Source organism: Corythoichthys intestinalis, chromosome 18 (genome assembly GCF_030265065.1).
Source record: "Corythoichthys intestinalis isolate RoL2023-P3 chromosome 18, ASM3026506v1, whole genome shotgun sequence".
NCBI lineage: Eukaryota > Metazoa > Chordata > Actinopteri > Syngnathiformes > Syngnathidae > Corythoichthys > Corythoichthys intestinalis.
The window spans coordinates 21917628-21989716 of record NC_080412.1 but is presented as its reverse complement, the minus strand read 5'-3'; positions in this window follow the sequence as shown (position 1 = coordinate 21989716).

Sequence of the window (72089 nt, the reverse complement as noted above, 5' to 3'; positions counted from 1 at the left end):
AGGTGGCAGAAGAGGTTCACTGTCTCCCCCCAAGGGAGCGGTGATGGCCAAATGAAGCTTCTTGAAGCAATAAAGCTTTGCAGCGAATTGGTTCAAAGCTTCATGGTGGTTCATTTGGTCTTATGACAGTCATATGATGCCGCTGTCAAATAAAGTGTAACCGGTTAATATCTTTTGGTGTAAATATCCCATAATACAGTGAGGACAGCTGCGGCCTATAGTCCAGTGCGGCTTATCTATGAACAAATGCCGTTCTCGTGCCAAATTTAGGCGGCTTACAGTCAGTTGCGCCTTATAGTGCGAAAATTACGGTATAACAAAAAAACTTCTAAGTCAGGGAATAACAAAAATAAATTAAAATGGAGCCTTCCTTCAGGTAAAACACTACTGCTTTTGTCCACAAGCACAGCCAAACTCAACAAAAAAATGAAAGCTTCTTTGGGGTGCTTTAAGACCACATAAATAAAATAAGAATGAAAACAGGGGAGAAGGGGGTAAACCTTGGTTCACTATATTTCTTACAATTTAATTTCAATTTCAATTTATTCACACACACATTCATATTTACAAAGTGTACACCTTATCACAGTGCTGAGCCAAGAGAAGCTACTAAAAGCTTATAGTCAGGAGCCTGCGTAATTTAATTAACGTTAACGTTAGAAAACATCTAGGAGGATATTTCCCTGAAAGCACCTTCTTCCTTGAGTTCGAGTAATTCGCACAGATTAATGTTATGCTAACTCTGATGCAGGTTGGACTTTCAGTAGCAAAATTAGTGGTGTGTTCACTACCTACAGAACATTTACGTTTTTTCATACTGTATTTTTCGGACTATAAGTCGCACCTGAGTATAAGTCACACCAGCCATAAAATGCCCAACGAAGAGGAAAAAAAACATATAAATCGCACCGGAGTATAAGTAATATTTTTGGGGGAAATTTACTTGATAAAATCGAAGACATAAAACAGATATGTCAACTTGAAAGGCAATTTAAAATAAAAATACAATAGAGAACAACATGGTGAATAAGTGTACAGTATGATAATGTTACATGATGCATGAACAACGAAATGCGAACGTGGCCGGTATGTTAACGTAACATAACTATTAAAAGTTATTCAGATAACTATAGCATAAAGAACATGCTAAAAACATGCTAACAAGTTTACCAAGCCATCAGTGTCACTCCAAAACACCAAAATAACATGTGAAATAATATAATCATGTGTTAATAATTTCACACATAAGTCGCTCCAGAGTATAAGTCACACCTCCACCCAAACTATGAAAAAAACTGCGACTTCGAGTATGAAAAATACGGCACTTACAGTGGCTGCTGCTGGCGAAAAAAAACTTCTAATATCCTTCGTTTTCGAAGGGTGCGGAGGAGGCGGTATGTTGTATTTCTGTCGAGGGGAGTGGGGGGTGAATGCGTGTGTGTGTGGGGGGGGGGGGTTTCAAGTCATCAGCCATTCAAACTTGCGTTTTACCCTATATTGGTAAATGGTGTTATATAGCGCTTTTCCACCTTTCAAGGCGCTCAAAGCGCTTTACACTATCTCGCCATCTCGTTGCTCCTGGAGCAACGTGGGGTTCAGTATCTTGCTCAAGGACACTTAGGCAAGTTCATCAGGGCGGAGAATTGAACCCACAACCTCTGTGTTGGGGGACAACTACTCTACCACTGAGCCACGCCACCCCGCGATATATTGCCAAATGTATCACATTTGATAGACCTAAAGTTTCATGATTTTGAGACTACTGTAATTCAGAATTTTGACATTTCTTTCTGAAAAAAAAAAAAAAAGATGGATGCAAGTCAACACATGCATCTGCAGGTTCCATGAGAAAAACAAACAGGATTTAGCAAGGGTTATAGAAATCTGAGCGCTTATTACACATATTCATTTTGACTTTTCTTTTTACAAATTTGAAAAAAAAAAGGTTTCATTAGGACCTTATTTTTCAAATTTTGGGATTCTCTGATAATTGCTTCATATTGCTGGTATTAAAGGGTTAAGGGGGAAAAATTGACTGGCACATTCAGCGAGTGAAAATGGGTCAATGTAAATCTGATCATAACGACAGTAATTTACTTAATAATGGTAGGGTCTATTCTATCCTTACAATCACCTAAAATCACCTATATAAATGAAGTCATTATATAATGCAGATAAGGTTGTTTAAAAGTTGGCGTGGACAATTTGAGCATCCTGAAAAGTTGCTAGTGTTATGTCCCTAACGTCCCTAGGCAAACCTACGCCCTTGGTATGAGTCCACTTGCTCATTTGGCATTGAAGTAGCGGGAAGTTGCTTACAGTGTGACACTATCTATGCAGGAATAAATTACAAGGTCAAAAGTCCAAGGATCTTGGGTCACCATCAAAACCGAAAGCCTCGGCTTGCTTTCAGTTATTCTGTCACCCTCTGTGTCATTGAATTTTAAGTCTGTACACTGCAAAAACACACCTCCGTAAAACCAGTTAAATTCCCTTGTTTTCAGTGTAAATTTACAAGAAATATATGAAATTATCTGCCAGTGCTTTAAGTAAATTTTATTCAGATTTCTTGAAATAAGAAAAATAGTTATCTGAAAATAAATTTACCAGACTTACTTTAAGCAATAGATTAGTATATTTAATCTTAAAAAAAAGCTTGTTTGTCAGAAGTGTTCTTAATAGAAAAATAGATATTGTTCAAATCTATTTGAAAGCAAATTTTTCTTGATTTAGGTGGATTTTTTTTTTTTAAAAATTAGATTCCTGGTCTTAATAAGAACAAATAGTAACATTTGCTTACTTACCAATTAAGTGGTTTAATCTGACACATTAATCTGTTAACAAGTCTTTAATACTCGAAACAAGATGGAGAAAATTTTTGACTAGATTTTAGAAAAATAATCTGAATAAGATGTCATAAATTTGCAGTGGAGGTGCAACAATTAATCAACTAATCGACAACGATTAGCAAACTAATCCACTTCGATTTCAATAACCAATTAATCGTTTAGGACCTTCTTCCCTTTAACCCTTTAACACCAAACGTGTTAGCGGCGACACGTTCACGCATATCATCTTTGAAGCCTCGTCACGCTGTAATTAGATCACCCACGTGCCGCTAGTTGGTCTCATTTGAAAGTGCGGAAGTTGAGGTCCACACCATTTTTTACTTGAAGTCAATCGACCATGTAAAACGGGAGTTAATGACATTTGAGTTTTATAGTTTTATTGCACTCATAAATAGGCATTAAAACGCTGCATGGACCATGTGTTTATGTCAGTATTTCCATCATTTCTTGTCCTTTTTCAAAACCAAAAGCAGCACGAAAGACATGTTCCAGTAGCCGTTGTGAGGTCAAGGACGACGGACCTAATGTGAACATTTTTAATAAATTGCCGAGCGAGGCACCACCTAAGGAAAGGGAGGCATAGGAGTGAGTGACGGCCGGTTGGATTGAGCGAGTGACTTTGAAACGTGCGGAATGAATGGAAAACTAAATTTAGCACACCCAATCTTGTCATTATGAACAATTTTTTCTTTGAAATATAGAGGCAACATCAAAGGCATGCAAATTCAGACAAAATAGGTGAGGGTGTTAAAGGGTTAAACTTGTCTAAATTCTTAAAATTAGACATATAACTTCTCAGTTGTAAATACTGTATTATCAGATTTCTTCATTATATTTTTGTTAAGTCAAAGTAATTGAAAAAGTAGGTAAAAAGCTGCTTTTACTTTGGAGAACAACATTTCACATTTTGGCCAATTTTCAGACATCTTACTGTCTAAACTAGCATCTTAAAAAAGCTGCAACAACTAATTGATTAAAATCGATTAATGAATTAGTTGCCAACGAATTTGATAATTGATACAGTTGTAGACTACAGTTCAGTCAGGAAGCATTAATAAAACAATATTTTTGAAGGAAATAGTCATCCATTTTGTCTTAATTTTTAGTTATAACATGCCTAAAATAACTTCAGGGTAAATTGTGAAGGTAATTGCAACAAATTACATTTATCTGTTTAATCGTTTAATTAATCATCCGATTAGTCTATTATGAAAATAATCATTAGTTGCGGCTCTAATTGGCAGTGTACAGTCCAACAACAACAAACAAAATCCCACAAAAACCATACAACAGTGCTTATAAAATAAAACATTTGTAATGATTATAATTAATCCAAGACAACGAATTATAAAAACACAGACCCAAAATATTTAAACATTTTTCTCACCTAAAACATCAAGGTTGAAAACGGTGGTCTTTAACTTAAGTCACATTAAAAAAAGTACTTTGTAAGGGGACATCATTGTAAAAATGTCAAATCTTAAAATTAACTCAATTGTACATTAAATTGAAATAAAAACAAAATGTTAAGTTCCAGAATTGCCAGAGAATAAATGGTTAAATTTGTGTGCTTAATGAGCTGTGCATGTGTGTACAAGGTACAAACCCATTTCCAACACCTGCATGTTATCTGATACACACTAAAGTCCCTGTCTAAAGAGTTCCATTTGAATGACGGGCGTCCATTCATAAGGTGATTCGTGGGTGAGGGTGAAAGCGGCATGATCAAAGGTGTGGCTTATGGTTGATTGGTGGAAAGAGAGAAACTACCCTTTACGGGTAAAAGCAGGAAGTGAGTCAGAGTGAAAGTGTCAATAACCAATCAACTGTCACTTTAACCTGCCCGCTCAGTGAATAGTGAAAACGGGGGGATTTTGCAAATGAGCTACTGTATACAGTACAGTATATCAAGATAAATGAACAGTGTGTAGAGTACAACAAAACTACACTACTAGGCCTATCACAATAACAAATTTTAATTGGTGATACATTGTCTAATAAATTAATGCCAATATGCGATATATATATTTTTTAAAACAATTCAACCACTAATGTAGTGACAATACATCCTTATAATTTACCCATTGAAATGCAATAAATTGTTTTCTTAAATAAAACACAAACAATAATAAAAATAATAAATATTAAAACACACACACACAATGCATAACGAGCAGGAGTGAAAGTGGGCCAGAACGGTCAGGAAAGCAGTTCCGGTATAAGATTCAGGGCCAGAACGCAGTTCCGGTATAAGATTCAGGGCCGGAATGCTGTTCCACTACACGGTGCTTTGATTCCGAAAATATGAAAACAACTGTCAAAATGCTAACGATGTCAATTTTTTTTTTTTTAAATGCTAAACTGCCACACATGCATTTCAGCTCCAAGAAGAAAACAATCTGCCAACATCAGATTTACATACACAAGTGTTAACAACAAGCATAATAAAGTGCTTGTGTGGCGTAATCTGTTTCCGCATAGATTTTTAATTGATTTTATTCCACAGACGGCATAGAGGTTTCCCCAGCTGCTGCAGTTATCCGAGTCTGACGATGATGAGTCACGTCAATGTGCGAATGCACGTAGCAAAGCAAAATGCCTGGACTCATTTATCCGTTCAATTGGCTGACATACTGACATACTGACATGTGATGCAGAGATGGTTAGCTCTGATTGGTTCAAATGTCCATGTTTTCTGGAACAGTAAAAAAAAAAAACTTGTTGAATTGATGCGACAAAAAAAGGGCAATACAAGAGAAAATGGATCAAATCTTTAAGAGCAACGAAAGAGTTGAGGAGGCTTATTTATCATATTTGGTTTATTTACTCTGATGGGGAGGTTCAGAACATCTTAGCTGTCAATGTGCACTTTGGACTTATATTTGTTCATTTATGTTAGGCTACTTATTCATTTCCTTATGATTTAAAAAAGTCAATGTTTGCACGATCTTCAAAATATATTCCATTTCACTCTGCATAATATAAGTCATTTGTACTTATTTTTCTGAATGTATGTTACTTATATCTTTACTATTTAAAAAAAAAAGTAAAGGTTTACATTAACTTCAATTTTAATATATATCATGTGTTCTTAAGTAGTTAAAATTGAGATTTGGCATTTAGTATGTGAGGAAATGAGGGAAAATAAAAATTAGGAGATGGAGGTTGGAGTTATTGCTGTTTTTGTTAACTTTTATTTTGCAAATTATTGAAAAAATACAATTTTGAATGAAAATCAGTTTTTGTATGCGTTATAGTTCAACATTTCAGTAGTTTAAGAGGTTTGACCCCCCCCCCCAAAAAAATGAAATCAATAAATCAAATTTCTGGCTCCGTGGCGACCTTCATGTCGGGGAGTTCCGGCAAGAAATTCTAGCCACTTTCACCCCTGATAACGAGTCATTTGAAAGCTAGAAAGCTAGCTAAAAGCAGAATATGAAATAGATGAGAACCCCAATGACCTGTGTTGTTAATCTTAGTTTAAAAAAGTAATTAATTATAGCAACAAATTACTTCTCCCAAAAAGTAATTGCGTTAGTAACTCAGTTACCTGAATGTAAAAGTAATTACTTACTTGACAAAGTAACTGGTGATAATTTTCATGTTTTTTTTTTCAATTAAAAAAAAAACTGGTCACACAATCTGAAGTTAATAAGGGTTTATGGGACAACAGGGGTTTTGCAGATATTGCGATAACTAGATAATAATAATAGTAATAGACAATAACCTTTGCTATGTGTGGAAGTGAATCAATCATTAAAATTGTTAAAATTGCTCCCGTGATTGCATTAGTTCCCTTCTGTCTATTTTCGACATGTGTAAGTTTTAAAACTGTTTCATCATTTAAAGATAGATTTAAGTAAAGTTTTGCCGATTTAGGAGCATTTTAGATAAAAAGTGACTTAGGTTCGCCAGGAAGGTTCTCTACAACAGAGCCTTAATGAGAAGTCTACTGCTTTAAGACGGCGGCTGTTTACTAACGCATCTAGTTCTTTATTATATATGTTGCTAATACCGCCGTGTCTGTCATTTGCATCTAGTTCTGTATATATGTGATAGCTACCGAAGCATCATGTGGGCGTAGTTTGTAGGCTATCGGCAACAGTCGGGTATTATTGGAGCCACCTAGCATAGTAGCATCGCGTTTGCAACGGTGTCACACTCCCTTGCCTCCTCCCCACTCCTGCTCTGCTCTTTCGTCTCCGTGAGTCCGTATTTTTACCAGACTTTTCTCGCGGCAGTCAACCAACATCGTAACGCATAGTAACGCACGCCTTTTCCGCCTCAGTAACGGTATTTAATTAGATTACTCACTACTGAAGAAAATAACGCCATTAGTAACGCCGTTATTAACAACACTGCCAACGACATTTTTGTTCTCTGCCAATTCAAGCCCATCAAAAGTGTTCATTTGATCCAAAATGACTGTCTACTCCTGCACCGTGTGCAGGTTTGCTAATTTGAAGCCAAATTATTCATTGCCAATTAGATTTTTCATAATGGCTGTTATTTTAGAGCTATCCGTAATGCAGAATCTGAAGTATGTGAGGTTAACTCCAGAAATCTTTATTTACATGTTGAACATAACATGCTTTTATATTGAAATGTTCACCGGAAATATGTTCGCTAAGCCGCTAACCCTAAGCTTTACACTCAGTTAACTCATTTGCTCCCAAAAACGGGCCACAACAGCATCAGGTTCCACACGCGTTCTAAGGAGCTCACGTCGCGTTACTCCTGAGCCAGACATTGATACCAACCATGATGATGAAAAATGTGCGACCGATTTTGATCCGGACTCATCAGATTACTCGGAGCCACCTCATTCAACCAGGAGCAGCCAAGAGCCTTCCGCGGACCCACCAATACAAGGAGGTAGCTGCTAGCTTACCTTATCTTGGCTTGAAAAATCACTGACTTTTACATTAATAAATATTTCAATACATATTTCTATAAAGTTCAGAGTGTGAATCCACTTGCAGTGTTGACACAAGTGGTTGTGTCACCACCATAGTTCAGTTCAAAAGTTATGTGTTATGTTCAAGTAAATTGTTATGTGCGCAAATAGTTCAACAGTTCAATAGTTCAGTTATGAGTAAATAAATTGTTACTTTGCTATCAAAAGCTCTATTTGTCTTGTTGTTTATGTTATTTTGTAGAAGGAAAACATTCAGATGTTTGGGATGTCACAAAAGCAAAACATAGCTGTGTTAAAGTCAAAGTTATGCTTGAAATGTATGCTTTTACAAAAAGCTCAATTTTTTCATCAGAAATTGGAAAATTGTTCAAACTAAGCTATTTTCCAATGCTGATTTCTAAAGAATCGAAAAAGATACGAACTAACTTTTTTTTCCTGCTGAATGAAGAGAGTCTAATCTTTCTTTTGGTGGGTTCCATGTTTACATAGCAATGGAACCGAATTTTCTTGCAAAATCAGTCAAAATCGAGTAAAACAGCTGGGAGCGAAGGGGGTTGTTCCGGTGAAAATGGCTGGGAGTGAATGAGTTAAAAAAAAAAAAAAAAGTACACTTCTATTTTTGTCATGCATGTGGTGTCAGTAATACATTTTTTAATTTTTTTCACATTGTTTGCAAATGCTGTAAACCAGTGAGTTCTCATATTTGAAGTGTCACCTATTTTAACCGCAAGTTTGCATTTTAGAGAAGACGGCCAATAAAGTGTAGGGTAAAGGGGTTAGTACATTGTCTTTTTCTATTAGCTTCAATGTAGCAATGCTAACGTTTTACAATGCTTAAAATAGATGTGCCTCTTTTTTTGTATGTCTTTTTCTAAGAATCAACACGCATGTGTGCCAAGTGAAAGCAGCACACGCACGCACAAATGTATGCACTCACGCACGCGCCGATAAATCGCAGCCGAAAAAATTACCGCTCTCATTTTTATTTACCATGCGAACAATTGACTAATTACATGTCGCGACAGACTTATCCGCCTACAAATCAATAACATAATGACCACTTACAACATGGTCATTGCTATCACACACAAAAGCCCCTTTCACATACACCGAAACACTGTTAAAATCCCGGGGTTTTTAAACGGGCAGCTCTTGTATGTGAAAGCAATTTCCTGGGTCACTGACATGGAGATTACACGGGCATTACATGGGTCGCGTAGCATAATGAAAGTCCTGGGACGAGGCGTTTGTGAAAGTAAGCGTTAAATTCCCGGGTCACAACACGATGGCTGATGACGTAAATATTATGGCTGGCCGATCGTCACTTCCTCTTTCTTCGCATTAAGACGAAAAGCGGTAAAAAAACATCACAATTATCAACATAGCAAGCTGAAAATAGCTAAATTAAACTGCAAACATAACGAAATTAAATTGCTACTGGATCGTAGAGCCGAGGAAGAGAGTCCATCGTCCGTCTTTGTAAATGTGTGTTACCGATGTTAGGGTCTTCAACTGCAGAAACAAGGTTGTACCTCAAAGCAAAAAACAACGGAGGGAGGCGTTCAAGGGTTTGTTATATACAAACAAAAATACACGCGATCGCGGAAGAAGGGGAATAACACAATGGGTCCGTGACAGTAGGTCGACGGGGATCAATAATACTAACCTAAGCGGTAGGCAGAGCTGATAAGACAACTAAACAAAATCACTCAAATACCAGCACAACGTAGGGGATTTCAAAACAAGAGCGGCAGAGGTGTCGAATGGCGCCCAGCAGGTTAATACAGTATATCGTCACCCTTCTCTTGGATCGACTCGGCTTAAATACAGTCTTAATGAGCTCGAATTGGCTGCAGTTACGATGTCGCGAACACTTCCACGACAAAACAGGATTTGACCAACATTGTGACAGCCAATGATGACCAAAAATGACGGTAATGTCCGGGTTATAAAATCGCACCAGCAGCCCTCCCCGCACAGAGAGCGCCAGTGTGCAACACGGGACAAGTCTGTGAAAGTGTCCCGCGTCATTCTCGGGATATCGCTACATGCGTGAAAGCAATGACGCAAGTAAATCCCGCGTCACCTTACCGGGATATGTTTGTGAAAGGGGCTAATAGCAAACTGCAACGCTAGCTAGATCGAAAGCTAAAAGGCTAGCTATCTGGCAGAAAAAGATGCTGTCATTATGATACAGTCCAGACAAATCCAGCACAGAAAGTGTATTTTTCATAACTGAGGGTTTGGTGTAATAAAAAAGAGGAAATCTTATCTTTCCAATGACATATCAACCATTTTGTTATGGACGTTGCATCTCTGATAAATTGTAATTTAAATTTGGATGGTCCGTGCATCTTGGATTTTGGACTCGGAAAATGGCACTTATTATTATCTTTTTTTTTTTTAAACAACCTCCCACTTGTCCTTAGCAGCATTTTCATGAGCCCGGACAACATTTCAGACATTAAATAAAGGCTTTAATGTATTTCATTTAACCTTTAAATTCATTTTAAAACATTGTCATTGAACCTCATCAACAACCAAGGAGATGTCCAAGCCTTAGCAATTTTCAATCTCATTTATTTGATTGATTTTCATTTTCAAATTCACCAGAGCCATGTTCATTCTCGATTCTTCCCATTTGCCATCTTCACATCCAATATCATCAAAGAAATATGTGAACAGCAGATCAGTCCGCTGCCATGCATCAGCAGCACCATCCAATTTGCAAGCCAACATCTAATTCAGACTGTCAGCAGTTTCCGTCTTCCTCGAAAGAGCCATTTAATCCTTTTAATATTTCTTCCTTTATTTTTTAAACTCAGTATCACACAATGCATTAGCATGTGAAAGTAGACTACCGTAATAGAGGGCAGTAGACCAAAACAGACCAATAAGAGGCCAATAAGTTGAAATAGCAACACGATAACACCAAGGGGCCGTTTACATGGTGACTCTCCGAGAATATGAAAAATTTCAAATTTGCATTTGCATTTGCGTCTCCATTTGAAGAATGTCGCAATTTCGATGAAAACGATGTAGTATTCATGCCAGGCCCTAGGGGGCAGTGCAGATTTACAGGGGGACAGAGAATGATGCACTTTGACCCCACCAAGCTCCTTCAGCCCGGAATAAAATATGCCCGCCCACTCGAAGCAATGGCATTTTTCTTTAGTCCAAAAAGGCACAAAAATGCAAACATTCAACATATTTAAATTAAAAATATTATTGAAACAGTAAATTAAAGCCGACATTCCGCCATATTTGCTGTTTTTAATGTTTAGTAGCACCGCTGCGCACGCCCAATGTGACGTGTACGAATGCTGACGTTATCGGCGCGGGAGCCTTTGATATGCATGCCGAGGAAGCCCCCCTCAATTTCCCGCCATCGGATTCTTCCGCTTTGGAGGCAGGATTCAGAATTTTTCGTCTTCGCCGACACCATATGCACGCGAGGCTACTCCGCAACACAGTCATTGCGTCTTCGTGTCGCAGAGTCGCCATGTAAACTGCCCCTAAAATAAATTGGAGTGTGCTGGAAAATCCTTACATATTCCCTGGCTAATTTTAGCCATAAAATTATTAAAATGGCAACGACACCTCAATGGAGTATCACTTGCAAAATGCAATTTTTCACCACTTAGCGTTGTTTATTTCATGATAATCAAACAGTAAAGTGATGAAAGACGTTTTTAAGGAACGTTTATTTAGTAATTTGTTGTCTACATCAGCATCTGTGCCACTTCTGACTCATTGGGCTATGCCAAGTTATAAATGTAGACGACTGGAAAACCAAATGTATTGTTAAAAAAATGTTCTTGGACAGTGTCAGTCAAAAATGTAGTCGTGTTATATTTGTAAAGACAAAATTTCAGATGCAGCTTTTGTGCTAGACATCATTGTGTTGCACAATTGTGCCAAACTTCCAAGAGACATCCAATATTGACTCATAAAGCAAATAGAATACTAAAATACAAGCTAATATAACTGCGTTGGTTGTGTGTGTTTGTGTGGCCGAGTACACGTGCATGTCACTCCCACCCACAGGTGTGTCAAAGGAACTTTCCAAGCCACTGCCCCTGGCATTTCTTCAAGGATATCAGCCATAGCAGCAACTTGCTCCCACATCAAGTATCAAGGCTACAATTTGATTGCACAAATCTCATTTTAACTGATCTAGGGCATGTGTGCGCGTGTGAAGTGGGGATTTTTCCCTATTTTGCATTTCTGTTGAAATGATTTCAGTTTCATTAGTTTTAGAACGTCAGAAGAACCTGGCTCCGTCAAACATGACCTCCGAATCAGATGTCATATCATTCCATAACACACAAAACACTGCTCACTGCTTGCATCAAAAGACCATCAGGCCATTTCAGACACATCTAAAGGCACTTAACAGAAAAAGGTCACACCAAGGCATTCCATCTAAACACAGATTAAGTAGATAAAACAATGCAATTGTGAGAGATCTTTTAAAGAACCCGAGACCATTTTATCCCGTCTAGCAGCCTAAAAATGTTCAGTAATTTCAGTGGAAAAATCCAAGTCATCAATCACCTCGCACACTATTACGCCGCCAAAGAAGAACAGAATACGACAAAAGACTTTAAAACTTCAAGATCTGCTTACAATAAAGCAACAAGTCATTTCACAAGATCACAATGTTCAGTTCAAAGCCACTCCTAACCCTTTATGACCTTTTCTGGTTACAAAGAAGACGAGGGCTATAAATTACCTGAATGCCACACGCACAGTAACTCAAAAGGTTCCTCAACTGCCATCTTCAACACCCAAAAAAGTTCTAATAACACACTCACCATTAGGGGAGAAGGCTGAACAATCCTCAATGTGATGATCACAATCCATTTTGCATTATAGGATGATACACACACAATTCAATTAGCATGTCAGAGGATGAGGTGAACCATGAGGTCACTGCTGCTGCAGAGTGTGTATCATACATTGATTTCTTACCACACACACAGACACACAGCTTTTTCTTCTTGAAACTATGATGACGCCCTTTTGTCCAGCCAGCAAGAAGTAAAAGCTTTGGGATGTATGACACACCGCAGCCAGCACATTGGGTAAACATACTGGCAATATATCATGTCACAGTTTGTCCATCCTTGTGTAAAAACGATGGATAGCTAGTGTAACGTAGGATGTGTCATTGCTACAGAGGGGGTCTGGAGGCCAACTCCTGTCTGGTACGATTCCTGCTTAGTCACTGGGCCAGACGGGACATGAAGGCGAATAATCTGCCGAGAATGAGTTTTCTTTAAAGAATCTCACCAAAACAAGTGAGCTTGCTTCTCTGGTTTTCAGTTATATAGTCATCAATAATAGGCAATAAAACAATCAAAAGCTCGATTAGTTCATCTGACAGATCATGGTAACATTTTTTTTGCTAGGATAACTTCTGTCCCGTCAGCCTTTCCTTTGTCCTGTGCCATGTGGCCCCCACGTAGTCTATATATTCTATTCCATAGACTTCATAATGATATTGACGGGACACGGGGCCGATTAACTCATTTGCTCCCAAAAACGTATAAATACGTTCTATTTTTAATTGCTTCAGTGTCCCAAAAACGTATTTATGCGTCTTTTGCATTTTTTTTTTTTTTTTTTGACAAGAGGCATCTATAGGTTCCGATCTATCTAAGATACAATGCACAAAGCTCAAAACCCATTTTAAAGCAATAAAACTGGCCACTGGAGGTCAGTAGCGCATTTGGTAAGAACTCATCTTGGGCCAAGAAAGGAAGTGAAGAAAAATAGTCAGGAAACGGAAGTTGGAGGGATCTTGTGAAGACGCGTGAGAATTTGAGAAAAATGTGGAGGCAAACGATACTGGAGGAGAGTTTTGAAAAGAAAACAAAACCATCGTCAAAGAAGGATTCAAAAAATCTATCTCAGGCATGTCCAAAGTCCGGCCCGGGGGCCAAATGCGGCCCGGGGTCAAATTTCCTCCGGCCCCCAGCTTCTGTCATAAAATCAATAACTTCTGGCCCGCACACAGACTTAATAAATTGGTCAGCAGTATTGCTACCAGCATATGAAGTAGCTTACACCAGGGGTTTTCAACCCAGTCCTCAAGGCACACTGTGGGTCCTGGTTTTTGTTCCAGCCGATCCAGCAGAGACAGTTGAACCAATGAGGCTTCTGCTAAAACAAGCCACACCTGACTGCAATCAACTGATTGCACTTGTAAAACACCAGATTGGGGAAAAAGTGTTGTCATCTTGTTTGGCAAGAATGAAATCCTGCACCCACAGTGTGCCTTAGTGGAATAGGTTGGGAACCCCTGGCTTACACACTAAATGCTGCTCCTCATTTACCCACTAAAAGGCAGCAGCACTCTCACATTACCCCGTGTGACCCTTTACTTCCAATTTCCTAAAATTGCGACAATCAACCAAAAAAAGAAAGTTGACTGCGACGGGCGACACTTCAAGGATAGGTGGAAATTGGATTATTTCTTCAGTAAAATACGCAACAACTCTGTCTGCCTCATTTGCAAAGAGACGGTCGCTGTTTTTAAAGACTTCAATGTGAGGCGATATTACCAAACAAGACATGCTGACATGTACGACAAGATTACAGGGAATATACGCAGCGAGAAATTGAAGCAACTTGAAGCTAGTTTAATTTCACAGCAGGACTATTTCGCAAGAGCCTGAGAGTTGAAAGAGAATGCCAAAAAGGATAGTTGCGAGATTGTTGAAATTATTAATTTAAAAAAATAATAAAGCAAATGTGACACACAGAATGGCTTGCTAAAATTTGCTTAAATATATTGTTCTATGTAGGAGACGTCAGCCAAGATCGGCCCTCCACATTTTTACCACACCAAATCTGCCCCTTTGCAAAAAGTTTGGACACCCCTGATCTATCTTGATGAGACAGACGGTGAAGTCCACAACAGCGTGAGGTTCCACCCATGTTTTGCGGAGCTCACGTTGCGTTACTCCTTAGCCCGAGGTTGAAACCAACGATGAAGATGACGAAGATGATGAAAAAAGTGAGACTGATCTTGATCCGGACTCATCAGAGGGAGCCACCTCATTCAACCGGGAGCAACCGAGAGCCTTCCCCGTTGTTATGTGCGCAAATAGTTCAACAGTTCAGTAGTTTAGTTATGTGTAAATAAATTGTTACTTTGCGATCAAAAGCTCTATTTGTGTTGTTGTTTTTTATTTTGTAGAACAAAAACAATATTCATGTTTGGGATGTCACAAGCGAGAAATAGCTGTGTAAAGTCAAAGTTATGTTTGAAATGTATGCTTTCACAAAAAGCTCAATTTCTCTGTTTTTTCATCAGAAATTGGAAAATTGCTCAAACTAAGCTATTTTCTAATGCGGATTTCTAAAGAATGGAAAAAGATATGAACTAACTTTTTTGTCTGCTGAAAGAAGAGAGTCTAATCTTTCTTTTGGTGGGTTCCATGTTTATATAGCAATAGAACAGAATTTTCTGTGGGCCTTGCAAAATCCGTCAAAATCCAGTAAAACGGCCGAGAGCGAAGAGCCCAGTGAAAATGGCTAAGAGTGAATGAGTTAATAGGGGGCCTGCATTGTTGGCGTGGACGTCAAAGCTGACTGAGTGGAATCACAATGAGCTTTTCTCGTTGAAAATTCTTGTTAATAAATGCTCAAATCCCTGAATTCTTTTCAGATATGGACGTAAAACAGTGTCAATTCTTGGTAAAAGCAAAAAACAAAAACGTGCAGTTACCACAAAAAAAAGCTTGAATAAGGTAGAGAGGCGTTCTGTAGATGTTTTATAAAAATATGAAAAAATAGGACAAAGTTGCTCAAAAGCATTCCTTTAGACAGGCTGTCTGATGATGTCAAGTCTAGCGTATCATATGATTCACTGCATTCTTCTACTATAGAGATTTCACTAATAATAAATAATATTTGAAAGACAGCATTGTCTAATACCGTACTGGCCCGAATATAAGACGGCCCTGATTATAAGACGACTCCTTCTTTTTCAAGACTCAAGTTTGAAAAAAAGACTTTCTGAACACCAAATTAATTTTTATACAGAAAATAATTACAGTACATCCGAAACAAATGATTATAACAATATATTTGAGAGAAAAGCATGTTATTTTACCTCATTCAAATCTTAACATCTGAACATTTAAATATGTAAACTAAAGTGCAATCACATTCGTAAATGAATGGCTTCTGGTTTTTGAAATGTAAATAAACCAATCTATTGTGATAAAACAACAAAATTGCAATAACTGCATTAACCATGAAAGTCTAACTGTAACTGTAGTCTTGAAACAAATCTGAATAAGGAAAAACATTGCAATTAAATAAAATAAAATAATGCAAACTGGTTAAACTAAAAAGAGTAGCGGAGATCTGTCATGACAGAACATCGCGTCAATGATATCTGGTGCCATCTAGCGTCGTAAATTGGTATAACGTCTAGACCGCAAATTAAAGACGACCCCCTCTTTTTCAGTACTATTTCAATGCAAAAAACACAGTTTTATATTCGGGCCAATACGGTAAAACTTGAAGCTCAAAAGGAAAAAAAAGACTTCTAAAATGAATTTTAGCTGTTAGGGATTTGAGACAAGAGAAAGTAGCCTTTTAAGGAGTACTTTTTTGTTTTTGTTTTTAATCCTTAAATTCTAGAACAACCCTTATACTAGAAGGCTTATAATATATTCAGATAAGGCTGTTTTGACACTAACATTGAGGTTGCCAGAGACATGTTGGTCAGAGAAACCTTCGCTTTGGCTAGTTTGCCGTTACAAAGTCAAGTTGTGCAAAAAAAGCGCCACTTAAACCCGCAGGACCTTATTTTAAATTCTAGTCCAGAACCCATGGGTTTCCAAGGATTCTAAATATATAGTGACGAATTACAGGGACAAGTGTATTAAATGACACAGAAGACATCTTAAATTTTCCCATTTTGTGTGATGATAGTGCCATGAAAAATGTTCTTTGATCAAAAATATTTTATAAATATGAGCCACATGCTGTCTACACAATAACTGCACTGATTTCCAAAATAGTAAAAGCGGTCGTAGTTCATAAATAGAATGTAACAGCAATACATACGTCAATTTAAAAAAAAAAAAAAAACAATCGGTGCCATAAACAAATGCCTCTCTGCTGACAAAAATGAGCTGTAAAAGGTAAGGAATACTATTATCACTGAAACTATTATTTTTAAAAAACAGCATAAAAGCAGTGGAACTTCACTTCTCATATTATCCAATATAACAATGTAAATGTGGTGTAGTTTTTTCCTCACTAAATCTGTTTTATTGATTTACACATTCACTCTTTGTGTTTCATGTGCACAAAATATCTGTGAACATTTGCTAAACCAAAACATAATATCAAATTATTTATTTGAATAACTATTGTTATTGAATAATTATTGTAATAAAACAAAATCGACCAGACAATTTAAACATTCTTAATTTGAATTATACTACATTAATTTAGTTTTATTGCTCGTTCTTTGTTCAACCGGTTTTACCCACGTTTCTTCTGTAATAAATGTAAGATAATCTTTTCAGGAAGAATATCTGTATATGTCACTCCATTCCAGGAAATGTTTTCCCAGACAACAGACAAGCATGTCACAATGTTTTCCATTGTGAAATGATAAACTAAAACGTGTTTTCAACATTCGCTTATATGATGCGTGACGGCCATGGTGATAAATGTGCTGCGTCACATATAGACGTGCTGCCTCAAATGTTTTAACATCTGTATTTGTGCTTTTATTTTATTTATAGTCATATTGTAGCCTACTAAGCAGCCTTGAAAATTGTGTAATGCCCACTTAGTGATTAGTTCCATTTACAATTCCAGGGTGATAAGCAGTTTTTGTTTCCTGCTTGCCGTCACACTTGCGTCAAACAACAATAAAAAACAAACAAAAAAATGGCATTTGTCTCACACATGCATCAGTGCTTCTAAACTGTTAACCGTGAACACATTTTCTGCCGGATTTAAACAGTGTGCAAGTGACAAAATTCAGATTTTTTTTCAAGGGGCATAATTCAAATATGTATGGAATTGAATACCTTTAGATTTAAATCAAGTTCTACTCAGTAAAAGTCATAATCATGGTCACAGACTATTCTAAAATACTATAAAAGCACAAGTGAAATAGAAACAGTGGAACTGAGATTTTTCTTTTAGCAGGATGCAGGATTCACAAACACAAAAACATACTGTACATAGCAGACACACGTGCAGCGTTTAGCTAGGTGAAGCAGTGACAAAGAAAAGTCATACATGAATCTAAGTTTTCCAATGACTGCAGTTGTACAATTAACAGAAAGTGGAGAGGTCTAATTATTCCAAAGAATATAGCGTAACAAGCTATTTGGAACATACATGGCAGTAAAACTAACATAAACTGATAGCACAACAAATCTTTACACAGACTTCACTATCAGATTACGGGACAGCTCCTACAAATATTGCGCCACGCCTTTTCTGAAGGAGGCCAACGCAGGCAAACAGAGCTGTGATAAACTCAAACAAACGCGGTGGTCTAACGCCGGATTTAGGTTGAAAAAGGACAAAAGTTGTCCTGGATACAACTAGTCAGGAGTGTCTGAAGAGTAATTTGGTCGAGGATTGAAGGTAATTTTATATAAAAAAAAAGCACCATGCATGCACTTTGAAACGCTGTGAAAAAAATGAAATACCGTAATTTCCCGAATATAACCCGCACTTTTTTCCCCCAAAATCAACTTGTAAAATCATGGTGCGCATTATAAACGGTTACATGGATGGAGACAGAAATATATATATTTTACATGTATATATAAACAGATTTTTTTTTTTTTTTGACACGGCCACTTTGTGTTGAAGAAACGTATGCGGCAACCCGTTGCCGAACATTACGGTACGTGACGTCACCATTTTGTTTCAGTAATACTTCACTCTGATCGGCCGAATGATTTCGTCTGTGTTAAATTCTGCTTTTTTCACTCTTTTCATAAAGCACAGAATTTAGTTTCTTGAACTCATTTGAGTCAACGTTTATTGCAGCTCCGCAACTCGGACAATAACAAACGTAAGCACACACACTTCCTGTGTCCGTCAACGATATCTGTCCCTCGGGAAACTCAAACCCAAATAACAATAGTTCCTATTGTTACTGTCGTGTTGACAGCCATGAGCTCTCACGGATTTCCGACTTACGTTCTCACTTTCATTTTACCGTATCAATCCATGGAAGAAACATTTATTCATCATGATGAAACGAGCAAGTCATACAGCAGCCTTTAAAAGAAAAGTCACATCTGTTTTGTTTTCTCCTAGATTCTGGTAAGTTGGAGAAGTTGTCAAATCATATTATTACTATAAATAATGTCAGTTTATGGTCATGTTTTGAACTACCAATGTGCTATGCTTGTGGTGTGTTTCACCAGTCAGTAAAATGACATTTCTGTATCTGTACACAAGCTCTGTTTTCTTGTATTCTTCTATTTATTGGTGCTAAAATTAGGGTGCGCGTTATAAACGGGTACAATATTTTTCCCTAGATTTATTATTATTATTTTAAATATTTACGTAAAATGAATGCTAACTGCCAGTTTTTTTGGGGTTTTTTTTGTTTTTTTTCCTTTTTCTTTTTCTTTTAAACAAAAATCTAGACTGTTTTACGTTCATATCTATAAAAAAAAATTCCGGCATTTACGCATTTATTTACAAGAATTTTCCATTTAAAAAGCTTTTGTTTTTTTACGGCCGCCACGTTGGATTACACAAAAGTGTAATAGTTTAAAATATTTACGTAAAATGAATGATAACTGCTTGTTTTTGTTTGCTTTTAACCAAGAATCTAGAGTGTTTTACGTTCATATCTATAAAAAAATTCTGGGATTTACGCATTTATTTACAAGAATTTTCAACTAAAACGGCTCTTTGTTTTGTAACGGCCGGCACGTTGGATTACATGATAGCGTAATAGTTTAAAATATTTACGTAAAATGATTGATAACTGCCTGTTTTTTGTTGTTGTTGTTGCTTTTAAACAAGAATCTATTCTGTTTTATGTTCATATCTAAAAAAAAATTCCGGGATTTACGCATTTATTTATAAGAATTTTCATTTTTAAAAGCTGTTTGTTTTGTTACGACCGCCTTATTGGATTACACAAGAGCGTAATAGTTTGAAATATTTATGTAAAATGAATGGTAACTGCCCAGTTTTTTCGATTTTAACCAAGAATCTAGATTGTTTGACGTTCATATCTAGAAAAAAAAATCTGGGATTTGTGCATTTATTTACAAGAATTTTCAATTTAAAAAGCTCTGTTTTGTGACAGCCGCCATGTTGGATTTTGTATCTCTAAATTGTAACTTAGACATCTCGCATAAAAAAAATAATAATAATAAATAAAAAAATCAGCTTTTACGTGTTTTATTTTATGTAACATTTCAATTTAAAAACTTTCAGTTCAGCACCATGGGGAAGAAGTGTTAGGTTGTGGGCTGCAAGATAGAGGAGGGTGGAGCACAAGTTCATGGACAGCGACAAGTTCACCTCCCTCGAGGACCTCAAGGAGAAGATTCAGAGATACCTACAAACTACAGACTACAGGGAAGTTTTGTCCACAACTATCTGAAGATAAAAGAAACTTTGGCTCTGAAAATACCTCTTTTTCGCCGGCAATTTTTATATTTGATTTTCATTTCAGAATCTCCCTTGACAAGGACGCCATAGAGCAGAACAGGCAGTTCCTGACCCTCCCCCCATATGAGCCTGTGCTGGGAGAGGAGCCCGCGATGGCCAATGTGCTGAGGATTGGAACGGCCAGTAGCTACTGGATCGGCGTAAAAAACTTCATGGTCAGCAACAGGCTGGCCCAGCACCTGCACTTGCTAAAGCTCGTCGGGTTCTTTCCTGGCGACGTGCAGGCCGACCTGGACCGCACCAAAGCAGAGGAGAAAGAGGATGATGACATCTTGGCCGAGCTGGCTGACGATCAGCCGACGGATGAGTTTTAAGTCGGCAACTACGCCGGCTACCTGGCCAGGAAGGTCCAGGCCAACTCCTCTGTGGCTCAGACCCAACCTTGCAAGGGTACAGGTCCAGGAGGGGTACAGGCTGGCCAAAATCGTTTTCCCGCACATCAGCAGGTCCCTCATCAACTGTTTTTGTGCAACCTTCTCCAAGGATGTGACTTCAGAAGCGAGGAAGAACAAAGCCTTGGAGCGTCCGACCGGCAGGAAGAGGAGCAGAGTCGAGGAGGGCAGGAAGGAGATGGCTAGGGACAGGGACTTGTACAAGTCAAGGAAGCTGATCGGAGCCCACAAGTCACAGGCAAAGAGGTTATTTGATTGTTGAAAGACGAGGGCCAAAAAGCTGACAAAACGTGTTGAGCCAATTGTGACATTGGAATTTTTCTATTTCTGGCAAAAACTTATATGATGTGTTAAATATGGCTATTGATGCTGAAAATATAAGTGTTTATCTTTACATTTGGTGATTTTTGTGCAGCCAGTGTAACATTTGAGAAATTTATAGCGGGGTGGCGTGGCTCAGTGGTATAGTAGTTGTCCCCCAACCCAGAGGTTGTGGGTTCGATTCTTCGCCCTGATGAACTCGCCTAAGTATCCTTGAGCAAGATACTGAACCCCATGTTGCTCCTGGTGCTGCGTCACCAGTAGGTGAGATAGTGTAAAGCGCTTTGAGCGCCTTGAAAGGTGGAAAAGCGCTATATAAGTATAACACCATTTACCATAGCCATTTAAAATTTTGTTATACTTAAATTTATAATATAAAAAATAATTAATCAGGATCTTATTAGGGAATGACTTTGATTTTTTTTTTTTTTAATGCTGCCGCTCATGGAGACTCATATATGCCTAAGGGAGGTGTCTGTTTGGTTTTAGGTCCTTTCAGGAAGCCTTCTGCCCCAAAATCAAAAAGTAAAGGTAACGCAAAATTGCGAATGGTTACATATACTTTACTCATGTAAATAAGTCAAAACGTTCCAAAAGCCCAGTACCCAATTAGCTGTGTTTGCATTAGTTTTCCACAAAATAAAAGCAATGTTAAAAAATTGTGGCAAAGTATAAATGCAGCGTATGCATGTTTCCACTGTTTCCACATCCTTTTACATTTTTTTAAGTGTTTCAATTGCACTCTTCTTATAACATTAAAATGTCTTATAATGCCTCATAAAAGCAAAAAAAAAAAAAAAACTTTTTGTGATATTTTTTTGCTTTTTTTGTTTTGTTTTGTTTTAATTTCAGGCATTTCCATAACCACATTTTCATAGTGAAATATCAGTTTGTCAAATTACTAGCAGTATTGAAAACGCAGCTATTTAATGTTCACATTTGATGCAATCCAGGTATATATACTATATTATATACCATACTATACTATACTATACTATACTATACTATACTATACTATACTATACTATACTATACTAATGTTTAAAGTGCCTATGATAGCAAAAAGCATGTTTATTTCATATTTCACGCGGTATTTTATGCTCCTGAATGAAATGGACCGCTTGGATGTGTGTGGAAGCGTTTTATTTATTCATTTTTTAAATTCCGCGCCATGAAAATGAGTGACTTCTGGCTCCAGTTTCGTGTTGAGGAAGAATGCGAATGTGACCTCACCTGGGTCACCACCTCACAGCACAGCCATTGCTTTATAGCATACAGATGGACTGCGGATTCAGCTGATTTTCCGGATTAATTCGTTTGTTTTTCGCATCACGCCAGCCCAATGTGCCGCAGGCTTTTGTTGCTGCACCAGGGAGAGTGGTGCAAGGCTTTTTGGATTTCCAAAAGATTCTTGTTCACCGCGATGGGCAAAACAAGTCTGACGACAGAGGAACCATTGGACAAAGAAGGAAGTGAGTGAGCTTCCTGTTTTATTTTATGTCAAATACTGGGATCATGGCAAATGTTTAAATAAAGAGGTGGCTTGCATTTTGTGGGTGATAATACTACTCCTGTGTTGTTTACATTTTCGGTGTTTCCCCTTCTCTCCTCGGTGATGAGCACTGCCTGCCCGCCGGGCAGCAGCAGAACAATGAGCCGTAACTTGCTCGCTGCCGGGGGCTGGCCGATCGGTGAAGACAATCAACCCCGCTGCCGTGTGTGACATGAGTCGGGGTAGTTTGTGTGATTTTTCGTTTTCGAAAGGCGAAAAAAAAAAACTTGAAAAATGCCGCTCGGTTCGGGTTAGCATGATGGCTAGCTGTCACGCCTCCTGTTTTTTACATTTTTTGCATTTCCCCTTCTCTCCCCGGCGAAGAGCGCTGCCTGCCCGCCGAATGCAGCAAAACGATAAGCCGTTACTTGCTCGCCGCCGGGGGCCATCCGATCGGTGAAGACAATCAACCCTGCCGCTGTCACACTTCCTGTTTTGTTTACACTCTTTCCTCCATCTCTGATACCGAAGCAGGGAAATGAAAAAACCTGGACTAACTCCGGTGGCATAAAATAACGTTCGCGAGGTGTAAGAAGTTGGCAGTTTTAACCATTATGCTGTAATTTTGCCGGGTCGTACTAAATAAATGCATTTTTAATATTTCATATTCCATTTAGCATAACACTGTTATTTGTCATGACCATACCATTTATTTAGGAATTGGGGAAAAATACCAGCGACACGCCTTCCTTTGAGGAAGCAGAGTCTGGGGACTCCGAGGTGGGCTTTCCCATCCCTGGCGTCGAAGTCACTGGGGTCAATGAGATCTGCCCAGAGTTCCTAAAGGTTCTGGATATTGTGGGGCTGTCGTGGCTGACACACCTCTACAAAACTGCGTGGACATCGGGGACAGTGCCTCTGGATTGGCAGACCAGGGTGGTGGTCCCCCTTTTTAAGAAAAGGGACCGGAGGTTGTGTTCCAATTAGAGAGCAATCAAAATCTTCAACCTTTCCGGTAAAGTCTATTCAGGGGTGCTGGAGAGAAGGGTCCGTCGGGAAGCAGAGTGTTGGATTCAGGAGGAGCAGTGTGGTTTTCGTCCCGGCCGTGGAACAGTGGACCAGCTCTACACCCTCGCCAGGGTCCTTGAGGGTGCATGGGAGTTCGCCCAACCAGTCTACTTGTGTTTTGTGGATCTGGAGAAGCCGTTCGACCGTGTGCCTCAGGGATTCCTGTGGGGGGTGCTCCGGGAGTACGGGGTACCGAGATCCTTGGTAAGGGCTGTTAGGTCCCTGTACGACCGGTGTCAGAGTTTGGTCCGCATTGCTGGCAGTAAGTCGAATTCGTTCCCAGTGAGGGTTGGACTCTGCTAAGGCTGCCCTTTGACACCGATTCTACTCATAATTTTTATGGGTAGAATTTCTAGGTGCAACCGAAGCGTTTAGGGGGTCCGGTTACATGACCTCAGCATTGCATCATTGCATTTTGCAGATGATGTGGTGCTGTTGCTTCATCAAGCCGTGACCTCCAACTCTCACTGGAGTGGTTCGCAGTCGAGTGTGAAGCGGTTGGGATGAAGATCAGCACCTCCAGATCCGAAACCATGGTCCTCAGTCGGAAAAGTGTGGAGTGCTCTCTCTGAGTCGGGGATGAGATCCTGCCCCAAGTGGAGGAGTTCAAGTATCTTCGGGTCTTGTTCACGAGTGAGGGTAGGAGGGAGCGAGAGATCGACAGATGGATTAGTGCAGCGTCTGCAGTAATGTGGACTCTGCACCGGTCCGTAGTGGTGAAGGAGCTGAGCCGAAAGGCCAAGCTCTCGATTTACCAGTCGATCTACGTTCCTACCCTCATCTATGGGCACGAGCTGTGGGTCGGGACCGAAAGAACAAGATCCTGGATACAAGTAGCCGAAATGAGTTTCCTCTGCAGGGTGTCTGGCTCTCCCTTCAACATAGGGTGAGAAGCTCGGTCATCCGGGAGGGACTCGGCGTCGAGCCACTAATCCTCCGCATTGAGAGGAGCCAGCTGAGGTGGCTCGGGCATCTGATTCGGATGTCTCCTGGGCGCCTCCCTGGAGAGGTGTTCCATGCATGTCCCACCGGCGGGAGGCCCCGGGGACCACCCAGGACACGCTGGAGAGACTATGTCTCTCGGCTGGCCTGAGAACGCCTTGGGAGCTGGTTGAAGTGGCTGGGGAGAGGGAAGTCTGGGCTTCCTTCTTAAAGCTGCTGCCCCCGTGACCCGACCCAGGAGCAAGCGGAATATGATGAATGGAAAGATGGAAAAATACTTAGATAAAAAAAAATATCCTATAAAAATATTGGAGCAGAGAGATTGAAAAAATGATGACATGTTGCTGCTCTCTGTCGCATTCTCCTCGTTCTGAATCTTCCCCCACAATGGGCTGAATTCTGAATCAGCTGAAATTGTGACCCTGCCAACGTCATCATCCAGCTAGGGACCCTAGAGCGCTATAATGACAGGTGGGGCTAAACGGCAGGTTCAAAGCCTAATTTCTCGTCGTCTGCATTTAAGTCGAATCGTCTCAAAATATTATTTTAATTCACATAATGCTACTTAAGACTTTTTTTTAATCCTGTCACAGGTACTTTAATCACAACAGCCTTCTTTTTATGTGTGACACTTTGAAAAGGATCTATACATGATTCACCAGTTCACGTTTTTGCACGTGATTACAAAATGAATTCTAGCCTGATTATCTTTGTCACCCATGTGAAGCGAATCTCCTAGTAACTAATGAAAATGAGATTTGCTGATTCACTTAACTTATGACGCTGATACATGCTGATACATGCTCATTGAATTCATACATGAGTCACTTGGACAAACAAATCCAATGAATTATTAAATCCATGCTTAACTGAAACGACAACAAGTTTGTCATGTAGGCACAAGGAAAAGATGCCGCATGAAGACAATAGTTCTATATAAAGTATTATGTTTCTGAGAGCCATATCAGATTCATCTCTGCCACACCTCACCCATCTCGAGGGCCTAGAAAAAAGTGGATTTCCATGACATCACCCATTCATTTGGTGTTTAATGTGTAGTGGAGGTGGAGCAATTGCAGAACAAAAAAGATTTCCTTCGAGACTACTGAGAACACACCTGAAACAGGAACAACAAAGCCCCATTAAACCACATTTTGAAGTATCGACACAGCCTTACAGAATGATGTTTACACACACAAAAACACAAAACCACCCAAAAACTAAGGCTATACTTAAACCACAAGTCCATTTTGATTTTTTTGCCCATAGGCAAAACGTATTTCATATTTTCATATGGTATGAATTAGGGGAAGGAACCTCAGGGTATCTCACGATACGATTTGCAATACAAGGCTCACGACAACGATGATCTCACGATATGGCGATACAACAATTATCGATACATGGGTCAGGAAATCATTCTACAACTCATAGCAACAAGTATGGAATCACTAGTCTCGGACGAGCACTCAGACATTTTATCATGTCGAACAAACTCAGATAAAAAGCTTGAAAAATAATTATTTCAAAAGTGCAACTCTTTAGCATTCAGAAACACTAAAAAGAAATTAATAAAAAACATTGCGGCGGTCAGCCAATATTAATTTTGTAGAGCAAGTACATGGAAATATATACAGAATCACTCCATTCTGAGGAAAAAATATAGAATCATGAGAAACAAAGGAATAACAATCAAAACACAACTCTAGTATCCAATGCAGATTCTTGACTCTTGACACCTTGTCCAATGAAGATTGAGTCTTGACAAGGTGATGATGCTGGAACTTTTGTTTGGTGCTGTTCCAGTGAGATTTACAAATATGACTGCCTGAAGAAGACATCAAAATACCCTCAGTCCTTGATGATATGGGGCTGCATGTCAGGCAAAGGCACTGGGGAAATGGCTGTGGTTAAATCTTCAATATATGCACAAGTTTACATTGAAATTTTAGACAGCTCTCTTATGCCTTCAATTGAAAATATGTTTGTTATCATGCCACAGAGCTAAAACTGTTAAAGCATTCCTTGGAGAAAGACTCATCCAGTCAATGTCATGGCCAGCAAATAGCCCAGATCTCAACCCTATTGATAACCTGTGGTGGAAATAGAAAAAAATGGTCCCCAGCAAAGAGAGTTTGCACCAAATTGATGAAGAATACTCATCAAGTCCATGCCTCAGAGACTGCAAGCGTTCATAAAAGCCAGAGCTGAACACACTAGAGATGTGTTTTGATTGTTATTTCTTTGTTTTGTCATGATTCCATATTTTTCTCCTCAGAATGGAGTGATTCCATATATATTTCCCTGCACGTAACATTTACTGACCACCACAATGTTTTTTATTCATTTCTTTTAGTGTTTCCGGATGCTAAAGAGTTGCACTTATGAACCAATTCATTATTTTTTCAAGCTTTTTATCTGTGTTTGTTCTACATGATAAAACGTCTGAGTGAGTGCTCGCCCGAGACTGGTGATTCCATACTTTTTGCTAGGGGTTGTAGAATATTCTACAAAACAACTAATAAACAGAAAAACAAGCTCTTTTCATTCTTCAGCTGTGAATAGGAACGAGTTTATCACTAGTAGACGTCCAATCCATTTGAAGTGGGAGGGATGGCAGCGAATGAACGAATTCGGACAGGACGTCTAGGGCCCCCAGTGGCAGTCGTTTCTGTCATATGCTCCCAATGCGTGACATTTTCATATTGTACGTCAGCTTGCATCGTGGCTGTGTTTGGGTCGTGTCACTCATGTGAGATGTGCTGCCCCCCTCCCTCCTCACCGGAGTTTAGGCTGTGTCTCAAGCTAGCCAACGCTCCATGTTGTTTGTTTGGAAATACAGTAAGATTTGTTTTCTTATCTAAACGACTCTTACCATGTGTGCAAGCCTGCATGGAGCCTGGAGACGACACACTGGTGAGTCGGAGGGAAGGACGCGCAGCACGTCACAAGTGATACAATCAGACACTGCTACGATGCAGACGAACAACATATGAAATGTCACACATTGTGAACATGTGACAGAAACTATTGCACATTTTCCTCGTGTTCTGGTCTCGTCAGACGAAAACTGGCATTCCTCTCATGATGTTTTAGTCTCGCCAAAACATGTTTATAGTTTGTTATTGTCTTGTCATCGTCATGAAAAAAGTGCTCGTTTACAAAATATTTTCATTGTCCTCATTCTGGATGAAAACAAAACTATTAAGTACATTCAGTGAGTATTTGCACCCCTTAAGACATAATTTAAAAAGAAAAAAAAATCCGGGAATCACATTGTACGATTTTTCAATAATGTATTTGTAATTTACTGGTTCATAAGTATTTATACCCCTGAGATAATCAATGCTAATATTCAGTGCAGAAGCCTTTGTTTGCAATTACAGAGGTCAGAAGGGACTTTCTGTAGTTCTTCACCAGGTTTTCACGTATGAAAACAGGGATTTTGGCCCATTCCTTCACAAAAATCTTCTCTTGATCTGTCAGGTTTCGGGGCTCTCGTTGAGAAACACCAAGTTTCAGTTCCATCCAAATATTTTCTATTGGATTAAGGTCTGGAGACTGGCTAGGCTGCTCCAGGACCTTGATCTGCTTTTTACACAGCCACTCCTTGGTCAGCTTGGCTGTGTGCTTCAGATCATTGTCATGTTGGAAGATCCAGCCACGACTCATTTTCAAGTCTCTGATAGAGGAAAGGAGGTTGTGGCTTAAAATCTGACGATGCATTTCACTGTTCATCCTCTGCTTTATACAGTACAGTCGTTCTGTCCCCTTTGCCGAAAGCAGCCCCAAAGCATGTGGTTTCCACCCCCATACTTCACAGTGGGGATGGTGTTGTTGGGATTGTGCTCATCCTTCTTTTTCTTCGACACACGACAAATTTGCACTGAAAAGTTCTACTTTGGTCTCATCTGAACACATGACTTTATCCTATTACCCCTCTGCATCATTCAGATGGTCCCTGGCAAACTTCAGACAGGCCTTCACATGTACTGGCTTCAAAAGGGGAACCTTCTGAGCAATGCATGATTTTTAAACCATTGCACCGTAGCCTTTGACTCTTCAGGTCATTGACCAGCTCCTGCCGTGTAGTTCTAGGCTGAGCCCTCACTTTGTCATCAGGAGTGATGCCCAACGAGAAATTTTACATGGAGCCCCATTCCAAGGTAGATTATCAGTCATGTTTAGCCTAACAATTGCTGCAACTGTTGATTTATTCTCACCAAGCTGCTTTCCAATTGTCGTATAGCCTTTCCCAACTTTCTGGAGCTCAACATTTTTTTCTCTAGTATCTTTCGAAAGCTCTCTGGTCTTGCCCATGGTAGCAGTTGGATTATGACTGACTGTGGGGTGCGCAGATAACAATAATGAGCTCAAACGGGTGGTATGGTTACTCATGGGGTAAAGGTGGACTTTTTTTAAGGTAGACATGAGAACTCTTTGGGTGTCATAATTATTGCTGATTTTCAGTGGTACAAATACTTATGAACCCCAGTAAATTACGAATACATTATTTTTTTTAAAAAATCATAAAATGTGATTTCTGGATTTTTTTTAGATTATATCTCTGAGTGAAAATGCATCTATGATGTAAATTTCAGACCTGTATTTTCTAAGTAGGGGAACTTGCAGATACATGTCTTATATGGGTAAAAACATTGGATGTAGATTAAGTCACGTTTTTGTAAAGAATATTAATTATTTCATCAGAGACCATGAACAAAAATTATATTTTAAAGTAATAACAGTAAAATGGAGAACATCAGGCTAAATTGACGTATTCTAACATAACATATTAACAGTTATTCCAATAACTACAGGCTAAACAACACAACTTGCTTACCAAACACTCGATATTTATCCAACAATTTCGCTGAAGTGTTATTTATTGGAGAATGAACAAGTAACATCAGAAGCAAAACTTGATCTTAAAGAAAATTAAAGCTTGTGTCTACTGGAAAGATAGGACTGGTGAAGTCTTTCTTCCCGTGAGATGGAGACACACCTCAGACAGTGGAGCCTCTGGGTGTAATCTGTTCCTGTATATGTGACTATGTTGGGCATGCATGACAAACCCTCCTTGCCCCATCATTCCCTATTTTTCTCCATCACCTCCCACAGACAATATTCCAGCGAATAACCCCCTAACCCCCACCTTCTACATACACAGGACCAGGACAATATTTTCTGCCTATGATAAGGAACGGGGCCAAATATGTTGAACTTTTAACTCTTTCTGAACTTGTTGACGGTAAATGGTACAATACGAATTTTCCCAGGATAAGGCCTGTGAATCAAATTCATCTTTATCGGCAGTTTCTTTGAAGGGTGAGTGTTTCTATATATCTTGTTGAATAGCCAGAGTCTGACCAGTGTACTGCAATAAGAAGCTGAAGCTACAAACACAAAATGGTTGACTCCTTAGCTCTACGTTGAATGAACAAAATGGCTCCCATACAGAGATGCTGTAATCATGTTTCGAGTCATTATTTAACCCTTACCTTTCTCTTTAATTACTTTAAACATGTATGCAAGTCTAAAATTAAATGGGAAAATTGTCATTTTTAACTTTACCAATAAAACATACAACTGTATTAAGATATTTTATATTATTAAGATATTTTATTTTTGCACTTGTGTGTATTGTTAAAGTTAGGGTTTGATTTAGGAACTTCTTTCTGAGAAAAAACAAGTCTTTTTATCGCAATTTTATAAAACTGTCATTACTATTATAGTTTTTTTTAAATAGTCATTTCAATTCAGTTTAAAATATGAAATTGTTTTAATACATAACACAATTGGGGCAAGTAGTAAAAATTAATTTAAAATAGTAAAAAATTGTTTTACTTACCTTTTGGAAGACTTTCTACGTGCTCGCTCCAATTTAAGGTCTAAAATAAAAAAAATAAAAAAATAGAAAATGGGAATATGTAAGTAACATTTTTTTGGAAATTAACATCGTATGATAAAAATAATGCACTTTAATATAATGTATGTAATTTTTCAGTGATTGGGTCTTTAAAATAACTCATGTTGGGAAGAAATGATGTCTAAAAAATTTAAATTAAAAAGCTGAATACATTATTTATCCAACCAACAAGTGTTAATAATTATAATAAATGCTAACATTAAATCCATTGGACTGTTTCACCTGGTTGGAAATCATAAATCTAAAGAACATAACTGGAATTTAGAGCAAATTCTGGAAACTGTCTTATCAGAGATTAGCTAAATATTTAGACTCTGCTTTTCTTTAGAGTTTATAGTTTTAGAACAGACATTAAATCTTTTCATTTTATTTCCCAAAACACACACATATCATGACGGAACGAATAATTGCTGAAAACATGGGTTTTCCCCCCAAGACTTTTTTCTGCTGAGAAGAAGAAATAATAGTGATTTTCCTCTCCAAATAGAAAAGAAACTACAGTGCAACTATAGCAGATTGTCAATTTTTATGTTTTAGTTCCTATTAATACAGTTTAGAAAACTAAAATGAATATATAAATTGTCCAAGTATTAAGACTAAAAAATGTTTATACATTTACTCATTTAAAGCTTTAAGACAATCTCAGAGAAGCATTAACAGTTGAATAAATAATGAAGTGATTCACAACAGATCGAATTAGTTATTTTATGTTATGATACATGAAGATTTGTGCTTAATTTTCCTCAATAGTTTGTTAAATTATTGTCCTTGATGTGTTTTCTATGTACAGTAATTAGTTAGTCAGGTTTTCAGCAAATTTTCTGAATGAAAGTGATTAACCTTTAATAGTTATTCACAAGAATGATTAACATTACTTCCAACTCCAATGTTTAATTGCAAGGTTGCGGGAACGAGACAATAGACTTTTGTCATTACACTGACTCATAAATTCTTCTCCAATGGATTGGTGGATTTCTCCCGACAGCTCGACAAAGCCTCTTTTCACAGCAATGACACAGATCTTTCCCCAATATACCTTTTCTGGGAAGGGGAGCCTTAATCTTTTTTAGGTATCAATTCCGGGAACGCAGGGGGCTCCCAGAGGAAATTAACAACATTCTCATTGGGGAAAATTCCGTCGATATGAAGGTGACTAAAAGGGATTTTTAATGCAGTGTTTTACATGCAAATAATGTTATTTTTTTTGCCCCCACAAATATGAAATTATTGTATATGTTGTGTAATTGGAAACATGTTTTTTTGACTAAGATTTGAAGATTATTAATACTGTTTCTATGAGTGAATGTGACTTTCTAAATGATTTTCAATATGAAAGAGACATACTGCAAAATTAATATAGGAAGGAAATACAGTAAACAGGTATGTTTTGTGCATGTTTGATGATGTTTGTTTGAGGTTGATGATGATATTTGTGATGTAGATTGTGCACTTTCTATTTACTATTATGCCAATTAAACGAAATACATAAAAAAAATTTTTTTTTTTAAAATACAATCAAATTTTTCACCACATTAATTTAAATTACAGTAGTTTCTAGTGCAAAAACGTCTAATTATGGACATTAAAACAAAATTAAGATGTTTACATGATTTTTAGTTGAATGACATTTACTTGTAAACTATATAGAGTATTTAACTCTTTCCTTATATAGTTTTTAAATTGTTTTCATGCAGCAAATTTACACTCATTGGTTTAGAAGGTTCCAAAATGAACTCTAAATTGCAAAAATGTACATAAACATGTTTGCTGGTTTGCATAAAACATCAAAGGACGAATAAAAAGTTTATAGAAGAATGTTTATAAAAGTCGAGCAAAATAAATGGATTTTGTTTTCTTTTAAAATGAAGGCCTGAGCCTCCAAAGCATCATGTTAATTAAAAAAAAAGAGTAGGAGGTGCCTAGCGAGACATGATTTGACCTTATATGGTCAACAAAGCCAGTACAGTCCTGATGACATCGTACGCAGGGTGCAACCCAGTGGACGGGAAATTTGAGAGACATGGGAGGTCTCCTAATAAGGTTGTGGAGGGGGGAGCAAATGGACGCTGTGATCTGATTGGTTTGCGATTTGAATTTCAGCCTCTTCTTACATCCAATCGAGATGCTTCCTCATTTTACAAGCTTGTCATTTGAATTTCAGCCTGTCCCCTCGTGTGTGAGTTTGTGTGTGTTTTTGTGTGTTTGTCAGACAGCAGGCACGAGAGAGCTGCTCAACTAGAGGACAAGAAGGGAAGGAATGCGTATGGGTGGTTCACTACGGCACCAATGAGGAGTGTCTGGCTCGAAAGCACCTGATGCAGCGACCGAGCACTCTATGTTACCGTGACAACATATGCACCGCATTTGTTTCCTGACACATGCGTGGTTGGTATTCAGCGTGGGGACTTTTTTGGCTCATACCAAGAGCATGAATGTGTTACCCTAGTATGTCCATGAGGAGGTGATGGGAGTGGGTGTCTGCATGTACTGTATGTATGACTTTTTGACATTGTGATTTACTAAGGGAGGAATTTTGCTCTTTGCCTTCTCTATCTATCTATTTTGCGTTTCTAGAATAGAGACGCATCTCTATCTTTGATGGCTGGGGTTCAGACATCCAGACTCTGTGGTTGGTGGTTTTTGGAAAATCACCATTTTAGCCAGGCAGTTTGCCAAAGCCTGCCTAAAATCCACCCACCCGCACCCTGACGCTGCATCACCAGTGAGTTAGCAGTCACATCTGGTATGGGCTTGTCAAGAGTGCAGTGTCATTAAAATGATAGAGGTTTTGGTGTGAGCTCAGTCACCAAAGAAAGACGAGACAGACGTGGTCGACGCAAGACGAAATCAGATATTCCAAAAATGTCTGATACAACATTTAAAACAATTGAGTCATTTCTACATTCGGAGTACATTTAGGCTTCAAAATTCTTTTTTTGCCACATATTCATTACATAATCTACATCTAAAAGGTAACAGTTTACAGATCAATAGTAAAAAAATTAATACATGATGGTAAGGGTTGCAAATTTGAAGCAATGTTAGCTTTAGAAGCTAGCTGTTTCGATGACTTTTACAGAGAGGACAACACTTATTTACAGTGGTATGAAAATCTAAACCTTTTGGAACTTCTCACATTTCTGCATAAAATCACCATCAGATGTGATCTGATCTTTGTCAAAATCAGACAGATGAAAAAACAGTGTCTGCTTTAACTAAAACCATCCAAACATTTATAGGTTTTTATTAGGGCTGTCAAACAATTAAAAATTTTAATCGAGTTAATTACAGCTTAAAAATTACTTAATCGTAATTAATCGCAATTAATCGCAATTCAAACCATCTATAAAATACGCCATATTTTTCTGTAAATTATATATATTCTGTAAAATAAATTGTTGGAATGGAAAGATAAGACACAAGATGGATATATACATTCAACATACGGTACATAAGGACTGTAGTGGGCATTTCACTCTACTGTCATTTAAATCTGTCTATGCTGTCCTCACTCCCAAGCGTCTACTTTTTCCAAAGCTAGACAGCTAGTGAACGACGCCTTAATAATCAGACTTCTTCCTTTTTCATCTGATTTATTAATAAAATGGCCTCAAACCATTGTCCTCTTTAGACCGTCGTAAAACTACAAAAAAAAGTACACAAGCATTGCATTAGCAACAACGTTAGCTTAGCACGCTATACAGGTTCACTAAACATAAACAAAAAGCGTCTCATACAAAAAATATAACATTTCGCTTACTAACATAATATGTACATTCTTTACAACAACCATACTTACGGACAAATCTTGTCCAAGGATCATATAAGCACAACATTACAACGTAGGCGTCAGCCCTATTGAACTGGCAAGAAAACACTAAACCATGTCGCAAAGCCACCACAAGAGTTCGCTGTTAGACAGCACAAAAAGCCTTGCTGTAAAACTTACCAAAAGGCAGAATACTGTCTGAGCGGGACATGTGCGTTAATTGCGTCAAATATGTTAACGTGATTAATTTAAAAAATTAATTACCGCGCGTTAACGCGATAATTTTGACAGCCCTAGTTTTTATATTTCAATAAGGATAGTAAGCAAGCAATGACAGAAGGGGGAAAAATAAGTAAGTGAACAATCACATTTAATATTTTGATCCTCCCTTTGGCAGCAATAACTTCCTGTAGTTGCAGATCAGTCTGGCATATCGATCAAGACTAATCTTGGCCCATTCTTTACAAAACTGCTGTAGTTCAGTCAGATTCTTGGGATGTCTGGCATGAATCGCTGTCTTTAGGTCATGCCATGGCATCTCAATGTGGTTCGAGTCTGGACTTTGACTTGGCCACTCCAGAACGTGTATTTCGTTCTTCTGAAACCATTGTGAAGTTGATTTACTTCTGTGTTTTGGATCATTGTCTTGTTGCAGCATGCATCCTCTTTTTGGCTTAAACTGTCTGACAGACGGCCTCAGGTTTTCCTGCAAAACGTCCTGATAAACTTTTCAATACATTCTTCCATTAATGATTGCAAGTTGTCCAGGCCCTGAGGCAACAAACAGCCCCAAACCATGATGCTCTCTCTACCATGCTTCACAGTGGGGATGAGGTGTTGATGTTGGTGAGCTGTTCCATTTTTCCTCCACACATGATGTTGTGTGTTACTCCCAAACAATTCAACTTTGGTTTCATCAGTCCACAAAATATTTTTGCCAAAACTTCTGTGGGGTATTCAAGTGTCTTTTTGCGAACATTAAACGAGCAACAATGTTTTTTTTTTTTTTTTTTTAAACAGCAGTGGCTTCCTCAGTGGAGTCCTTTCATGAACATCATTTTTGGCCATAGTTTTACATACAGTTGATGTGTGCACAGAGATATTGGACTGTGCCAGTGATTTCTGTAAGTCTTTAGCAGAAACTATAGGGTTTTTTTTTTTTACCTCTTTGAGTATTCTGAGCTGAAGTCTTAGCGTCATCTTTGGTGGACTGCCACTCCTTCTCCTCATGTAGAATAATTGTGGCTTATTAGAGCCTACAAGTCTTTAAGTCTGAAGTCCCCTTTAAAAACCCGATCATTTTCAGCCGATTCCGATCCTCTGAAAAATGGCCTGATCAGCCCAATTCCCGATCATGTGATCGGATCGTGACATCCCTAATTTTCAAGCATTCTTTTCCCTTAGGGTTTTTGTCAGATTTGGTCCCAGGACAAGTAAATCTACCCTGAAATAGCATGTATCAGTATTTTGTTTGTGAATGTCTTAGTTGGTAATGTGAACAGGTATCCCACTTACTTTGGCTATATAGTAGTTCCTCGACATACGATTGCATCGACTACAATCTATTCGACATCCAACGTGAATTTTGCCTTTGTTGTTTATATCAACATATGACGACATGCTCAAAATACACCGATTTATAACAGCCTCGCAATTTCATTTTTTCCCCACAAGACGGACAAACGGCGGATTTTCTTTTGAGAGAAATAAACGTGGGTCCCAAAGGGTTAGTGCAGATGGTGGAAAAAGGTGATATTCACCATTGAAATTCGGAACAAAATGACAGAAAAATATGAGTGTGGTGTGCGTGTGAGTAAACTGCCTCGACAATATGGCCAGTCTCTTACGACCTCCGTTTGCCAGTTAAGGTGACAGTAAAAACACTTTTTTATTTCCGATTTCTTATGACTATAATTATTGTAACATGGGCAAGGAACTCGCCAGCTTCGTCAGGTTTTTAATCATTTATTTCAGAATTTGTGCAACACAACACAGCTACTGTCCGCAGCAGTGTTGTTTTTAGCCGCCCTTTTAACTCATTTGCTCCCAAAAACGTATAAATACATTCTATTTTTAATTGTTTCAGTGTCCCAAAGACGTATTTATACGTATTTTACGTTTGTTTTCATAAGAGACATCTCAGGGTTCTGATTCAACTGAGCAGCAAAGCACAAAGATGAAAATCCATTTTCAAGCATTATACCTAGCAACTGGAGGGCAGTAGCGCATTTGGTAAGACCCGCAACCCGATTCAACGGCAACGATCAGCCGGGCCGCACGGTCGGAGCGCCGGCGGAAGGATGCAAGGCGGCAGACAACCGAGCGGAACGACCGGGACCACCAGTGCAGCGGAAGATGCCGTTGAGTCCGTGCTGCTCGCCGAGCAGACCCCGCAGTAACTCAAAAAAATCCATCTTTATGAGACAGGCGGCGATGAGGGAAAAGTTTACCCGGCTGTCGCGGCCACAATAGCGTCATCTCTCAGTTAGTTATGTGTAAATACATTGTTACTTTGCTATCAAAAGCTCTATTTGTTTTGTTTATGATATTTTGTAAAAGGAAAACATTATTCAGATGTTTGGGATGTAACTAAAGCAAAAAATAGCTGTGTTGAAGTCAAAGTTATGTTTGAAATGTATGCTTTCACAAAAAGCTCAATTTCTCAGTTGTTTCATCAGAAATTGGAAAATTGCTCAAACTACCGTAATTTCCCGAATATAGCGCGCACTTTTTTTCCCCAAAATCAACTTGTAAAATCATGGGTGCGCATTATACACGGGTACATGGATGGAGACAGAAATATATATATATATATATATATATATATATATATATATATATAAGACAGATTTTTTTTTTTTTTTTTATTGACACGGCCATGTTGTGTTGAAGAAAACGTATGCGGCGATCCGTTGCCGACCATTACGGTACATGACGTCACCATTTTGTTTCGGTAATACTTGTTTCGGTAATACCACTCTGATTGGTCGAATGATTTCGTGTATGTCAAATTCTGCTTTTTTTCACTCATAAAGCACAGATTTTAGTTTCTTGAACTCATTTGAGTCAACTTTTATTGAGACTCCGCAACTCGGACCATAACAAACGTAACACAACACAGACTTCCTGTGTCCGTCAACTATATCTGTCCCTCGGGAAACTCAAACCCAAATAACAATAATAAAATAAAAACCTAACGAAACGAGCAAGTTATACAGCAGCCCTTATAAGAAAAGCCACATCTGTTCTGTACATCTCACGTTAAAATATTTAACGCAATTATCACGCATTGTCGCGCTCAATCTGTAATGGCGCCGTTTTACCTATATAGAGAGATAAAAGGCAGCGCAAAATGAGTAGAGTGAATTTTGGCAGCCTTTGGAGCCTTTTTTTTTATTGGCTAAAGCCTTACAATCCCTCTCTATGATTAGAAATATCATGGGAAGCAATGTGGGGAAGCAAGGTAGCAAATGATCTTTTACATAACACCTTGTTATTTCCCAACGCAGAGAAGATATATCAATTGGTAGCACTACACACAGTCATGGTTCCACTTCCCATCATGCATTTGGGTTGAATGGGTGCAGTATCATTTACTGAAAGCTCAACAAATACACTAGATGGCAATATTTAGTCACAATATACAAAGTCACAAGTCTTTCTATCCGTGGATCCCTCTCACAGAAAGAATGTTAATAATGTAAATGCCATCTTGAGGATTTATTGTCATAATAAACAAATATAGTACTTATGTACTGTATGTTGAATGTATATATTCGTCCGAGTTTTATTCATTTTTTTCTTAATGCATTGCCAAAATGTTTATGATCGGGAAAAATTATCGGTAATGATTGGAATTGAATCGGGGGCAAAAAAAAGCAATCGGATCGGGAAATATCGGGATCGGCAGATACTCGAACTAAAACGATCGGGATCGGATCGGAACAACCCTAATTATTACCATACATATTGTCAGTTCACGGTAATGTTTTGAACTACCAATGTGTTATGCTTGTGCTGTGTTTCACCAGTCAGTAAAATGACATTTCTGTATCTGTACACGAGCTGTGTTTTCTTGAATTCTTCTATTTATTGGTGCTAAAATTAAGGTGCACATTATACACGTGTACAATAATTTTCCCTAGATTTTGCAAGTAAATTTGGGGTGCGCGTTATACACAGGTGCGCCTTATATTCGGGAAATTACGGTAAGCTATTTTCTATTGCTGATTTCTAAAGAATGGAAAAAGATATGAACCAAAGTCTTTTTCCTGCTGAAAGAAGAGAGTCTAATCTTTCTTTTGGTGGGTTCCATGTTTATGTAGCAGTAGAACAGAATTTTCTGTGGGCCTTGCATAATCAGTCAAAATCCAGTAAAACGGCCGGGAGCAAAGGGCCTTGCTCCGGTCAAAATGGCTGGAAGTGAATGAGTTAATTATCATCTTAGTTTTAGTCTTTTGGACGAAAATACTTATTAGTTATATTTTAGTCATTTGAAAATGTGTTTGTCTTCGTCTAGTTTTAGTGAACGAAAACTCAAATTACGTCTAGTTTTAGTCAACAATTACTCTAAATGTTTTCATCCTTAAACTTCAAATTAACAATTTTGAATGAACATTGATAGATGAGCACGTATTTGTAGAGTCTACAAGGACATCACCACCTTCGTGATGGTGATGCACACTCAGCAGGAAAACAGTATATTGTTTTCAATTAATTACTTGGATGCCACAAACTGTATGTAAAAGGTCTTCCAAGAGTTTAAGATGACCCTCACCACGCTAAATGCTAATGAGAACGCTATGCTAATGCTACAAGTTCCATTTAGTGCGTGATGATCACTCAGCACTAGGGTTGGGCATCGTTTGAAATTCCATCGGTTCCAATTCCGATTCCACGTTTCGATTCCGGTTCCGAACGATTCCCGATTCCGATTCTTTTAAGAGGCAGGGTTAAAAAAAAAAAAAATGCAGGGTCCAAAAAATTGCATAGTTTATATTAAAGTCTTAACTTCTCGACGTTTTTTTAAATTAAATGACCTTCTCACAGGGCTAATTGTAACTTGTATATAAATATCAGTCTTTAAACTCGAGCAATTTTTTTCCATTCGGCGGTCAGAGCATCGAAACAAAGAATCGAAATTTAAAAATTTGAACGATTCCGGGAGCATCGGAGTGTTAGAACCGGTTCCCATCGATGCTCGATGCCCAACCCTACTCAGCACAGACCTTGGAGTGGTACACACACGATAAGAAAATATCACACATTGTGAACTTATGATGGAAACTATGGCGAATTTTCATCTTGTTCTCGTCTCGTCAGATGAAAACTAGCATCCATCTCGTTATGTTTTAGCCTCCCAAAACACGTTTTTAGCTGGTCATCGTCATGAAAAAAATTGTTTGTTCACGAAATATTTTTGTTATCTTCATCACTGAAGAAAACAACACTGGTCCGCAGTAGCCGACGCCAACAACGTGGAAAAAAAGTAACCGCACCTCTCTCTCTTTCATCAGTCACACTGTGTGTTCAGGAACAGCATGCAAAACATACCCGTCACATTAGAACCGGATTCATTACATTATTACTAGGGTTGTTCCGATCATGTTTTTTTGCTGCCGATCCGATCGTTTTAGTTTGAGTATCTTCCAATCCCGATATTTCCCAATCCGATTGCTTTTTTTTGCTCCCAATTCAATTCCAATCATTCTCGATAATTTTTCCCGATCATATACATTTTGGCAATTCATTAAGAAAAAAATGAATAAAACTCGGACGAATATATACATTCAACATACAGTACATAAGTACTGTATTTGTTTATTATGACAATAAATCCTCAAGATGGCATTTACAGTGCCTTGCAAAAGTATTCGGCCCCCTTGAATCTTGCAATCTTTCGCCACATTTCAGGCTTCAAACATAAAGATATAAAATTTAAATTTTTTGTCAAGAATCAACAACAAGTGGGACACAATCGTGAAGTGGAAAAAAATTTATTGGATAATTTAAACTTTTTTAACAAATAAAAAACTGAAAAGTGGGGCGTGCAATATTATTCGGCCCCCTTGCGTTAATACTTTTTTAGCGCCACCTTTTGCTCCAATTACAGCTGCAAGTCGCTTGGGGTATGTTTCTATCAGTTTTGCACATCGAGAGACTGACATTCTTGCCCATTCTTCCTTGCAAAACAGCTCGAGCTCAGTGAGGTTGGATGGAGAGTGTTTGTGAACAGCAGTCTTCAGCTCTTTCCACAGATTCTCGATTGGATTCAGGTCTGGACTTTGACTTGGCCATTCTAACACCTGGATACATTTATTTTTGAACCATTCCATTGTAGATTTGGCTTTATGTTTTGGATCATTGTCCTGTTGGAAGATAAATCTCCGTCCCAGTCTCAGGTCTTGTGCAGATACCAACAGGTTTTCTTCCAGAATGTTCCTGTATTTGGCTGCATCCATCTTCCCGTCAATTTTAACCATCTTCCCTGTCCCTGCTGAAGAAAAGCAGGCCCAAACCATGATGCTGCCACCACCATGTTTGACAGTGGGGATTGTGTGTTCAGGGTGATGAGCTGTGTTGCTTTTACGCCAAACATATCATTTTGCATTGTGGCCAAAAAGTTCAATTTTGGTTTCATCTGACCAGAGCACCTTCTTCCACATGTTTGGTGTGTCTCCCAGGTGGCTTGTGGCAAACTTTAAACGAGACTTTTTATGGATATCTTTGAGAAATGGCTTTCTTTTTGCCACTCTTCCATAAAGGCCAGATTTGTGCAGTGTACGACTGATTGTTGTCCTATGGACAGACTCTCCCACCTCAGCTGTAGATCTCTGCAGTTCATCCAGAGTGATCATGGGCCTCTTGGCTGCATCTCTGATCAGTTTTCTCCTTGTTTGAGAAGAAAGTTTGGAAGGACGGCCAGGTCTTGGTAGATTTGCAGTGGTCAGATGCTCCTTCCATTTCAATATGATGGCTTGCACAGTGCTCCTTGAGATGTTTAAAGCTTGGGAAATCTTTTTGTATCCAAATACGGCTTTAAACTTCTCCACAACAGTATCTCGGACCTGCCTGGTGTGTTCCTTGGTTTTCATAATGCTCTCTGCACTTTAAACAGAACCCTGAGACTATCACAGAGCAGGTGCATTTATACGGAGACTTGATTACACACATTTGGATTCTATTTATCATCATCGGTCATTTAGGACAACATTGGATCATTCAGAGATTCTCACTGAACTTCTGGAGTGAGTTTGCTGCACTGAAAGTAAAGGGGCCGAATAATATTGCACGCCCCACTTTTCAGTTTTTTATTTGTTAAAAAAGTTTCAATTATCCAATAAATGTTGTTCCACTTCGCGATTGTGTCCCACTTGTTGTTGATTCTTGACAAAAAAATTAAATTTCATATCTTTATGTTTGAAGCCTGAAATGTGGCGAAAGGTTGCAAGATTCAAGGGGGCCGAATACTTTTGCAAGGCACTGTACATTATTAACATTCTTTCTGTGAGAGGGATCCACGGATAGAAAGACTTGTGACTTTGTATATTGTGACTAAATATTGCCATCTAGTGTATTTGTTGAGCTTTCAGTAAATGATACCGTGGCCATCCCAAATGCATGATGGGAAGTGGAACCATGATTGTGTGTCGTGCTAGCAATTGATATATCTTCTCTGCGTTGGGAAATAACTTAAGGTGTTAAGACAAAGATCAATTGCCACCTTGCTTCCCCACATTGCCTCCTATGATATTTCTATTCATATGGAGAAGGATTGCAAGGCTTCAGCCAATTAAAAAAAAGGCTCCTAAGGCTGCCAAAATTAACTCTACTCATATTGCGCTGCCTTTTATCTCTCTATATAGGTAAAACGGCATCATTACAGATTGAGCGAGACAATGAGTGAGAGGGTCGTGCAGCGCATACATTAATTGCGTTAAATATTTTAACGTGACACATTTGTTATTGAATTAATTGCCGCCGTTATCGGGATATTTTTGATAACCCTACCTTAAGCCTAAACTAAAGACTCTGGATGAGTGTAACATATTATGTCTGTAACGTTAAATACAATTAGAAAACAATCTAATTAAAATATATATGTATATTAAAGGCATGGCCGATATTTTTTTGCCGATTCCGATACTTTGAAAATGACGCGATCGGACCCGATCGATCGGGACATCTGTAATTATTACTATTATTATAATTCCAATTTGTATTCATAATATATTTGTTTTGCTATTTGTAATTGGGTATTTGTAATTGTTAATTAAGAAATTAGCGTAGGTTTTTTGGGCTGTGGAACTAATTAATTGAATTAGAATGTATTCTGATGGGAAAATCCTGCTCGACATACGACCATTTTGACTTACAAACTAGGTCCTGGAACAAATTAAATTCATATGTAGAGGTACCACCATTCAAGCTATTAAATTTGTGAGGGTGCAGGTTATGGTTTGAACATCTGTGTTGCAAGCACTTGATAAAAACAAATCCCTAGGGAGAAATCAAAGTGAGGACAGTTTTATGAATCATAAGCGGCTGTGGTAACCACAAAGCGTTAACAAGGACAAGCTTTCTTTATTTCAAGTGGCAGGTTTTCATTAGGATGCATAAGATTAAAAAATTTTGATGATGCGATAGATCTTCTAAATTACATTCCAGGGTGTGTTTCCTGTAGATAAGAAGCTTTTTATGGTACCACCATGAAACATATTATTGGTAGCGCTGATTTGGTAGAAAGACTGGAATCCAAGTGGAAAAAGCAAGTGTCTGACGAGAAAAAATATATGAATAGCCTATACGCAAGTCAACACCTACACACATTTTCCTTGCCCTCTCTGCGCTTTTTTTTTCTCAATGAAAATCTTTCGCGCCGAAGGCGTCATTTGTGTTCTCTCGACACGAGGATGACAAAAGTTCATCCCATTAACTCCTGACGAGCCTGCCCCCTCTCTCTCTAGCACAGGAAGTGGTGTGATTAGGCACTCCTGACGCGATTGAATTGTCTGTCCCATTTCAAAAAAAGCAAAAAACAGAAAATGAGAGGAGCTATCGCTCCCTCACACACACAAAAAAACGTACCCCTGAGTCCACGTTGACAAATTCTTTAACAAGCTGTGGTTAAAAGGAAGCTGGTTTTACTCTGAGTCACCCCCCTCCTTTCAAACGGTTTACTGGAAATAAAGCGGGAGGAGAAGGGAGGGGGCACTTTCAGAGAAGTCACGTGACCGAGCTGGGCAAACCACAGCACAGTGAGCCTTTGAGTGCAGTAGGCCAGGGGGGAAGGCAGGCATACGCCCAGCGCAGATGGCCCTGATTTGAGTTACATACAGGAGATACAATCCTGGGAGTTGGCAATGAAGAATTCACAGCCTGTTAACACTTTCATAGCTGGATATTTTGAAATAGGACTTGAATTTGAGTATTCCTATTTCTTCATCTGGGCATGTTGAGGAAGTCTTTTATGAGCTATAAATTGAGCTATCAATTGAAATTCGACTGATATACTGTAAGCAGTTGGCATTCTTACGAGAGCCATGATTAAACTATTCCTACAGTGAAAATCCAAACCCTATTTTTTATATTTTAACATCCCTAATCTAGACATGTGCCGGTGATGATATTCTGACGGTATGATAACCTTAAACCATCAATATCACCGTTTGAAGGGCATCACGGTATAGCAATTACAGCTCTAAAATGTGTTACTTTGAGATGTGTGGGTTAAAAAGAAAACATTTTTTTTCCCATTGAACAGGATTTTTATTTTTCAAAGTATATTAGCAAATTGGAACATAAGAAATATGTAAAAATAAAACATTAAAAAAAAAAAAAAAGAACTAAATATTCGAAACAAAAAAAATTAAATAAATGCAGTCCTTTAGGTAAGCCCATACCCACAGCTCAACATTATTACCATTAGAACAAAAATAATTGAATTATTTTCCATAAAAAACACATGTGTATGACTCGTATCATATTTACATTATACACACACTCTTTCTCAACAGACAGCTGCCAGAGAGAAAAAAAACCCCCACATGTTTCACCACAGCTAGACACACTAAACATGCTGGAGTTAACTCTCGTAGCTGGTGGGAAACGTTCATGACAGTGTTTACGAACCTTTAATATTGTATAAATGCGAAATCATGATGGAGGTATTGCTTCCTTGGCAACCACCTTCGGCAAATGTGTTTTCCATGTCGGTTGGCCCTCCTCCTCTAAGCCGCGGCCGCCTGTAACTTTTCTGTAGCCAAAGTATTCCCATAACAGCGATTTCGTTTTTTTCGATGGGGGAAAAAGTTCAGGAGTTTCGCCTCCTCTAACCATCATGTAGCACAGCTGACTCACTGACACTGAGCGACAACCGGTGGGGGAGGGTTGAGCCTTACCATCACCTGTCTTCCTTTTTCCTATCTTTTTGGTTTAGTTGTATCCTTTCACTACATAGTGTCTAATCTGCAAGAGCAGCCACACTGCATAAACACATCTCCTAAAAACTAGTTAAATTGCCTTGTTTTCAGTGTAACTCTACTAGAAAGAAGTGAAATTATCTGCCAGTGCTTCAATTTTTCTCTGAATTCTTGAAATAAGAAAAAAAGCTATTTGAAAATTATCTTAACAGTCTTATTTTAAGCAATAAATTAGTATATTTAATCTTTAAAAAAGCTTGTTTGTCAGAAATGCTCCTAATTCAAGAAAAAATATTGTTAAAAACAATATTTGAAAACAAATGTTTTTTGATTTAGGTAAAAAAATTACCAAATTTTAGATGTATCAGCTTGATAAGAACAAATAGTTACTTAAAATAATTGGAATAATCTGATGCATTGATCTATTAACAAGTTCTTAACACTCAAAAAAAGATGGAAATTGTTTGACTAGATTTGAGAAAAATAATCTGATTGAGACCTTATAAATTTCGAGTCCATAAAAAGCTTGTAATGCTTCTTACATGTAGGTACCCTATATGTTCAATCTTCATTTTGTATTCCCTCTGTTCTTTCTTTTTCGGTAACACTTGCATTTTCTGAATTAAAAAGACAATATAAACAAACAGAAAGGAGCACAACAAACTCCCATATGGCACATTAAAACTGTTTCAGCCTTTAAAGACACTTAAATTGACCATTTTCTTTGTCTAAACATCTGAACTGAACAGGTAGAAATACATTAAAAGCAAAAAAAAAAAAAAACATTTACATGAACAAAAAATGCCACCAAATTTTAAATCAAGATACTGCTACCTGGAAAAAACACTCAGGCATTAACAAGATGAACAAAGGATCTAAAGGTAAGGTTGCTAATGTACAGAGATTTCCCACTATTTTTAATCCAGTTAAGTCTGAGATTTTAAAAATAAAAAAATCCACAATGAAGGAATGCCTTAGCGCTCGGTTAAACATAGCAGAAAAGGTAACGTGCACAACGCTGCTCCGAAATGTCCTTGGAAAAGGTGGAAACATCCGAGTAATATAAACGCCTGACCGACCCATCCAGATTCTGTCCAATCACACCAGGAGAACACTTAACATAGGGCACAGGGCTGCCAGACATCATCCGAGAGAGCGTAATGCACAGTGGGAGATGAACACAGTGCGTGCAAAAGAATAGGCGCAAAGGAAGAGTGGCAAAAAAAAAAAAAAAAAAAATGAACGAGAGCAAGAGGGAGAGCGAGACAACGGGTGTGTTTTAAGACAGGAGCATGCAACGTCACTTCAAATCTACTCTCGCTTGGATGCAGGATGCGCAGAAGACGCGGTTCTTACATCACGAAACAAGAGCGCTACAATATTGAAAGTCACTTAGGACAAAAAATGTCTTACACTTGCTCTTTTATTGTACGATCTTTTTTTAGGATTGATACGCACAACATTTTTATAGCAGAGCCAGCCATGTTCTTGGAGAAAACCAGTTTTGAAGCACAATTCTACAGGTGTTTTTTATAGGACACGATGACAATGCTTGTCCTTCTGGGTATATTACTCTTTTAACAATGGTGGACCAAAATTTATGGAGATGGAGAAACTTTCATGTAGTTCTTTGTCCTTGCCATCTGTGGTTGTTACTTCCATTTCTCAATCACAGAATTTGCCACGCCACAACCCCATAGTTTATTATTCTGTTAGAATCTACATGTAGTTTAGAAAACACTTCGGTCTGGGTAACATGAGGTTATCAAGTCCAAGAGCATCAAATAAGCGACAACAGGGGCTTATGAATTTTGGAAACCTTTATATTGAAAACAAGTTTGCCTCCTTCCAACAATTGTGCCAGAAATATCATCTTTCGGTCTCAAAATTTTTTTTTTTTAGATATTTGTAGACAAGACATTTCATCTCAAGCTCCCAGATAAACGTCATAATAATGCATTTGATGGTTTAAATCATTGTCCCATTTAACTTATTTGCTCCCCAAAACGTATAAATACGTTCTATTTTTAATTGTTTCAGTGTACCAGACGTCTTTTACATTTTTTTTTTTTACAAGAGACATCTCTGGGTCCGGATTAATTTAGCTCCAAAGGACAAAGCTGAAAATCCATTTATAAAGCAATAAAACTGGCCGCTGGAGGGCAGTAGCGCATTTGGTAAGACCCGCAACCCGATTCAACGGCAACGAATGGCCGGGATGCCGGCGGAAAACGACCGAATGGCGTCCAGGATGCCAGGCGGCGGGCGACCGTGCAGAACGACCGGGACCACCAGTGCAGCGGACGATGCTGTTGAGTCCGTGCTGCTCGTCGAGCAGACCCCGCAAAGACCAAAAAAAATCCATCTTTATGAGACAGGCCGCGACGAGGGAAAAGTTTACCCGGCTGTCGCGGACACAACAGCGTCATCTCTCAGTTAGTTATGTGTAAATAAATTGTTACTTTGCTATCAAAAGCTTTATTTGTCTTGTTATGTTATTTTGTAAAACGAAAACATTATTCAGATGTTTGGGATGTAACTTAAGCAAAAAATAGCTGTTAAAGTCAAAGTTATGTTTGAAATGTATGATTTCACAAAAAACTAAATTTCTGTGTTTTTTCTCTGTTATGTAACGGCGTTATTTATAACGGCGTTATTCCCAACACTGGCACTTACCAAAGATTTGGTAGTAATATCTTCATTTATTTTGCTTGCGATGAAAAAACACAAAAGAGAATGGGAAAAAAATTAAATCATTATCATTTTCATCAAACCTCCAAAAATGGGCTGGACAAAAGTATTGGCACCCTTTGAAAAATCATGTGACGCTTCTGTAATTTGTTTAATTAACAGCACCTGTTACTTACCTCTGGCACATATTAGGTGGTGGCAATAACTAAATCACACTTGCAGCCAGTTAAAATAGATTAAAGTTGACTCAACCTCTGCCTTGTGTCTTTGTGTGTACCACATTGAGCATGAAGAAAAGAAAGAGGACCAAAGAACTGTCTGAAGACTTGAGAAACAAAATTTTGAGTAAGCAAGGGCAATCTAAAGGCCATAAGTCCATCTCCAAAGACTTGAATGCTCCTGTGTCTACCGTGCGCAGTGTCATCGATAAGTGTAAAGCCCGTGGCACTGAGGCTAACCTCCCTAGATGTGGACGGAAAACAAAAATTGACGAGAGATTTCAACGAAAGATTGTGCGGATTGTGGATAAAGAACCTCAACTAACATCCAAACAAGTTCAAGCTGTATTGCAGTCCCAGGATACAACAGTGTCAACCCGTACTATCTGTCGGCGTCTAAATGAAAAGAGACTCTATGGTAGGATACCCAGGAAGACCCCACTTCTGACGCAGAGACATAGTAAAACAAGACTGGAGTTTGCCAAAACTTACCTGAGAAAGCCAAAAAACGTTTTGGAAGAATGTTCTCTGGTCAGATGAGACAAAAGTTGAGCTTTTTGGGAAAAGGCATTAACATAGAGTTTACATGGAAAAAAACGAGGCCTTCAAAGAAAAGAACACTGTCCCCATAGTCAAACCTGGTGGAGGTTCCCTGATGTTTTGGGGTTGCGTTGCTGCCTCTGGCACTGGACTGGTTGACCGTGTGCATGGCATTATGAAGTCTGAAGACTACCAACAAACTGACCTGAATCCCATAGAACACCTGTGGAGAGATCTGAAAATGGCAGTTTAGAGAAGGCCCCTTCAAATCTCAGAGACCTGGAGCAGTTGGCCAAAGAAGAATGGTCTAAAATTCCAGCAGAGCATTGTAAGAAACTCATTGATGGATACCGGAAGCGGCTGTTCGCAGTTATTTTGTCTAAAGGTTGCGCTACCAAGTATTAGGCTGAGGGTGCCAATACTTTTGTCCGGCCCATTTTTGGAGTTTTGTGTAAAATGATCACTATTTAATTTTGTTTTTATTCTCTTTCGTGTTAAGCAAAATAAATGAAGATAGTACTACCAAAGCATTTGTAATTGCAATCATTTTCTGGGAGAAACAGAGCATTATATGACAGAAATGCAGGGGTGCGATTACTTTTGGCCAGCAGTGTAGTATAAATGACCTTCATGTGAAAGACGGTTGCTCGAAGTATTAAAGTACGAAAATTGAGAATTTCCTAAAACTGATAACGAAGAAAATACTGTTTAAAAATGAAAAATGACGCCTATTACGAGCAGAGCCATTTATTGACAGTAATTCACGCAAAAACAAACTAACGACCACAGGTGCGTGTGATAAACTGGGATACTCGCATTTAACTGGCTCAAAAGATTGTAAAGATAATTATTCATAAAATGTCTGCCCCCATTTCAGGCAGCTACTTCCTGGAAATACTGGCTTTTATTTTAGTTTTTACTTGACATAAAATAAAAATTTGGCGTTTTTTCAATTTATTAAACAAGATTCTTTCTGCTGAGATGCACACGATAAATATGTCTATCGCTTTAAGTTTATATTATGGGAAGAAATGAGATCAATCTTAGCTACTGTACTAAAATTCTGTTTGTAGGACTACTTCTAATGAATAGTTGACCCTACACTTTTGTTTTGCAACCAGGCTAAGTACGTACATCTGGAAACGTGGTAGGTTTGTTTTTTTCTATGTTTAGGCTACGTAAAGAATGTTTTATATGCACCTGCTACATATTCTGTGTCTTGTATTTTAAAATTCAAATATATTTTTTATGCATGTTTAATTAATGAATTAATTGTGGCACATCGCTTTGCAAAAGAAATGCACTGACCCCGCCCCAAAAAAATTACTAGGGCTGTCAAACGATTAAAATTTTGAATCAAGTTAATTACAGCTTAAAAATTAATTAATCGTAATTAATCGCACTTCAAACCATCTATAAAATATGCCATATTTTTCCGTAAAATATTGTTGGAATGGAAAGATAAGACACAAGATGGATATATACATTCAACATACTGTACATAAGTACTGTATTTGTTTATTATAAAAATAAATCAACAAGATGGCATTAAAAAATTAACATTCTGTTAAAGCCTGTTCTGTTCTGTGAAAGACTTGTAGTTCTTAAAAGATAAATGTTAGTAAAAGTTATAGAAATTTTGTATTAAAACTCCTCTTAATGTTTTCGTTTTAAGAAAATTTGTAAAATTTTCACTCAAAAAATAAACTAGTAGCTCGCCATTGTTGATGTCAATAAATACACAATGCTCATGGGTACTGAAGCCCATAAAATCAGTCGCACCAAAACGCCAGCAGAGGGCGACAAAACTCCAAAAAACACAAGTAACCAGTGGACATTGCACTGTGTTGTCATGTTAATCTGTTTGAGCGGGGCATGTGCATTCATTGCGTCAAATATTTTAACGTGATTAATTTAAAAAATTAATTATCGCCCGTTAACGCGATAATTTTGACAGCCTTAAAAATTACATTTCTTTTTCTATTCTGTTACAAATACGCCCACATCATGATAAGGTATATAGTAAATAAAACTGTCTTGTGTCATTGTACACTGGTACCTCTACATACAAAGTTAATTCGTTGCAGGACCTTGTTTGTAAGTCGAAATGGTCGTATGTCGAGCAGGATTTTCCCACAGTAATACATTATAATTCCATTAATTTGTTCCACAGCCCAAAAACCTCCAACAAATCGGTAACACTTTACTTAATTAACATTAGTTAAACATTAGTTATTGTCAAAAAATGCATTAAGTAACATTACAATAATTATTATAATTGCTTATGGTAAATGGTAAATGGTGTTATACTTATATAGCGCTTTTCCACCTTTCATCTAACATTTATTAACCCTTTAAGGTCTGGGCCTATTTTGTCTGATTTTGCATGCCTTTGAAGTTGCCTTTATATTTCAAAGAAAGAATTGTTTACGATGGCCTGGTTTGGTCCCTTTTTTTGTGACACCTTGAACTTCATGTCCAAACTGTTGTTTCCTTCATTGACCAATCATAAATCATCATTTTGGGCCCAAAAAGACCAACAATTCCAAAATCGTTTTGTCAAAATTTTTAATACTGATGTCCAATTGACAACCAAACATGCGTAACGAACCATTTTGAAACTTTGTAATATTTATTCAACATGGTAGGATGAACATTCAACCAAAACAATTTAGAATAAATAGTCTTATATTTGAACATTCAACATAAACAACAGGTATAGCCATAGGCGTTTTTTGCCTTTATACATGCGCTAGTCAAAACAGGTTATATACAGCAGACCCGACAGTGAAGAACAGTGAAAAAATATATACCATCTAACACAAAAAGTGTTTAAAGGCCATCTCTTTATGAGTTTAGGTATTGCGGCCCATCACCTGATGAAAACTATGTACACACAATCAAGCTTCTTGAACACACATTTATATACACAAATTGAGAAGACTGATTGTGGGGGAAAAAATATATATATATAACATTGGGGAAAAAAAGTATTTTCAAAAATATTTACAATTTGTTTGTTTGAACGATGTGCTAATGCTAGTGAACGCATGCTAACAGTTTGTGTCATTGCTGTAATTGCAACTAATTATTATTTATTTACTTTGATGCAAACCTATTTGGTATCGAGGACGAAATTGATTTGTATTATTTCTATTTTTAGTTTTACTCTTCAAATGATGGTGTCATAACGACGGCCAAAATAAAGTCAGCAAATTATACGGACGTCCAGCATCGTCATTTAGGAGTTTAGCTCGCTGTATAAACAGAACCGAGCCGTAGCGTCCCGGTGAGGACAGTACATTCACATTTCACTGTTCATCAATTATGGAACATTATCATACTGTACACTTATTCAGCATGTTGTTCTCTTTTGTATTTTTTAGAGCTGAAACGAATACTCGAGCAACTCGAGTAACTCGAGTTTAAAAACTGATCCGAGTAATTTTATTTACCTCGAGTAATCGTTTATTTTGACATCTTTAAGCATCACGTTTTGCTCGGACTGCTTTTAATGTGGGACAACGCACTGATGTCACGTGCGTAGAGGAAGAAGCAAAAAAATAAATAATTACTGCAGCCGACAGTCGTTACAAACGACGCCGACGTTGCTAAATACTAGCCCGCATGATGCTACTTTGGTAGCAGGTAGCGTCTGATGAGTCTCAGAAATCACATGTATGTTGAACTAGATGCGAAATGACAGACTCGGCCGCATCTGGGCAGCGTTAGTAAACAGCCGCCATCTTAAAGCAGTAGAGCGCTAAGCGCTAATAAAGAGTGCTAAACACTAATAAATTAGATTAACGTTACTGTCACTAGCTCAAGTAACGTTAGCCCTGCGGAGGGCTAGGTTTCTATTAATTATGACCACTTTCGATGCATGGCTAACGTGTCTTGCATACAGGCTTTACCATAACATAGTGTTGTGGAGTGATGAGGGTGTAAAATAAATACTCAATAATGCTAACTATCAGTTTTAGTTCAGTAGTCATTGCTGGATAAAACACCAAGTACCACTGGTCCCTAATGTGCTCCAATACAGCCTGTACCATACATTTGTTTTGAACACTGCAAAAACTCAAAATCCTATCAGTGGCCTATACTACGAAGCCAGTTTTCTGGCTTAGCAGGGTAACTTCGAGAGTAACTTCATCACGTGCGACCTAAGTTTGCAGCTAAGCGAGACTACGAAAGGTGGATATGTTGGAACCAAGAAGTGTTGCCATGGCAACACACGCCACACGCCAAATCTGGTCGTCTCAGAGTTAGATCTTGCTTAACCCCAGAATTCTAATCAACCACGCTATAATTAAACAGCACTCCTCCGCGGACGTGTCCTCCTGACAATGACAGCGTACCTGGACGACCCATACGACATTGGCGCGCGGATTGTGAGGGGCTCTCTTCGGAGTGCACGGGTTTTTGGAGACCGCCAGAATCCGCTGGCGTACCCGGAAGATGTTCTCCATGAAAGATTTTCAGCTGAGGGAATTCTTTACCTGTGCCAACTGATCGAGGCGGACGTCACTATAATGTAACCCGCCGAAGTCAGGCCCTCACAAACGGGCAGATTGTGTGCCTCTCCGTGCGCTCTTTCGCCAGGGACAATATATGCATTCCAATGGTGATGCTGAATATCTGCGTAAGAACACTGTATGCCGTGCGATTCGAAGTGGGGTATGGAAAAGCTTCAAATTGATCGTTGAAATTGCTGAATGTAAACGAATGCGGAGCTTTGCTCTCATATACAAGAAATATATTTAACGAACTTTTCCAGCGTTATTTCGTTGTGTAAATGAGTTAATAATAACCATAGAAATATGTAGACTATTTAAACATTAAGAAAACTTGCGTTTTTTTCTGCCAACTCGAAGAGATTAAATTAAATGTCAAATCCACTGATAGGACAGACGCACAAATATAAAAGATATAAATGTTTATTGAATACTCATCTTACAGTCTTGTTTAACTGCGAAAATTCGTTACAAAAGACGGGCTTTAATTCACGCAACAACGCATGGCATCCCCGCATTTCCTTCTTCTCCTGAGTCCTCACAAAGATAACATAAAATTATGGAGGGGGTGGGGGGTGGGGGGGGTTCGGGTCGGGCTCGAGCCTGCAAATAAAGTTAATTGATCGGGCTCGGGTCGGGCTTGATTTTTTAGGCCCAAACTAAGGAAAAAAAAAAAGGACATACGTATTCATACAGTCAATGGGACTAAACATACAATTATCCTGCTTCATGTGATGATGTGCGATAAATTATTTCTTACTGTTAACGTACCAAATCTTATTTTATTGTCCTGACAGCAGGCTTTATTTCTTTGCATGGACATAAGTAAACTGGCATATTGACGCATTCACAAATCACACGATCTGTAAATTCGCTGTCAACAGACCCGTTGCGTTCTACTCGCTGAAACGGTGTTCGATTTCGCGGTGAGGGTGGATTTTAATTCCTCATAACTCCGTATGATCATCGCGCATTCCTCCTCCGTGAAGTAAGGTGCCCGTGCCATCGTCACAAGCAGTGTTGTTAATCTTACTGAAAAAAAGTAATTAATTATAGTTACAAATTACTTCTCCCAAAAAGTAATTGCGTTACTAAATCAATTACCTGAATGTAAGAGTAATTAGTTACTTGGCAAAGTAATTGGTGATAATTACTTTTTTTTTTTTTTCCCTCAAAAAAAAAAAATATATATACTATGTGAAGTTTTTTGTGGAGGTTTTTGGTACAATTGGCCCAAGCCCAACTCTTTACCCTAATTTACCCTTTACCCTGAATCAACTGTTCAAAGTTGTTAAAATTGCTCCCATTATTGCATTAGTTCCCTTCTCTCTACTTTCGACATATGAAAGTTTTAAAACTGTTTCATCATTTAAAGATAGATTCAAATCAAGATTTTGCCGATTTAGAAGTATTTTAGATAAAAAGTTACTTAGGTTCGCGAGGAAGGTTCTCTACAACAGAGCCGTCCTAAAAAGGCTACTGCTTCAAGATGGCGACTGTCATTTTGCATCTAGTTATATCTATATACAGTACATGTGATATCTACCATGTCTACCATATCTACCATAACATGCGGGCGTAGTTTGTCGGCTATCGGCTACAACATGAATTATTGGAGCTACCTAGCATCGCGTTTGCTCGGCGTCACAACTTTCTTGCCTCCTCCCCGCTCCTGCTCTGCTCTTTCGTCTCGGTGAGTCCGTCTCCCTCAGACTTTTCGACCAATATAGTAACGCATAGTAACGCATGCCTTTCCGTCCTCAGTAACGGTAACCGCGTTGCCAAGATGAGAAAATTAATTAGATTACCCACTACTGAAAAAAATAACGCCGTTAGTAACGCCGTTATATTGTAACGCCGTTATTAACAACACTGGTCACAAGTAGTGTTTGACTCTGGTCTCCGCCCCCTTTTATGTGAACGCGCAGTAACTCTGACTGGGTTGACACAGGTTCGACTAATCAACCTCATAATCAGCGTCGTAGCACCGACTGACCACAACCTAGACAACCAGGTTTTGTCAACTCCGGTTACCCGCTGGTAAACTGGATTATTTCTGGGGAGGTTGAACTCAGTTCGTAGTATAGGCCACAGGACTTACAGTTTAGATTAACTTAAAACTTAACTAGAACTTAAAAATGGCTTGACACAAATAGAAATTCAATTGAAACACGTGGGAAAAAATCCTAACTTTTAATTAATGTGTGTTATCAAGCGTAACGGCATTTTTAGGTATATATACATATATATATATATATATATATATTAATAAGATCTAAAGGTTTTTTGAGTGAAAGCAGTGAATTAGTCTTTTTTTATTCTAGTTACATCTGAGATGCAATTGTTGGCTGTTTTCAACAATATACATCGAAAATAAAGACATTGATTGACTGAAAACGGTTCAAGATTAGAGGAAATGTCTTGTTTTCTCATGTATATTTATAATTGCTCTTCACCTAAAAATATATTTGTTTTATCCGATTACTCGATTAATCAATAGAATTTTCAGTTGATTACTCGATTACTAAAATATTCAATAGCTGCAGCCCTAGTATTTTTATTTTGAATTGCCTATCAAGATGACATATCTGTTCTATGTGTTGGATTTTATCAAGTAACTTTCCCCAAAAAATGCGACTTATACTCAGGTGCGACTTATGTGTTTTTTTCATCTTCGTTGGGCATTTTATGGCTGGTGCGACTTACACTCAGGTGCGACTTATAGTCCGAAAAATACGGGACCTGAAAGAGTTTAAGCAGAGCCGTTGTAAGTCTAATAATATGGCATATGAATTCAACACACTACTGCATGACTGGAGTTATTTCCAAAGGAGCACAAATGGCGCGAAGATTAAATTCCAGAGCATCATGTTTGCGCTCTTAGTCATAACGTTGTGAAAGCACAAACTTGTGACGCATTGAGGTGTGGCATAAGTTGTGCACACACATGCTTACTTAAGATAAATGTTTGATTACATGAGCAAAGATGATGATGAATGGATCATAGGGCACACACTCTATGTCATCTGCTTTTTATGGAAAACAAGGAGTTAATAAATAAATAAATCATTAAAATGTTATAATTTGAACTTTTTTTTTTTTCAAATTTACATCAACATTTATTTCTAAACCTATGTATTCTTTATTCTTATCATTGTTTTAATTTAAATTTGTATTTATTTACTTCAACATTTATTTACGTGGTAGTTCCTTATTCAATGATGAACATGTTTATTACCAGTATTCAATACATTAATACCAATTGTCAAATGTAATATAGCAAAGACAAAATATAGATATTTGAAAACTTATTTGCTCCCACTCCTTATCCTAAGTATTGAATGTACAAATACCTTCTTTTTTGCCACATGTTCAATCCCACTTATAACTCTACATCTTGCACTATAAACAAACGTCACAAAAGCCTAGTCTATTAATCAAACACAGAAAAACAAAAATAAATAAATAAATAACCAGAGTGTCTCCACATCCCAAATATATATCACGATTGCAGGAACACACCAAGTTATTTTCCAGTTTCTTAAACTGTCTCAAATTTGTACATTGTTTTAAATCCACACTAAATCTCTTCAGAGCAAAAACGTTTTTTTTTGTTCTACGATACCTGGGTTCTTTGAAGTCCCAGTTTTCAAAATAATAATGACAATAGTAGGCCTGCAACTAACAATTATTTCTATAAACGATTAATCAGACGATTAATCAGATAAATGTCACGTCTTTTAATTACCTTCCAAATTTAACTTGAAATTGTTTTAGGCATGTTGTAAGTAACAATGAAGATAAAATGGATGACTATTTGCTTCCAAAATTATATTTTATTTCAGCTTTCTGACTTATCTGTAAGCTACACCTGTACCGTTTTAGGTATGTAAAACTTATTAACGTTTTTAATAAAGGTTCTGAGTATAAAACATAAAAAGAATTTGTCAGTACACAAAAGAAACAAAAGTCCTGTTCATTCAAATAAAAAAAGTGCTGCTGATTTACATTTTTTTGTGTGGGCAAAGCACTGATATAAAATTTTGTCAATGACTCATTTTTTTCTAAACAAACAACAACTAAACAACAAAATCGAATAAGGAGGAGGCAGACTGTAATGAATGGTTTTTTGTTTTATTAAATCAAACAGTTGTTTATGAATACATTCCTGTTTCAAAGCACTCTCTCTTATTTGACAATTTAGTTTCAATGGGAGTTTGTTGAAAGGAGACTCTAAACTGTTATATGAATGGGTTATGTGTGTGCTTTCTTTATAAAAAGAAATGAGACAAATTTATTAACAATAACAATAACTAGTACTACTACTAACAACTAAGCCTGAACGATATATCGTTTAAACATCACCATCGCGATGTGCGCATGCGCGATAGTCCCATCGCAAGGACGTGCGATAGTTTGTTTTTTTTTCCCCAATCCACAAACCTTTGTTCTGTTTGATCCGCTCGCACAGCCTCTGTCACCCCCTTTCCCAGCTCTCAGTCACTGCGGCACTTGCTTATTAAAGTTAACGATGGCTTTGATCTGGCCAAAGAAGCCGGGCAGCAATCTGTCAATCATCGTTTAACTTGTTACACAGTTTCTGCAAGGAAGCGCGGGCTGGAATGAATGTGTGTGTCTGTGGGGGGAGAATGTGGAGACGTTCAAGACATATTAAATAAACACCAGAAGTGATTATGAGGAGTTTGAAATTTCTACATGTCACTCCAAGAGTCACAGCCATGTTAGGTAAACAGAAGCATTTAATAAAGCCAAGCATTTTTCTACTACAGTACTTTATTCTTGTTTAAAAATGATTCAGTGGGACAGTTATGTTTAAAACTGAAAAATTATAATTATTACATTTGAAGTGCTTAAAAAGCATATTATATATATATATATATATATATATATATATATATATATATATATATATATATATATACACACACACATTTTTTAAAATCATACTTTGGGGGGAAAAGTGAGAAAAAACCTGTCTTATATGTATCTCTTTCCAGTGCTAGAGCTGAATAAATACATTGAGCAAACACACACATACACAAAAAATGAGGGGGGGGGGGGGGGGCGCTACTTCGCTGTTTTTCACTTATCGCGGCGGGCTCTGGTCCCTATTAACCGCGAAAAACGATGGAATACTGTACACAGTGGTCATGATGAGTCATCCAAAGTCTTTCCAAACAGCTATTCAAGTCATTTAGTAAAAATGTCTTTTAAAAAGAAAAGAAAAAAAAAAATTTTCAAATATCGCAATATAATATCGCAATATATCGCAAACCCCAAAAAATCGCAGCAATAGTTTTTTTTCAGTATCGTTCAGGCCTACTAACAACCCAAGTGCTAATATGCTTCTCCAAAACACAATACAAACACTTAAGACACTGATAAGCATAATCATTAACTAGCTTAGCGCACCATGCTAAGGAGTAACGTCTCATTAACAAAGAATACAAACAATACAATTGGCTTCATTTACTCACCTCTGACAGAGGCACACTGGATATAACAACACAAAAGACAATCTAACTCTGGACACTTTGTAATTTTTTTTGATTCAGCAACCCAACTTGAGTGTAGCAGTGAACTCTCTCTCTTGCTTTAATCACTGACACCCGCGCAGCAATCTCACATTATACACAAACAAGGACCCAAACGGGACTCTTCATAGCTGCCAACAAAAATGGATGATCAAATTCGTAGGCAACGAATTTATTAATCGATTTTAATCAATTTAACTGAATAGTTGTTGCAGCATTAGACAATAGTGAAATTAATCTTAAAGGGATCCTCGATTTTACAAGTAATTCTTAAAAGATAAATATTAGTATGAGTTATAATAATTTGATGTTAGTATGAGTTATAATAATTTAACATTAAAATTTATAAAATTATTTTAATTGATAGGTCGCCATTCCTGTTGACGTCGCAGTGTGGTGACGTCACATGGCCCGCTGTCGAACTTCCAGCGTGTCACTCGTTAGTTACCCCAACATGTCATCGGTTCTGCCCTTCCAATTTGAACCAGAGCAGAAAAGTGAAGAGCAGGACAGCAATGTCGGTCGTTCACAAGACTAGCAGCAAGGCAAAATGCAGAGCAGGAAATACCTGATAAGACAAGAGTTGGGCAAAACTGGTGATGTACTTGCGGCAAGTGCGTCTCAATGACAACGGAGCGAGAGAGTGTATGCAGTTGAGAACTCCGGTTTTTGTTAGCAAATCTTCAGGGTGAGCTATTGCGTGAACAAACTTATTCCAAGCTAATTATGTAGATTGTTAGCATCCAGAGCTGTTGTGTGCTTTACATACAGTACGGGCCAAAAGTTTGAACAACCTTTGTCATTCATGCATTTTTATCTTCAGGACTATTGATATTATAAACTCTCACTGAAGGTTATAAAACTATGAATGCACACATGTGATAGTCAGGATCGGAATCATGTCGTGGCTGACTATCCTCATTAAATTCGTCATCTGACGGGAACAATTCCAGGGATCGAGTGTCCTCCATGTCTTGTACATCCAGCTCACATTTGGCTACGTAAGGGTGGTCCATATTAAGTGCTCAGCGCACATCAGATGGCCACTTTACCGCTGCATCAGACGTGCCTGGATCAGTTTGAGGGGCAGCATCACTCATATTAGGTGAACAGGCACACTTACTGCCTGATGAACGGACAGTAGAGGTGAATTAATAGCTTCCTTTGTGACTACCGGTACGCCCGAAGGTTCGTCTACCGCTGTAGCGACAGAAGCGGCTTACCTGCTTAACTCATTCACTCCCAGCCGTTTTCACCGGAGCAACCCCCTTTGCTCACGGCCGTTTTACTGGATTTTGACTGATTTTGCAAGGCCCACAGAAAATTCTGTTCTATTGCTATATAAACATGGACCCCATCAAAAGAAAGATTAGACTCTCTTCTTTCAGCAAGAAAAAAAGTAAGTTCATATCTTTTTCCATTCTTTAGATATCAGCATTAGAAAATAGCTTAGTTTGAGCAATTTTCCAATTTCTGATGAAAAAACAGAAATTGAGCTTATTGTAAAAGCATACATTTCAAACATAACTTTGACTTTAGCACAGCCATTTTTCATCTGAGTAATGTTTTCCTTCTACATAATAACATAAACGACAAGACGAATAGAGCTTTTGATAGCAAAGTAGCAATTTATTTACACGTAACTAAACTACTGAACTGAGAGATGACGGTGTTGTGGCCGCGGCTGAATCAGCAGACGGGGTAAAATTGTCTGTCTCATCAAGATAGGTTTTTTTTTTTTTAATCTTTCCTTTGTAGTCACCACTACCTCATAATAGAATTCACCTAGGGAACTTGTGCGTGGCATGTGCCTCGTGTTTACATCATTCTCCACATTTTTCTCACGCTTCTTACTTCTCATTTTCTTTAATGGTAGAATATGAGTTCTTACCTAATGCGCTACTGCCCTCCAGTGGCCAGTTTTATTGCTTTAAAATGGATTTTGAGCGTTGTGCTTCGGAGCCAACTTGCATCAGAACCTAGAGATGCCTCTTGTGAAAAAAAACGTAAAAGACGTATAAATACGTTTTTGGGACACTGAAAAAATTAAAAATAGAACGTATTTATACGTTTTTGGGAGCAAATGAGTTAAGAGAACGGCCAGCAGTTTCTTGTCTTTGGCGCTTTATTGCGCGCATTTCACATGCATCCGAGCGCGTTGAAGCTATTTGTGAGGGATAATAGTTGGAACAGCATTTGATTTTAGTCTCCAGTTATATCCAGCCGCAACGGTGAGCTCTTTCATAAGTTGGCATCGACTAAAAGCCTCAAATGCGGTAGGAGAAAAATGGCGAGAACAAAGCCTTGGGTCTTTGGGATGTTTTGTCAGTCTACACGCATTTTCCCAAATCTTTCTCCTCTTCTTGTCAAAACGAAATCTGTGGAGACTCACATCACTCCCGTTGTTTCCATTTGACTGGAAATTGCATCCAAAAGCAGCACATCGTGGCATTTTACTTAGCGAGTTTAGGCAGCAATACACAATTGTTGTACACAATTGGAAACGTCCCAATTACGTCATCACTCCGAGCATGGCGCCAACTATCGGTAAAAATATGTACTAAATATTATAAAATATTGCCATTAATTTAACATTTTATGTGTTTCTAACAACATATTTTAGTACAAGAGAACAATTGTGGTTTATTAAAGCCTACATGTCTTTAAGGTCGAGGATCCCTTTAAAATAATAATTGAATGACATATTTAATTATTTATACAACTGTTTTTATTTATTGTATTTGGACACTTTTGTCCCTTCATAGTGTTTCCCTCTGAAAAAATCTGAATTGAGACTCAGTCTGTCAGGGTCATAAAGTCAATAAATCTGAATTCAAAAGGATGTGCTTTTGTTTTGAAAAGGCAGATGTTACTTAATTACTGAGCAGGAGGCTATAAGATTTATTACTTTTTATCATTCGTGATTGTATTGTTTTATTTGCAATTTTAAGAATTATGCATTTGTCTAAACACAAAGTCTGTTAAAATGAGTCATTGTGTTTTTAAAATACAGACGAGTGAGATGATGCTGTTGTATAGAGCCTACCCACGTACCACGTGCTCGCTGTATGGTTCCGCCCACTTGTCCGTCAAAACATAGTGTTAACCTGTTACGGCTACGTACATTTCTCCTATTTACGGCGTGTTTTTCTGCTCCTTAACATTAACAATCAAAATGGTGAAGGTGTGTGTGGCTGTTGGTTGCACTAACAGAGAAGATGGAAGGAGAGACTTGAAGTTTTACCGTATTCCGAGGGATCCAAAGAGGAGAGCGAAATTGACGGTTGCAATTCGACGTGAAAACTGGACACCAAAAAATCACCACAGACTATGTAGTAGTCATTTTATATCCGGTAAGATGCATTTAATATATATTTAGAGGGTTTTGGCCTGACAACCACAATTAAGATCATTGCTAGGCTAATCGCCGACAACATACACGTATGTATGTAGTGAGAGTGCTATCGCTAAACCATATAAACATTAAAAGCCTTAACTCCATTGACAAACGACATGAAATACATTAGACTTGACAGTGGATGTTAGCAATAACAAAAGATTTTGAATTGAAAATTTCGTAACTCACCTTTCCAAGCACAAGATAGATTCCTGCCGAATTTTCGTGGACGAGGACCTGTTTCACCCAACCAGCAACGAAGTATTTATAAGCCTCCAAGCTCTTGAAGTTTTTCATATTTTCGTGAGAATAGGCTGATTTAGTGTGGACAAGATAATTGTAAATATCTGCGTAGCAGATGTCAGGCAGACAGGGCGAAGACAGTGGGTCGAAAAACATCGATTTGGGCATCAAATATGGATCTGGCGACTGTATAGAACGAAGCTTTTCCTCATAACGCCTTTTATGCAACAGATCCAGTGAGTTTGCGGCATCAGAAAGCACCGGGTCTTCCATGAAATGCATTTTAAATTCCGCCATCAATTGAAAACAATGCTAATACAGAGTCAAAATGACGGACAAGTGGGCGGAACCATACAGCGAGCACGTGGTACGTGGGTAGGCTCTATAGAAACAGAATGAAAACTTTGAATGGAATTTTTATAATATATATGAATCCGGGTGGGTCTTACAGATAACATGTTCAATCTGTTCTGCACATGTGGGATGTAACGGCCCTGGTTTTATAGTTTTAAAGTTCTTGTTTAAGAAGTGCTAACAAGCCCTGTTGGGTGTGAAGTAACCAATATATAGCTATCTGACAGTCAGAGGGAGCATGAGCTATAAAAACGTTGGATAATGTGTGATTTAGAGTAGACTTAGTGTAAAGGGGTGAAAGGAAGTGATCTGAGGGGTAAACATCCTCAAAACGTATATGCGGAAGGAGGGGTGCGAAGGGTGAAAAAGTGAGGGCGACGGAGTCAATTAACACAATGAAAACCGCTGCCACAAGAAATGTAGTGGGTTTTAAGATCCACTTACAGCTAGTTACTTAAATGCGAAGGAGTCAAATTTGCAGCCCGTGGGCAAGATCAGGTCTGACACATCATTTTGTATGGCCTGTGAAAGTTTCTCCCTGAAATACAATTCTATATTTTTTTTTTTTTTTTTTTTAATCTGTATAAAAGAATAGAACTGGAAGCCTTTATTATCATTGTACAGAATACAATGATATTTAAAGGCAACAATATTTAAAGCCCTCACAGAAAGATGGAGAAAATCAGGAACTCATCAACAAACAGTTCGACCATTCATTTGCTAATGAAGTTGGCTATTAGTCAGTGTTGTTTTTGGTGGCCCTTTAAATTTTTGTCTTAGTCTTAGTCTTTTGGACGATAATTGTCAGAATTTAGTGACCTCAAAATGTGTTTGACTTCGTGTAGTTCTGTAAAATAAAAATAAAAAATACTACAAAAATAAATTAAGGTGTTCAATTATTTCGAATGAACATTGACTGATGAGCACATATTGTAGCATCTATTTACAAGGATAACGTCAACTTGGTGATAATACACACTCAGCAGGAAAACAGTACATTATTTTCAATTAATTATACCCACTTGGATCCCACGAACCGTAAGTTCCGTAAAAAAATGTAAAAAAAAAAAGTCTGACAGTTTAACAGGATGCCCGCCGTAAGCATTAGCCTAATGCTAACGCTATGAGTTACATTTTGTATGTGATGATCACCCAGCACAGACCTTTGAAGGCAAAGCAACATTGTATATTCTCTCAGGCCAAGAAAAAAAATCTTACCGTGTGTGCAAGCCTGAAAACGACACATTGGTGAGTCGGGAAAGGGGTGGGGGCAGCATGCCATGAGTGACACAACCAGACACTGCTACCATGCAGGCTAACTACACATTAAATGTCACACATTGTGAACATTTGACAGAAAGTATTGCACATTTTCATCTCGTCAGACGAAAACTGGCATTCGTTTCGTTATGTTTTAGTCTCCCAAAAGAAGTCTTTAGCTGGTTATCGTCTAGTCACCGTCATATAAAAAAGTGGTCCTTGGCGAAATATCTTCGTTGCCGTCATAGTTAACGAAAACAACATAACATTGCTATTAGTCGATGAAGCCCAAGTTGGTACGCAAATGAACAAAGTTAAAAAATTGGGATTGTAGGACAATTTTGCTGAAGTTCTTACATGCACACACAGATTTGAAGAGACGCTAAAGCTAGCTAGCAACCAAGGTAGCAACAACAAGCTCAAAAACATTCACTTTCAGTTGGTCTTGCTACCCAAAACCTGGCATTTTACTCGCTCTCTCGCTTTCCCTCTTGTCAAAGTCTTTGATGAAATCTGCCATTTGTTTTCTTTGTAACGGACATGGCAGCTGCTCCATTCAACGGCTTCTGCCATTGCACGTGCGTGCAGTGAAATATATCTAACTAAATGGCAGTGATGTTTGAAGTGGGCCACTTACAAGAGCTGTAGTAGCGGACACAAAAAAATAAGGGGGGGGGGGGGGGGGGGGCGTGCCACATCCAGAGGGTAGGGGAATGATTGAAGGAGGGGGATTGTTGCTTTGGTGAACACAGGTGTCTAGAACTGTACAGCTGACAAACGGGCTGGATGTCAGAGTGACCTGGTGAGTGTTTGATGAGGCTGTTTGGCCACACTTTTATAGCGTGTGGTGATAATGTGTTGCATTTTGTTAGGTTAAATTATGATGAACAGATTGCTGCTGTAAATCAAACATACACAGACATTTATGAGCAGGATCAACATGTTGAAGGAAATGCTTTCTAATAAATGTAACCATTTGGTTGTACAGGTAGTCCCCGGGTTACGACGTACTCGACTTACGTGATTTTGACTTTATGACGCGAGAGTCCTTTTTTTTTTTTTTTTTTTTTTTCAGACGCATAAACAGTACCTTATTGTACCTCACAGTATTTTTTTTTTTTTTACTTTACTTTATGAATATGACATGTTCTGTCCTCACTTAACGTGAAGTTGTTCAGCCTTACAGACAGCAAACAAGGCAAATGTACTTTTTGAAGCTTTTTATTTTCTTGATTTTTGACAATTTGTAAAGCTGTAACATATGTACACTTATGCTCAAAACGACACGCATTTTAACAATAAAACACTTGACACAAAACAATTTTTCAAACGTCCATCTAGTGTGATCAATATGTAAATTAAGTAGATCAAATTAGCCTAATTTGCCTTACAAAACTCCGCTAGCTTACATGCTACGAATGCCAACCTATTTACAATGGCGTACCGCACGCATGCTATTTTTAGACCCTGACGTCGCATCTTAAAGCGGAAGTAAAGTAGAGGTGGGACATTATAGACACGCCCTCGCATAGAAGCAATGTAAAATCTGCTACTTTTCTCCAGTAATCTTTCAAAAACGAGCATGCTGACACATTGCTTTTTTGGAACTTGTAGAAACGACTCTTGACATCACGACATATGAAGGATGATTACTTCATACATTTCCCAAAACTAAAAACTCGGAGGAGAAAATGTGAAGACTCAATCAACTTGCGCTGACTTTTAACGCCAGCTCGGCAGTAAACATTTATGCAGTAAACATTTTGTTGGGGGGGCATTGTCGTTCAGAGGACAAAGAGGTAAGCCATTTTGATATTTTTACCTAATTTTTTGGCGTGACATGCGTGCTGCTTCTATCTGACAATGAATAACCTGAAAAGAATTAAAATGGTATCTGATTACCACTGTTACATTTTCTGTTGTAAAAAAAACACAACAACTTTAGTAAGGGGGAAGTGTAAATAAGTTATAGAAGTAAGATTTGTTAACAGTGAAAAAATTAAAAGTGTTTGTTGGCTGTCACTGAGTAGCATTTGCGATCGCTACCCAAAACTAACTAAATTACCTCCAAGAACGGTCAGAGACGTAGGACAACCAGAGGATATAATACATAAGAAAGAGGGGGCTGGTGGTAAAGGATAGCTTGTTGAAACAGGAGAATGTCATTGCCAGTCGCGTCGAAAGCTAAGGCTATGCTCAGGTCGGCTCGTTTTTTTCATCTTTTTCAGCCTTCGACACTCAAGCCATCTCTTTAACTGAACATTGTTATGTTCTTCCACATCTTTGCCAGTGAATTTGGCAACAGGGACATCATTTTCGTGGAGAATTGGTAGGTTAAGTTCTGTAAACATCTCCTTCATACACGATTTCCATTCATTTCCTATTAGGGACAAATGGTGGCTTGTCCCCACTTAGCAACAGTAGCTAATGTCATGAATATTAATGAGCGGATGTGACGTGTTGCTTACAGTACGTCATTCTCATAGCAAATCGCTCACACTTTACTCCACAAACTGTGGCTGTAAACTTGATTACAAATGCATACACAAACATATATTAGCTGAAATAACTTACAGCCTTATGTGGGCCAAACCACAGCGCAGCTACAGTGTATCACAAAAGTGAGTACACCGCTCGCATTTCTGCAGATATGTAAGTATATCTTTTCATGGGACAACACTGACAAAATGACATTTTGACACAATGAAAAGTAGTCTGTGTGCAGCTTATAGAATTAATTTATTTTCCCCTCAAAATGACTCAAAATATAGCCAGTAATATCTAAACCCCTGGCAACAAACGTGAGTACACCACATGGGAACTACGTACGTCCCTAAATGTCCAAATTGAGTACTGCTTATCATTTTCCCTCCAAAATGTCATGTGACTCGTTACAGGAGTGCTGTCAGCATTGCTGCAGAGATTGAGGGGGGGGGGGGTGCAGCCTGCTAGGACAAGCCTGTGCTTCCTCCTGGGGTGACAGCCATGCACACCAATTTGATGTAGAGTGCGGCGTACGGTCTGAGCACTAACACCCCCCACCTCTTCAATCCCTACAGGAATGCTGACAGCACTCCTGTAAAAAGTCACATGACATTTTGGAGGGAAAATGACAAGCAGTACTCAATTTGGACATTTAGTGACGTATGCAGTTTCCATGCCTTGTCCCAAAAACGTATTTATACGTCTTTTACGTTTTTTTTCACAGGAGACATCTCTAGCTTCTGATGCAAGTTCGCTCCAAAGCACAACGCTCAAAATCCATTTTAAAGCAATAAAACTGGCCACTGGAGGGCAGTAGCGCATTTGGTAAGAACTCATATCGGACCGTGAAAGGAAATGAATAAAGAGAAATAGGAAACGGAAGTTGGAAGAAGTGGGAAGCATGAGAAAAATGGAGAACGATGTAAGTTCCCTTGATGAATTCTGTTATGAGGTAGTGGTCACTACAAAAGAAAGATTCAATAAATTGTTACTTTGCTATCAAACGCTCTATTTGTCTTGTTGTTTATGTTATTTTGTAGAAGGAAAACATTATTCAGATGTTTGGGATGTCAAAAAAGCGAAAAATAGCTGTGTTAAAGTCAAAGTTATGTTTGAAATGTATACTTATACAAAAAGCTCAATTTCTGTTTTTTCATCAGAATGAAAAAGAATGGAAAAAGATATGAACTTACTTTTTTCCCTGCTGAAAGAAGAGAGCCTAATCTTTCTTTTGGTGGGTTCCATGTTTATATACCAATAGAACAGAATTTTCTGTGGGCCTTGCAAAATCAGTCAAAATCTAGTAAAACGGCCAGGAGCGATGGGGGTTGCTCCGGTGAAAATGGCTGGGAGTGAATGAGTTAATTAGGAATGTACAATGCATCGACAATCGTGATAACCGTGATCATAGTCAATACCGTTATCATCGTTCAATAATCTAATCGTAGCACCATTAGGGATGGGAATTGATAGGATTTTTACGATTCCGATTCCATTATCGATATTGCTTAACGATTCGATTCTTTATCGATTCTCTTATCGATTATAATTTGGGGGAAAAGAAGAACAAACGTTTTGATTGGCATTGAGTTTGTTTAATCAGAAGTCACAACCTTAAAAACTCACAACAAGGTCAAAAGAGGCCCAAAGCCTCAATATTAACTGTGGCATTAAGTGGCAAATGCACAAGAATGTAACATTTTACTGAAACATTTTTCTAATAGAAATAAAAAATATTGGTATATATTGGCATATAGGTCGTTGGTCTGCCGTTAGCAATATGTGTTAAACTTGCAGGGGTCCCCAAACTTTTTCCAGTGAGGGCCACATAACTTTTCCCTTCTCTGATGAGGGGCCGGGGTCAGTATGTAACAGAAAAAGTGTGACGATTGCAGGAGTGCCTAAATATAAAAAAATTACTGTTTTTCAGAAAGCCACAATCAAATAACCCTTTCTGGATATTTCACGGAACAAAAGTAAATTAAAATAAAAATAATAATAGAATATAATAATAATTAATAATAATAACACTATTAATCAAATAGATAATAACCCAATAACCCTCTCTGAGTTCTTCACAGAAAAAGGCCAGAAAATAATTAACACTATAAAGAAAAAAAAAAAAAATCAAAATGCTCTCTGGTATTGTTCAGGGGGCCGGACCAAATGTCGGGGCGGGCCTTATTCGGCCCGGGGACCGTAGTTTGGGGACTCCTGTTAAAGTATTATTTACCAGTATATTGCATGCCTTTTAGTTTTAATGGTGCTTTCATGCTCAAGTGGGGGCGCCCTTGCGCTTCCTCACGCGAAGAAGAACGCACCCACGTGAAAAAGAGCGCTCTTACACGCGAAGAAGAAATGCCGCATCCAAATGAGTGAGCGAGTTAGTGAGAGAGGGAAGCACTGCTACGGCCCTACGTTCTTTGTTAATGCTTGTAAAATATCTACAGAGGCAACGCCTGTATGTATCATCTTTTGTGTTGTTGTGTGTTTCCACTCGCGATCGGACACTTAAATCCAGTTGTGTAGTGGTTTGAACGATGCTAATGCTAGCGAACGCATGCTAACTGTTTTGTAGCTAATCATCGCTGATTTACGTTGATGCAAACCTGTTTGTTATTGGGGACGAAATTGATTTGTTTCATTTCTATTTTTAGTATCACTCTTCAAGTGATGGTTGCATAAAGTCAACAAATTATACCAACGTCTTCTGTATCGTCATTTCGGAGTTTACCTAGCTGAATAGCTGTCTCGGTGAGGACAGTGCAGTCTATTCCCTCCCGATGCAGTTATCTCTACCTTCCCTCCCGATGCAGTTATCTCCACATTGCAATGATTGCAAGTCGTTTTGTTGTAATTTTTCCTCGTGAAGTGAAGACACACTTTCGAGCGTTTGAACCTATGTGCTGTCATTGTTATGTTTACGCCTGCAATGCTCGTGCTAAACCATCGTAACCTTTCATTTTCACCCTCTTTCCTGGTGAAGTGTAGCCAAACTTTGGAGCGGGTGGTTCTTGGCGCCATGCTAGTTTGATGTGTTTGGACAACAAGACAGTCACGACGCAATATGCGTCTTCAGGACCCGTTAAAGGGATCGTTAAGGCTTTTTCATTGTGATGTCGAGGCCTCGAAACACTAGGAACCGGTTCCGAATTGGAATCGGATTTCGATTCCCATCCCTAAGCACCATGAATCGGAATCGAATCGAATCGTGGGCTGCCTAAGATGGCACACTCCTAGTGAGTATATTGACAAAAGGATGCTGAATTTCCATATGCCAGGCAGGAGGTTTAGAGGACAGTTAAAGAGGACATGGAAGTTGGTTGGTGTGAGAGCAGAGGATGCAGACGGAGACAGCTGATTCGCTGTGGTGGCCCCTGAAGGGAAAAGCCGAAAGGAAAAGAAGAAGATATATAATCATATACTATACAAAATAGTGGATGTTACGTATATTGAATATTAAGCTCCTGAAACCCAAGTTTTTTTTTTGTTTTTTTTTTGTTTGCAATGCAATTTCCATGGGTGGCCAAGTCTGGTCCTTGTGAGCTTCAATCCAGCCTGTTTTCCAGGTTTCCCTCCTTAACATGCATGAATCAAATAATCAGGGTCTCGGGAGGAGATTTAAGAGTTTTTAGAAGATGAGAACAAATTTTCCAGAACGTTGACATCCATTTCTTCAACTTCACCATCAGCGATGGCGTCGTCTGCTGGAGATTCCGACTCCCGGCTCATACATGTGTGATGCAGCAATATCAGGAAGCGTTCCACTGTCATCAGCACATAAATTATCTTCAAAACTATCTTTCGCAAAAATGAAAACATTTTCATCTGATTCAACGTCTGAATCGCTGATGAAAAATGAGTTGTCCGACAAATCGCTGTCTATAGTGATTGAATGTCCTGCTGCGTGAATACACACTCCCACCTTGTGACGTAACAGCTGCTTGCAAACAATGTTTAGCCATGCTGTTGAATTGGCCGAGTGTCTTTGGAACTCCTGCGGCGTGGGCAAGTAAAATCAGTGATTTTTGGAATGTGACATATTTCCTCTTTAAAAGAAAAACACTGTACCATCTACTGTGAAACATGGTAAATTGAGATGATTAATATAGCGCTCCTATTTACACAATTGCAGTGGCACATCTTTAGATTGTAGGGATTACATTCAACAACACCGACTAAGATTTTGTAAAGTTTAGCCAGCAAATTATCGAGTATAAGTCCAAATGTACATTTGTTGTTGATTACAATGACTGTAGAGTGTAGTGACTGTTCTCACATCAGCTGAAAAGTTGGTTGGAGTTGTGAAACCACTATGACCGCTCAGGGGAAACTTAGACCTACTGGGGTTTTTCTTGCTAATTCGTTAAAAAAAAAAAAAAAAAAATCTGTGTATGTACTTTCACATACAATTTGAATGCAAAGTCTAAAAACATTAATTGATGAGTTAACCAACTGTATGACTGATTTTTTTCCCTCAATATTTTTTTTCTTCAAGTGGGAAAAGTGAAATGTAGAGATTTTAAAGTACAATAAAATAACTAATAATGACAAACATTACAATGTATTTTATATTGAGAAACAATTATTTTGAAGTTCTCGAAAGGCAAACTAATGACATTTGTTATTTGAAAACAAATGTTGTTTTCAAGTACATTTCATGCAGTCCAGTGAGAAATGCTTGCAGATTTGGAAATGTTTCACCATAACTGCCAAGAGGTACTTACCAACTTCCAGGCTGACATCGGATGAGATCACACACAGATATAGTAGGTTTTCCCATGATGTTGGTGTCGTTCCCATGCTCAAACTTCAGTGTTGTTTGGCAGAAGCGGTTTGAATGAATCGTTAGCTGACATGACCCACTGCTGTAGAAGGCAAAGAGATGTTTTAGTTTTGAGTCAGAGAAAGACCCTCAGTGACAGTGAGTCAAATTGTGAAAAAAAGTCTTGTTTGAATAGATAAACAAAAATTTCATCAGGCGACAGAAGAGAAAAAAAAACACTTTAAATGGGCGTAACTGGGTATAATTACTTTCAGCTAAATGCTAATTGGCAAACAAAGTGCAGTTACTAGGCATGCGCTGGGTACCAGTTTCAAGGTTTACCGTGGTATGAAAACGTCAGGGTTTCAAAACCACTTAAATTTTCCATCATACCGTAGTACGGCATTAGCTATTTTTTATGTCCCAAAAATGCAGCAAGAAATGGCTTGGAGCGGCAGCTCGCACCCCTTCGGGTTTTGCTCTGTCGGTGACACTGCTGTTTCTGTCAAAACTACACGTTAACGTTTTTCAAAACCCCCTCAAATAAGTGTAGTCTAGAATGACACTATTTCAGCTACCGAAAAGAAATAGACGGCAGTGGCTTAAAGCAGGAAGGATACCCGACATGCAGGCAACACCTCCAACATGATTTCATGATTTACGTGACCATCATCTGTCACTTTACACAAAATTTAAGGTAAGTAAACGTTGTCGTGAACGTTTCCCACCAACTATGAGAGTTCACTCCAGCGTTTTTAATGTGTCTAGTGATGGTAAAACAAATACTATAACTTAAGTTTGTTAACGTGACAAGTTAGCATGCCAAGACGGCTAACTAAGTATTTTTGTAAAGTCTAACGCCTTTGGAAACAAATACTCATTTGCAGCAGTATAATACTTATAAATTGTTTTTAAAAAAATCATACACTGTGATTTTTGGATTTTTTTCAGATTGTCTTCCATAGTGGACAGGCACCTACCATGAAAATTAAGTGTGGTAACTTGCAAAATCGCAGGTTGTTAAAATACTTATTTTCCTCACTGTATACTCAGGTGTGACTTGTATACATTAAAAACTGCACTTTTACAAGGTTTTAAATAACCAAGGAGTATACATTACCAAATTTGTTGTTTATGTTGTATAGCTATATAACCATTGTGTTACGTTAGCATCAGGTATACTTATTCAGCCCGTTGTACTACAGTCCCCCTAAAAATGCAACTTATATCTTTGGTTGTTGTTGTTTGCTTTTTACTGGTGCGAC